Raw genomic sequence first — 72089 nt, forward strand, 5'->3', positions numbered from 1 at the left:
ACATGTCACAATGCAGTTTCTCAGAATGCTTCTTTGCAGTTTTTATCTGGTGATATTTCCTTTTTCACCGTAGCCCTCAGTGTGCTCCCAAATATCCTTTTGCAGATTACCTAAAACTAGTGTTAGCGAAGTGTTTAATGAAGACTGAGTTCTAACATTGTGAGATGAATTCACATATCACAGAGAAGTTTCTCCAAAAGCTTCTTTCACGTTTTCAGTTGAGGATATTTCCTTTATTCGATAGGCCTCAATGCGATCCAAAGTATCCTTTCTCAGATTCTCCAAAGACAGTGATAACAGAGTGCTCCGTGAAACGAAAGTGTAACTCTGTGAGATGAATTCACACATTACAAAACAGTTTCTCAAAAAGCATCTTTCTAGTTCTTGTCTGAGGATATTACCTTTGTCAACGTAAGCTTCACTGCACTAAGAAGTATTCCATTGGAGATTTCAAGAAAGTAGGGCTAGCAAACTGATCAATTAAAAGTGTAACTCTGTGAGTTTCATTCACATGTCACAATGCAGTTTCTCAGAACTCTTCTTTCCAGTTTTTATCTGACGATATTTCCTTTTTCACCATAGCCCTCAATGCTCTCCCAAATATCGCTTGGTAGATTCCCTGAAAGTAGTGTTAGCAAACTGCTTCATGAAGACTGAGTTGTAACTCTGTGAGATGAACTCATATATCACAAAGAAGTTTCTCAGAAAACTTCTTTCACGTTTTTAACTGAGGATATTTCCTTTATCAGCATAGGTCTCAATGTGATAAAAGTATCCCTTCTCAGATTCCCCAAAGACAGTGGTAATAGACAGCTCTATGAAACGAAAGTGTAACTCTGTGAGATGAATTCACACATCACAAAGCAGTTTTTCAAAACACTTGTTCCTAGTTTTTATCTGAGGATATTTCCCTAGTCACCATAAGCTTCATTGCACTACAAAATATCCCATTGCAGATTTCAAGCAAACAGTGTTAGCAAACTGATCAATGAAAAGAAAAGTATAACTCTGTGAGTTGCATTCATATGACACAATGCAGGTTCTCAGAATGCTTCTTTCCAGTTTCTATCTGACGATATTTCTTTCTTCACCATAGCCCTCAATGTGCTCCCAAATACCGCTTTGCAGATTCTCAAAAACTTGTGTCAGCAAACTGCTTCATGAAGACTGAGTTGTAACTCTGTGAGATGAATTCACATATTACAAAGAAGTTTCTAAGGAAGCTTCTTTCACGTTTTTAATTGAGGATATTTCCTTTATCAGGGTAAGCCTCAATGCGATCCAAAGTATCCCTTCTCAGATTCACCAAAGACAGTGGTAATAGACTGCTCCATGAAACGAAAGTGTAACTCTGTGAGATGAATTCACACATCACAAAGCAGTTTCTCTCAATGCCTCTGTGTAGTTTTTATCTGAGGATATTTCCAATGTCACCATAAGCTTCATTGCACTAGGAAATATCCAATTGCAGATTTCAGGAAAACAGTGTTAGCAAACTGAACAATGAAAAGAAAAGTATAACTCTGTGAGTTGCATTCACATGTCACAATGCAGTGTCTTAGAACGCTTCATTCCAGTTTTTATCTGATGATATTTCCTTTTTCATCATAGACCTCAATGCGCTCCCAAATATCTCTTTACAGATTCCCGGAAAGTAGTGTTAGAAAACTGCTTCATGAAGACTCAGTTGTAACTCTGTGAGATCAATTCACATATAACAAAGAAGATTCTCAGAAAGCTTCTTTCACGTTTTTAATGGAGGATATTTCCGTTATCAGGATAGGCCTCCATGCAATCCAAAGTATCCCATCTCAGAATCCCAAAGACAGTGATAATAGACTGCTCCATGAAAGAAAGGGTAACTCCGTGAGATGAATTCACACATGACAAAGTAGATTCTCAGAAAGCTTCTTTCTAGTTTTTATCTGTGGATATATCCTTTATCACCCTAAGCTTCATTGCACTAAGAAATATCCTATTGCAGATTTCAAGAAAACAGTGTTAGCAAACTGATCTATGAAAGAAAAATGTAATTCTGTGAGTTGCCTTCACGTGTCACAATGCACTTTCTCAGAACGCTTCTTTCCAACTTTTATCTGATGATATTTCCTTTCTCACCATAGCCCTCAATGTGCTCCCAAATATTGCTTTGCAGATTCCCAGAAAGTAGTGTTAGCAAACCGCTTCATGAAGACTGACTTGTAACTATTTGAGATTAATTCACATATTACAAAGAAGTTTCTCAGAAAGCTGCTTTCACGTTTTTAATTGAGGATATTTCCTCTATCAGGATAGGCCTCATTGCGATAGAAATTATTCCTTCTCAGATTCCGCAAAGAACGTGGCAATAGATTGTTCCATGAAAAGAAAGTGTAACTCTGTAAGATGAATTCACACATCACAAAGCAGTTTCTCAGAAAGCTTCTTCCTTGTTTTTATCTGAGGATATTTTCTTTTTCACCGTAAGCTTCATTGCATTAAGAAATATCCCATTGCAGATTTCAAGAAAACAGTGCTAGCAAACTGATCAGTAAAAAGAAAAGTGTAATTCTGTGAGTTACTTTCACATGTCACAATGCAGTTTTCTGAATGCTTCTTTCCAGTTTTTATCAGAAGATATTTCCTTTTTCACCGTATCCCTCAAAGCACTCCAAAATGTCGCTTTGCTGATTCCATGAAAGTAGTGTCAGCAAACTCCTTCATGAAGACTGAGTTGTAACTCTGTGAGATGAATTCCCATATCACAAAAAATGTCTCAGGAAACTTCTTTCACATTTTTAATTGAGGATATTTCCTTTATCAGGGTAAGCCTCAATGTAATTCAAAGTATCCCTTCTCAAATCCTCCAAAGACAATGGTAATAGACGGCTCCATGAAACAAAAGTGTAACTCTGTGAGATGAATTCACACATCACAAAGCAGTTTCTCAGAAAGCTTCTTTCTAGTCTTTATCTGAGGATATTTCCTCTGCCACCATTAGCTTCATTGCGCTATGAAATATCTGATTGCAGAATTCAAGAAAACAGTGTCAGCAAACTGATCAATGAAGAGAAAAGTGTAACTCTGTGAATTGCATTCACAATTCACAATGCAGTTTCTCAGAACCCTTCTTTCCAGTTTTTATCTGACGATATTTATTTTTTCACCATAGCCCTCAATGCTTTCCCAAATATTGCTTTGCAGAATACCCGAAAGTAGTGTTAACAAACTGTTTCATGAAGACTGAGTTGTAACACTGTGAGAAGAATTCACATATCACAAAGAAGTTTCTCAGAGAGCTTCTTTCTCGTTTTCAATTGAGGATATTTCCTTTATCAGAATAGGCCTCAATGTGATCCAAAGTTTCCCTTCTCAGAATCCCCAAAGCCAGTGGTTAATAGACTGCTCCATGAAACGAAAGTGTAACTCTGTCAGATGAATTCACACATCACAAAGCAGTTTCTCAGAAAGATTCTTCCTAGTTTCTATCTGAGGATATTTCCTTTGTCACCGTAAGCTTCATTGCACTAAGAAATATCCCATTGCAGATTTCCAGAGAACAGCGTTAGCAAACTGATCAATGAAAAGCGTAACTCTGAGAGTTTTATTCATAGGTCACAGTAAAGTTTATCAGAACGCTTTTTTCAGATATTATCTGACGATATTTCCCGTTTCACCCTAGCCCTCATTGCGCTCCCATTTATCGCTTTGTAGATTCCCAAAAAGTAGTGTTAGCAAACTGCTTCATGAAGACTGAGTTGTAACTCAGTGAGATGAATTCACATATCACAAAGAAGTTTCTCAGAAAGCTTCATTCACGTTTTAATTAAGGATATTTCCTTTATCATGATAGGCCTTAATGTGATCCAACGTATCCCTACTCAGATTCCCCAAAGACAGTGGTAATAGATTGCTCCATGAAACTAAAGTGTAACTCTGAGTTGAATTCACACATCACAAAGCAGTTTCTCAGACACCTTCTTTCTAGTTTTTATCTGAGCATATTTCCTTTGTCACCGTAAGCTTCGTTGCACTAAGAAATGTCCCCTTGCAGATATCAGGAAAACAGTGTTAGCAAACTCATGAAAAAAACAAAAGTGTACCTCTGTGAGTTGCATTCTCATGCCATAATGCAGTTTCTCAGAATGCTTCTTTCCAGTTTCTATCTGACGATATTTCCTTCTTCACCATAGCCCTCAATGCGCTCCCAAATACCGCTTTGCAGATTCCCAAAAAGTAGTGTCAGCACACTGCTTCATGAAGACTGAGATGTAAATCTGTGAGATTATGCACATATCACAAAGAAGTATCTCAGAAAGCTTCTTTAACCTTTTTAATTGAGAATTTTCCATTTTCACAATACACCTCAGTACGATCCAAAGTATTCCTTCTCAGATTCTACAAAGACAGTGGTAATAGACTGCTCCATGAAATGAAAGTGTAACTCTGTGAGATGAATTCACACATCACAAAGCAGTTTCTCGGAAAGCTTCTTTCTACTTTTTATCTGAGAATATTTCCTTTGTACGCTTCATTGCACTATAAAATATATCATTGCAGATTTCAAGAAAGCAATGTTGGCCGACTGATCAATGAAAAGAAAAGTGTAACTTTGTGAGTTGAATTGGCATGTCACAATGCAGTTTCTCGGAACGATTCTTTCCAGTTTTTATGTGACGATGTTTCCTTTTTCACCATAGCCCTCAATGCGCTCCCAAATATCGTTTTGCAGATTTCCCAAAAGTAATGTTAGCAAACTGCTTCATGAAGACTGAGTTGTAACTCTGAGAGATGAATTCGCATATCACAAAGAAGTTTCTCAGAAAGCTTCTTTCACATTTTTAATTAAGGATATTTCCTTTATCGGGATACACATCAATGCAATCTAAATATCCCTTCTCTTATTCCTCAGAGACAGTGGTAGTAGACTGCTCCATGAAACGAAAGTGTTACTCTGTGAGATGAATTCACACATCACAAAACAGTGTCTCAGAAAGCTTCTTTCTCGTTTTTATCTGAGGATATATCCTTTGTCACTGTAAGCTTCATTTCACTAAGGAATATCCCACTACAGATTTCAGGAAAACAGTGTTAGCATACTGATCAATGAAAAGAAAACCATAACTCTGTGAGTTTCATTCACGTGTCACAGTGCATTTTCTCAGAACGCTTCTTTCCAGGTTTTATCTGACAATATTTCCTTTTTCACCATAGCCCTCAATGCACTCCGAAATATCTCTTGTCAGATTCCCCAAAAGTAGTGTTAGCAAACTGCTTCATGAATACTGAGTTGTAACTCTCTGAGATGAATTCACATATCACAAGGAAGTTTCTCAGAAAGCTGTTTTCACGTTTTTAATTGAGGATATTTCCTTTATCAGTTTAAGTCTCAATGCGATCCAAAGTATCCCTTCTCAGATTCTCCGAGGACAGTGGTAATAGACTGCTCCATGAAACGAAAGTGTAACTCTGTGAGATCAATTCACACATCACAAAGCAGTTTCTCAGAAAGCTTCTTTCTAGTTTTTATCCTAGAAAATTTTCTTTGTCAAGGTAAGCTTCATTGCACTAAGAAATATCCCTTTGTAGATTTCAAGAAAACAGTGTTAGCCAACTCTTCAATGAAAAGAAAAGTATAACTCTGTGAGTTGCATTCACATGTCACAATGCAGTTTTCAGAACCCTTCTTTCCAGTTTTTATCTGACAATATTTCCTTTTTCACCACAGCCCTCAATGCGCTCCCTAATATTGCTTTGCAGATTTCCCGAAAGTAGTTTTGGCAAACTGCTTCATGAAGACTGAGTGTAACTCAGTGAGATGAATTCACATATCACAAAGAAGTTTCCCAGAAAGCTTCTTTCTAGTTTTTTTCTGAGGTTATTTCCTTTGTCACCGTGAGCTTCATTGCATTAAGGAATATCCCATTGCAGATTTTAAGAAAACAGTGTTGGGAAACTGATCAATGAAAAGAAAAGTGTAACTCTGTGAGTTGCATTCACATGTAACAATGCAGTTTCTCAGAACGCGTCTTTCCAGTTTTTATCTGTGGATATTTTGTTTTTCACCATAGCCCTCAATGCACTTCCAAATATTGCATTGCAGAGTCCTCGAAAGTAGTGTTAGCAAACTGCTTCATGAAGTCTGAGTTGTCACTCTGTGAGATGAATTCACATATCACAAAGAAGTTTCTAAGGAAGCTTCTTTCACGTTTTTAATTGAGGATATTTCCCTTATCAGGATAAGCGTCAATGTGTTCCAAAGTATCCCTTCTCAGATTACCCAAAGACAGTGGTAATAGACTGCTTTATGAAATGAAAGTGTAACTCTGTGAGTTGAATTCACACATCACAAAGCAGTTTCTCAGAAAGCTTCTTTCTAGTTAATATCTGAGGATATTTCCTCTGTCACTGTAAGTTTCATTGCACTAAGAAATATCACATTGCAGATTTCAAGAAAACAGTGTTAGCAAACGGATGAATGAAAAGAAAAGTGTAACTCTGTGAGTTGGATTCACAATTTGAAATGCAGTTTCTCAGAACGCTTCTTTCTAGTTTTTATCTGACGATATTTCATTTTTCTCCATAGCCCTCAATGTGCTCCCTGATATCACTTTGCAGATTCCTCAAAAGTAGTGTTAGCAAACTGCTTCATGAAGATTGAGTTGTAACTATTTGAGACAAATTCACATATCACAAAGAAGTTTCTCCCAAAGGTTCTTTCACGTTTTTAATTGAGGATATTTCCTTCATCAGGATAGGCCTCAATGGGATCCAAAGTATCTCTTCTCAGATTCCCCAAAGACAGTGGTAAAAGGCTGCTCCATGAAATGAAAGTGTAACTCTGTGAGACGAATTCACACATCACAAAGCAGTATTTCAGAAACCTTCTTTCTAGTTTTTATCTGAGGATATTTCCATTGTCGCTGTAAGATTCACTGCACTAAGAAATATCCCATTGCAGATTTCAAGAAAACAGTGTTAGCCAACTCTTCAATGAAAAGAAAAGTGTAACTCTGTGAATTGAATTCCCATGTCACAATGCAGTTTCTCAGAATGCTTTTTCCAGTTTTTATCTGAGGGTATTTCCTTTTTCACCATATCCCTCAATGTGCTCCCAAATATCACTTTGCAGATTTCCCAAAAGAAGTGTTAGCAAACTGCTTCATGAAGACTGAGTTGTATCTCTGTGAGTTGAATTCACGTATCACAAAGAAGTTTCTCAGAAAGCTTCTTTCACATTTTTAATTGAGGATATTTCCTTTATCAGGGTAGGCCTCAATGCGATCCAAAGTATCCCTTCTCAGATTCCCCAAGGACAGTGGTAGTAGACTGCTCCATGAAACGAAAGTGTAACTCTGTGAGATGAATTCACACATCACAAAGCAGTTTCTCAGAAAGCTTCTTCCTAGTTTTTATCTGAGGATATTTCCTTTGTCACCGTACACTTCACTGCACGAAGAATTATCCCATTGCAGATTTCAAAAAAACAGTGTTAGCAAACTGATCATTGAAAAGAAAAGTGTAACCCTGTGAGTTGCATTCACATGTCACAATGCAGTTTCTCAGAACTCTTCTTTCCAGTTTTTATCTGACGTTATTTGCTTTTTCACCATAGTCCTCAGTGCACTCCCAAATATCACTTTGCCTATTCCCCAAAAGTACTGTTAGCAAACTACTTCATGAGGACTAAGTTGTAACTCTGTGATCTGAATTCTCACATCAGATAACAGACTTTCAGAAACGTTCTTTCTAGTTTTACTGTGAAGATATTTCTTTTGTCACCATAAGTTTCAATGCACTGCAAAATGTGCCTTTACAGATTCCAAGATACAGTGTTAGCAGACTGCTCCATGAAAAGAACATTGTAACTCCGTGAGATGTCTTCACACATCACAAAGGAGTTTCTCAGAAAGCTTCTTTCTAGTTTTTAACTGAGCATATTTCCTTTATCACTATAGGCCTCAAAGTGTTCTGAAATATCCATTGGCAGATTGCACAAAAACAGTGTTAGCAAACTGCTCCATGAAAATAAAGGTGTAACTTTGTCAGATGAATTCATATATTTCAAAGAACTTTCTCAGCAAGCTTCTTTCCAGTTTTCATCTGAGGATAGTTCCTTGTGACCATAGTCTTCCCTGTGATCCAATGTATCCCTTCTCAGATTCACATAAAATAGTTCTAACAAAGTGATCCATGAAAAGAACTGTGTAAATCTGTGAGATGAATTCACACATCCAAAGCTGTTTCACAGAAAGCTTCTTTTGGGTTTTTATCTGACAATATTTCTTCTGTCACCATAGGCTTCACTGCACTCCCAAATATCCTAATGCAGATTCCACGAAAACAGTGTTAGCAAACTGCTCAATGAAAAGAACGATGCAACTCTGTGAGGTGAATTAATCCATCACAAAGAAGTTTCTCAGAAAGCTTCTTTCTACTTTTTATCTGAGTATATTTCCTTTGTCACCATAAACTTCATTGCGCTAAGAAATATCCCATTGCAGATTTCCAAGTAAACAGTGGTAGCAGACTGCTCAATGAAAAGAACAGTGTAACTCTGAGAGATGAATTAACCCATCACAAAGCAGTTTCTCAGAAAACTTCATTCTACTTTTTATCTGAAGATATTTCCTTTGTCACCGTAAGCTGCAATGCGCTAAGAAATATCCCTTTTATTATTGTATGGGAGTCTAAGTCTCTTTTTAAGTCTCTAAGAACTTGCTTTATGAATCTGGGTGCTCCTGTATTGGGTGGGATTGTAAACTAGTTCAACCATTATGGAAAACAGTATGGCAATTCCTCAAGGATCTAGAACTAGATGTACCATATGACCCAGCCATCCCACTACTGGGTATATACCCAAAGGATTATAAATTATTCTACTACAATGACACATGCACACGTATGTTTATTGCGGCACTATTCACAATAGCAAAGACTTGGAATCAACCCAAATGTCCATCTGTGACAGACTGGATTAAGAAAATGTGGCACATATACACCATGGAGTACTATGCAGCCATAAAAAAGGATGAGTCTGCGTCCTTTGTAGGGATATGGATGCAGCTGGAAACCATCATTCTTAGCAAACTATCACAAGAAGAGAAAACCAAACACCGCATGTTCTCACTCATAGGTGGGAACCGAACAATGAGATCACTTGGACTCGGGAAGGGGAAATTCACACACTGGGGCCTATCATGGGGAGGGGGGAGGGGGGAAGGATTGCATTGGGGAGTTATACATGATATAAATGATGAATTGATGAGTGCTGACGAGTTGATAGGTGCAGCACACTAACATGGCACAAGTATACATATGTAACAAACCTGCACGTATTGCACATGTACCCTAGAACTTAAAGTATAATAAAAAAATAAATAATTAATCAAATAAAACAAAAAATAAAACAAACAAAAAAAGAAATATCCCTTTGCAGATTCCCAGACAACAATGTTAGCAAACTGCTCCATGAAAAGAACAGTGTAACTCTGTGAGACGCATTCACACATCACCATGCAGTTGCTCAGGATTCTTCCTTCAAGTTTTTGTCTGAAGATATTTCCGATTCCACCAGAGGCCTCAATCCACTCCCAAATATCTCTTTTCAGATTCCACGAAAACAATATCAGCAAATTGCTACATGAAGAGGAAGGTGTAAAACTGTGAGATGAATTCACAAACCACACAGAAGTTTCTCAGAAAGTTTCTTTCTAGTTTTGTTGTGAGGATATTTCCAATGTCAGCGTAGGCTTCAAGGCCATCCATAACATCCCGTCTCAGATTCCCCATAAAGAGTGCTGTCACACTGCTCCAGAAAAGGAAAGTGTAACTCTGTGAGATGAATTCTTCCATCAGACAGCAGACTCTCAGAAACCTTCCTTCTAGTTTTTCTTTGAGGATATTTCTTTTGTCACCCTCAGTTTCAATGAGCTGCAAGTATCCCTTTACAGCTTCTAAGATAACAGTGTTAGAAACTGCTTTCTGAAACAAACACTGTATCTCTCTGAGATGTATTCACATGACACAAAGCATTTTCTCCAAAGACTTCTGTTTGGTTTTTATCTGAGGATATTTCCTTTGTCACCAGAAGCTTCAATGCCCTCCCAAATATCCTATTGCATTTTCCACAAAAACAGTGTTAGCAAACGGCTGTATGAAAAGAATGCAGTAACTCTGTGAGATCAATTCACACATCACAAAGCAGTTTCTCAGAAATCTTCTTTCTAGTTGTTTTCTGAGAATATTTCCGTTTTCACCCTAGGCCTCAAATCGCTCCCAAATATCCCTTTTCAGATTCCACGAAAGCAATGTTAGCAAACTGCTTCATGAAGACAAAGGTATAACTCTGTGAGATGCATTCACAAATCAAAAAGAAGTGTCTCAGAAAGCTTCTTTCTACTTTTTACGTGAAGATATTTCCTTTCTCAGCATAGTCTTCAATGCGATCCAAAATATCCCCTCTTAGATTCCGCAAAAAGAGTGCTAACACACTGCTGCATGATAGGAAAGTGTAACTCTGTGAGGTGAACTCTCACATCAGATAGCAGACTCTCAGAAACCTCTCTAGGTTTTCTCTGAGGATATTTCTTTTGTCACCATAAGTTTCAATGTGCTGTAAAATATCCCTTTACACATTCCAAGATAACAGTGTTAGCAGACTGCTCCATGAAAAGAATATTGTAACTCTGTGAGATGTCTTCAAACATCACAAAGCAGTTTCTCAGAAAGATTCTGTCTAGTTTTTTTCTGAGGTTATTTCCTTTTTCACTCTAGGCCTCAATGTGCTGCAAAATATCCCTTGGTAGAGTCCATGAAAACAGGGTTAGCAAACTGCTCCACGAAAAGAAAAGTGTAACTCTCTGAGATGAATTCACACATCCAAAGCAGGTTCTGAGAAAGCGGCTTTTTGCTATTTATTTTAGGATATTTCCTTTGTCCCTACATGCTTCAATGCACTCGGAAACATCCTATTGCAGTTTCCACGAAAACAGTGTTAGCAGACTGCTCAATGAAAAGAACCGTGTAACTCTGTGAGCTGAATTCAAGTGTCACAAACCAGGTTCTCAGAAAGCTTCCTTGTAGTTTTAACCTGAGGATATGTCCTTTATCAAAATAGGCCTCAGAGTGCTCCCAAATATCCCTTGGCAGATTGCACGAAAACAGTGTTAGCAAACTTCTCCATGAAAATAAAAGTGTAACTCTGTGAGATGAATTCACATATCGAAAAAAACGTTCTCAGAAAGCTCCTTTCCAGTTTTTATCCAAGGATAGTTCCTTGTCACCATAGGCTTCAATGTGATCCAAAATATTCCTTCTCAGATTCACATAAAAGAGTTGCAACAAAGTGATCCCTGAAAAGAACCGTGTAAATCAGTGACAAGAATTCACACTTCCAAAACAGTTTCTCAGAAAGCTTCTTTTCTGTTTTTATCTGACAATATTTCCACGTCACCATAGCCTTCACTGCACTCCCAAATATCCTAATGCAGATTCCACGAAAACAGTGTTAGCAAACTGCTCAATGAAAGGAATGGTGTAACTCTGTGAGGTGAATTCATGCGTCATAAAGCAGTTTCAAAGAAAGCTTCTTTCTAGTTTTTATCTGGGGATATTTACTTTGTCACCATAAACCTCATTGCACTAAGAAATACCCCATTGTAGATTTCCAAGTAAACAGTGGTAGCAGACTGCTCAATGAAAGGAACGGTGTAACTCTGGGAGATGAATTAACCCATCACAAAGCAGTTTCTCAGAAAACTTCATTCTAGTTTTTATCTGAGGATATTTCCTTTTTCACTGTCAGCTGCAATGCGCTAAGAAATAACCCATTGCAGATTCCCAGAAAACAATGTTAGCAAACTGCTCCATGAAAAGAACAGTGTAACTCCGTCACATGCATTTACACTTCACAATGCAGTTTCTCAGAAATCTTCCTTCAAGTTTTTCTCTGAGGATATTTCTGATTCCACCATCAGCCTCAAACCACTCCGAAATATCCCTTTTCAGATTCCACGAAAACAATGTTACAAAACTGCTTCATGAAGAGAAAGGTGTAACACTGTGAGACAAATTCACAAATCACACTGAAGTTTCTCAGAAAGCTTCTTTCTAGTTTTGATGTGAAGATATTTTCTTTGTCAGCATAGGCTTCAAGGACATCCATAATATCCCATCTCACATTCCCCATAAAGAGTGCTAACACACTGCTCCAGAACAGGAAAGTGTACCTCTGTGAGATGAATTCTTCCATCAGACAACAGACTCTCAGAAACCTTCTTTCTAGTTTTTCTTTGAGGATATTTCTTTTGTCACCCTCAGTTTCAATGTGCTGCAAAATATCCCGTCACGGCTTCCAAGGTAATAGTGTTAACACACTGCTTTCTGAAACAAACAGTGTATCTCTGAGATGTATTCACACGTCACAAAGCAGTTTCTCCGAACACTTCCGTTTAGTTTTTATCTGAGGATATTTTCTTTGTCACTAGAGGCTTCAATACGCTCCCAAACATCCTATTACATTTTCCATGAAAATAGTGTTAGCAAATGGCTGTATGAAAAGAATGCAGTAACTCTGTGAGATCAATTCACACAGCACAAAACAGTTGCTCAGAAATCTTCTTTCTAGTTTTTTTCTGAGGATATTTCCTTTGTCAGTTTAGGCTTTGATGCGATTCAAAATATCGCTTTTTAGATTCCGCAGAAAGAGTGCTAACAACACTGCTCCATAATACGAAAGGGTAACTCTGTGAGGTGAATTCTCACATCAGAAAGCTGATTCTGAGAAACCTTCCTTCTAATTTTTCTCTGAGGAAATTTCTTTTGTCACCATAAGTTTCAAGGTGATGTAAAATATCCCTTTACAGATTCCAAGATAACAGTGTTAGCAGACTGCTCAATGAAAAGAACACTATAACTCTGTGAGATGTCTTCACACATCATGAAGCAGTTGCTCTGAAAGCTTCTTTTTAGTTTTTATCTGAGGTTATTTCCTTTTTCACTCTAGGCCTCAAAGTGCTGCAAAATATCCTTTGGTAGAGTCCATGAAAACAGAGTTAGCAAACTGCTCCATTAAAATAAAGGTGTAATTCTCTGAGATGAATTCACACATCCAAAGCAGGTTCTGAGAAAGCGTCTTTTTCCTATTTGTCTGAGGATGTTTCCTTTGTCACCACAGGCTTCAACACACTCCCAAACATCCTATTGCAGTTTCCACGAAAACAATGTTAGCAGACTGCTCAATGAAAAGAACGGTGTAACTCTGTGAGATGAATTCATGCGTCATAAAACAGTTTCTCAGAAAGCTTCCTTCTTTTTTTTATTTGAGGATATTTCCTTTATCACTATAGGCCTCAAAGTGCTCCCAAATATCACTTGGCAGATTGCACAAAAACAGTGTTAGCAAACTGCTCCATGACAATAAAGGTGTAACTCTGTGAGATGAATTTACACACAGCAAAGAACGTTCTCAGAAAGCTTCTTTCCAGTTTTTATCTGAGGATAGTTCCTTGTCACCATAGGCTTCAATGTGATCCAAAATATCCCTTCTCAGATTCACATAAAAGAGTTCTAACAATGGGATCCCTGAAAAGAACCATGTAAATCTGTGAGATGAATTCACACATCCAAAGCAGTTTCTCAGAAAGCTTCTTTTGGATTTTTATCTGACGATATTTCCTCTGTCACCGTAGGCTTCACTGCGCTCCCAAATATCCCTTGGCAGATTGCACGAAAAATGTGTTAGCACACTGCTCCATGAAAAGAACGGTGTAACTCTGTGAGGTGAATTAATACATCACAAAGCAGTTTCTCAGAAAACCTCATTCTAGTTTTTGTCTGAGGATATTTCCTTTGTCACCGTAAGCTGCAATGCGCTAAGAAATATCCCATTGCAGAATCCCAGAAAACAATGTTAGCAAACTGCTCCATGAAAAGAACAGTGTAACTCTGTAAGAGGCATTCACACATCACAATGCAGTTTCTCAGAAATCTTCCTTCAAGTTTTTGTCTGAGAATATTTCCGATTCCACCATCGGCCTCAATCCACTCTCAAATATCCCTTTTCAGATTCCACGAAAACAGTGTTTGCAAACTGCTTCATGATGAGAAAGGTGTAACACTGTGAGACGAATTCACAAATCACACAGAAGTTTCTCAAAAAGCGTCTTTCTAGTTTTGATGTGAGGATATTTCCTTTGTCAGCATAGGCTTCAAGGACATCCATAATATCCCATCTCACATTCCCCATAAAGAGTGCTAACACACTGCTCCAGAACAGGAAAGTGTACCTCTGTGAGATGAATTCTTCCATCAGACAACAGACTCTCAGAAACCTTCTTTCTAGTTTTTCTTTGAGGATATTTCTTTTGTCACCCTCAGTTTCAATGTGCTGCAAAATATCCCATTACGACTTCCAAAATAAGAGTGTTAGCAGACTGCTTTCTGAAACAAACACTGTATCTCTCTGAGATGTATTAAAACATCACAAAGCAGTTTCTCTGAAGGCTTCTGTTTGGTTTTTATGTGAAGATATTTCCTTTGTCACCAGAGGCTTCAATATGCTCCCAAACTTACTACTGCATTTTCACAAAAACAGTGTTAGCAAACGGCAGTATGATAAGAATGCAGTAACTCTGTGAGATCAATTCACACATCACCAAGCAGTATCTCAGAAAGCTTCTTTCTAGTTTTTATCTGAGGATATTTCCTTTTTCACTGTAGGCCTCAAAGTGCTGCCAAATATGCCTTGATAAATTCCATGAAACAGGGTTAGCAAACTGCTCAATGAAAAGAAAGTTGAAACCCTCTGAGATGAATTAACACATCCAAAGCCAGTTCTCAGAAAGCTTCTTTCCAGTTTTTATCTGAGGATATCTCCTTGTCACCATAGGCTTCAGTGCGATCCAAGAGACTCCTTTTCATATTTTCCAAAAACTGTACTAACAAAGTGATGCGTGAAAAGCACCATGTAGAACAATTTATAATCCTTTGGGTATATACCCAGTAGTGGGATGGCTGGGTCATATGGTACATCTAGTTCTAGATCCTTGAGGAATTGCCATACTGTTTTCCATAATGGTTGAACTAGTTTACAATCCCACCAACAGTGTAAAAGTGTTCCTATTTCTCCACATCCTCTCCAACAACTGTTGTTTCCTGATTTTTTAATGATTGCCATTCTAACTGGTGTGAGATGGTATCTCATTGTGGTTTTGATTTGCATTTCTCTGATGGCGAGTGATGATGAGCATTTTTTCATGTGTCTGTTGGCTGTATAATAAAAAAAAATTAGAAGGCAATAAAGAAAAAAAAAAAAAAAAGAAAAAGAAAAGCACCATGTAACTCTGTGCGATGAATTCACACATCCAAGGAAGTTTCTCAAAAAGCGTCTTTTCGCTATTGATCTGAGGATATTCCCTTTGTCGCCAAAGGCTTCAAACTGCTCCCAAATATCCTAACACAGATTCAATGGAAACAGTGTTAGCAGATTGCTCAATGAAAAAAATGGTGTAACTCTGTGAGATGAATTAACCCATCAGAAAGCAGTTTCTCAAATAGCTTCTTTCTAATTTTTAACTGAGGATATTTCCTTTATCAGCATAAGCTTCATTGCACTAAGAAATATCCTATTGCAGATTCCAAGAAGACAGTGTTAGCAAACAGCTCCATGAAAAGAACAGTGTAACTCGGTGAGATGTATTCACACATTACAATGCAGTTTCTCAGAAATCTTCTTTCTAGTTTTTTTCTGAGGATATTTCCATTTTCACCATAGGCCTCAAAGCGCTCCCAAATATCCCTTTTCAGATTCCACGAAAACAATGTCAGCAAACTGCTTCATGAAGACAAAGTTATAACTCTGTGAGATGAATTCACAAATCACAAAGAAGTTTCTCAGAAAGCTTCTATCTAGTTTTTATGTGAGGATATTTCCTTTGTCAGCATAGGCTCTGATGGGATCCAAAATATCCCTTCTCACATTGCACAGAAAGAGTGCTAACACACTGCTCCTTGATAGGAAAGTGTAACTCTGTGAGGTGAATTCTCACATCAGATAACAAACCCTCAGAAGCCCTCTTTCTAGTTTTTCTCTGATGATATTTCTTTTGTCGCCATAAAATTCAATGCGCTGCAAAATATCCCTTTACAGATGCCAAGATATCAGTGTTAGCAGACTGCTCAATGAAAAGAACACTGTAACTCTGTGAGATGTCTTCACACATCACAAAGCAGTTCCTCCAGAAGCTTCTTTCTAGTTTTTATGTGAGGTTATTTCCTTTTTCCCTCTAGGCCCCCCAAGTGCTGCAAAATATACCTTGGTAGAGTTCATGAAAACCGGGTAAGCAAACTGCTCCACGAAAAGAAAGGTGTAACTCACTGAGATGAATTCACACATCCAAAGCAGGTTCTGAGAAAGCATCTTTTTGCTATTTACCTGAGGATATTTCCTTTGTCCCTACATGCTTCAATGCACTCCCAAGCATCCAATTGCAGTTTCCCCAAAATCAGTGTTAGCAGACTGCTCAATGAAAACAATGGTGTAACTCTGTGAGGTGAATTCATGCGTCATAAAGTAGTTTCTCAGAAAGCTTCCTCCCAGTTTTTATCAGAGGATATTTCCTTTATCGCTATAGGCCTCAAAGTGCTCCCAAATATCCCTTGGCATATTGCATGAAAGCAGTGTTAGCAAACTGCTCCATGAAAATAAAGGTGTAACTCTGTGAGATGAATTCACACATGGCAAAGAATATTGTCAGAAAGCTTCTTTCCAGTTTTTATCTGAGGATAGTTCCTTGTCACCATAGGCTTCAATGTGATCCAAAATATCCCTTCTCAGATTCACATAAAAGAGTTCTAACAAAGTGATCCATGAAAATCTGTGATGAATTCACACAACAAAGCAGTTTCTCAGAAAGCTTCTTTTAGGTTTTTATCTGACGATATTTCCTCTGTCACCATATGCTTCAATGCACTCCCAAATATCCTAACCCAGTTTTCATGAAAACAGTGTTAGCAGACTTCTGTATGAAAAGAACAGTGTAACCCTATGAGATGAATTCACACATCCAAAGCAGTTTCTCAGAAAGCTTCTTTTCAGTTTTTATCTGAGAATATTTCTTTTGTCACCATAAGCTGCATTGCACTGAGAAAAATCCCATTGCAGATTCCAAGAAAACAGTGTTAGCGAACTGCTCCGTGAAAAGAACAGTGTAAATCTGTGAGATGCATTCACACATCACAATGCAGTTTCTCAGAAAACTTCTTTCTAGTTTTTATGTGAGGATATTTCCTTTTTCACCATAGACCTCAATGTGCTCCCAAGTATCAGGTTGCAGGTTCCACAAGAACAGTGTTAGCAAATTGCTTCATGAAGAAAGTGTTACTCTGTGAGATGAATTCACACGTCAGACAGCAGATTCTCAGAAACCTTCTTTCTAGTTTTTCTCTGAGAATATTTCCTTTGTCACCGTAAGTTTCAATGCACTGCGAAATATCCTTTTACGAATTCCAAGATAACAGTGTTAGCAGGCTGTACAATGAAAAGAACAGTGTAACTCTGTGGCATGTATTCACACATTGCAAAACAGTTTCTCAGAAGGCTTGTTTTCGGTTTTTATCTGAGCATATTTCCTTTGTCACCATAGGCTTCAATGCACTCCCAAACACCCTATTACATTATCCATGAAAACAGTGTTAGCAAACTGTTCCATGTAAAGAACACTGTAACTATGTGAGATGTATTCACACATCACAAAGCAGTTTCTCAGAACGTTTCTTTTTTGTTTTTATCTGAGGCTATTTCCTTGTCACCTTAGGCTTCAATTGGATCCAAAATATTCCTTCACAGATTCCCCAAAAAACAGTCCTAACAAACTGCTCCATGAAAGAAAAATGTAACTCTGTGAGACGAATTCACACATCAGAAAGCAGATTCTCAGAAGCCTTGTTTCTAGCTTTTCTCTGAGGATATTTCCTTTGTCACCATAAGCTTCAACACGCTGGGAAATGTCCCTTTACGGAGTCCAGGAAAACAGTGTTAGCAGACTGCTCAGTGAAAAGAATAGTGTAACTCCATGAGATGTATTCACACATCACAAAGCAGTTTCTCAGAAAGCTTCTTTCAAGTTTCTATTTGAGGATATTTCCCTTTTCACCATAGGCCTCATCGCCCTGTAGAATATCACATTGCAGATTCCACGAAAATAGTGTTAGCAAACTGCTCAATGAAAGAGAAGTGTAACTCTGAGATGAACTTACACATCACAAAGCAGTTTCTCCAAAGTCTTCTCCTCAGTTTTTATCCGAGGATATTTCCTTTTTCACCATAGCACTCAATGCGCTCACAGTATCCCATTGCAGATGAAACAAAAACATTGTTAGTAAACTGTTCCATGAAAGATTGGTTTAACTTTGTGAGATGAATTCACACAGCACAAAGCAGTTTCTCGGAAAGCTTCTTTCCTGTTTTTAATCCGAGGATATTTCTATTTAAACAAAGGCCTCAAAGCACTCCCATATATCTCATTGCAGATTCCACGAAAACATGTTAGCAAACTTCTCTATGAAAACCACTGTGCAACTCTTTGTGATAAATTCACACTTCACAAAACTGTCTCTTAGAAAGCTTCTTTCTAGTTTTTATCCAAGGATATTTCCTTTGTCACCATAGGCTTCGTATTCCATAAGAATACGTGAAGAACATCCCTTCATGTATTCCATAAGAACAGTGCTAGCAAACTGCTCCATGAAAGAGTGGTGTAACTCTGTGAGATGAATTCACGCAGCACAAAGCACTTTCTCAGAAGGCTGCTTCTAGTTTGCATCTGAGGATATTTCCTTTTTCAACATAGTCCTCAATGCCCTCCTGAATATCAACTGTAGATTCCACAAAAACAGTGTTACCAAACTGCTGAATAGAAGAGTGGTGTAACTCTGTGAGATGAATTTATGCCTCACAAACAGTTTCTCTGAAGGCTTCTCTCCAGTTTTTGTCTGAGAATATTTCCTTTCTCCCCATAGCACTCAAAGCGCTCCCAATATCCCATTGCAGATTCCACAACAACAGTGTTAGGAAACTGTTCCATGAAAGGAAAGGTGTAACTCTGAGAGATGAATTCACACAGCACAAAACAGTTTCCCAGAAAGCTCCCTTATAGCCTTATCTGATTATATTGCCTTAGTCACCATAGGCTTCAAAGTGATCCAAAATAACCCCTTCTCAGATTCCACAAAAAAAGTGCTAGCAAACTGCTCCATGAAAAAGTGATGTAACTCTGTGAGATGAATTTACACCTCTCAAAACAGTTTCTCTGAAGGTTTCTCTCCAGTTTTTTCTGAGGATATTTCCTTTTTCACCATAGCACTCAATGCACTCACAATATCCCATTGCATATTCCACGACAACAGTGTTAGGAAACTGCTCCATGAAAAGAAAGGTGTAACTCTGAGAGATGAATTCACACAGCACAAATCACTTTCTCAGAAAGCTCCCTTCTAGCTTTATCTGATAATAGTGCCTTTGTCACCATAGACTTCAAAGTGATCCAAAATATCCCTTCTCAGATTCCACAAAAAAAGTGCTAGCAAACTGCTCCATGAAAGGGTGATGTAAGTCTGTGAGATGAATTCACACTCACAAAGCAGTTTCTCAGAAAGCTTCTTTCTACTTTTCATCAGATGATATTTCCATTTTCACCATACTCCTCTATGCTTTCCAGAATATGCCACTGCAGATTCTATGAAATCAGTGTTAGCAAACTGCTCAATGAAAGAGTGGTGTTACTTTGTGAGAAGAATTCACACATCACAAAGCAGTTTCTCAGAAAGCTTGTTTCTAGTTTTTATCTGAGGATATTTCCTTTGTCACCAAAGGCTGCAAGCCATCCAAAATATCCCTTCTCAGATCCCACAAAAACAGTGCTGGCAATCTGCTCCACGAAAGAGTAGTGTAACTCTGGGAGATGAATTCACACATCACAAAGCAGTTTCTCAGAAAGTTTCTTTCTGGTTTTTATCTGAGGACATTTCCTTTTACACCATGAGCTCAAATGCAATCCAAGGTATCCCTTCTCAGATTCCACAGAAGCAGTGCTAACAAACTCCTCCAGTAAAAGAATGGTGTAACTCTGTGAGATGAATTGACACATCAGAAAGCCATATCTCAGAAAGCTTTGTGACATACTTCTAGTTTTTATCTGAGGATATTTGAGGATATCCTCAGAAACATATTTTATCTGAGGATATTTGCTTTGTCACCATTTGCTTCAAAGGGATCAAAAATATCCTTTCTCAGATTCCACAAGAAGTGCAGCACACAGCTCCATGAAACAGTGGTGTAACTCTGTGAGATGAATTCACACAGCACAAAGCAGTTTCTCTGAAGGCTTCTCTCCAATTTTATATGAGGATATTTCCTTTTTCACTATACTCCTCAATGCCCTCCCGAATATCCCACTGTAGATTCTGTGACAACAGTGTTAGCAAACTGCTCAATAAAGGAGTCATGTAACTCTGTGAGATGAATTTACACCTCACAAAACAGTTTCTCTTAAGTCTTCTCTCCAGTTTTTATCTGAGGATATTTCCTTTCTCACCATAGCACTCAATGTGCTCGCAATATCCCATTGCAGATTAAACAAAAACAGTGTTAGTAAACTGTTCCATGAAAGATTGGTTTAACTTTGTGAATGGGGCAATGTTGGAACATATTCAAGAAGCTATTGTATCCAAATTGAAGTTTATTTTCAGTTACACTGAATCATCTCTTCCCAAAGTGCTGGTGGGTAACATAAAGTTAGAGATAAACAGCTCTAGTATTCTCACACTTACTCTCCCATAATGGTCTATGAGCCAGGCTGGTTTCCATATTCTGTAAAATATCCTGTGATGCATAAAGGGTTCCCAAGGAGAAGGATTGTTTGATAGGGTGATCAAGGTTTATGAAAAATGGCAATGTCTCCAAATATTCAATACCAGTAGAATATAATTAACTCTAGCATTGATGTCTTTTTTAATTAAAATATGTAATTCAAGACAAAAGCTATTGAAACTTTAAATGATTTTGAGCCTTAAAAAATGAGATTATGGGACCTGAGTCACTAACAGATAGCTGTAAACTAGGAAGTTCTAGTATTTGTTGCCCTGATTATAAATTAGCCTTTTTCCATTACCTATATTGTATTTTAGAATATTGTAAAAGACTAAGGAATGCTAGAGAAGACCCTTTCCCTCTTTACTTTTGATCTTCGTCATTGATTAACTTCCTTCTTCCTCATGTTACACAAAGACCTCATGACTATTACATTGTCAAAGATAAAATGCTAAAAATACTCATTTAAATTGGAAAAAGAAAACAAGCTGTAACTAATTAATTTGCTGTAACTCATAAATCAACTTTGTATGGGGAAATTTTTAATTCTGCTAAATTTCTTTGTTTTCTGCCTACGTAAATAAAACCTTAACATTTCAACTTTGGAGGATTGACCTCATTTCTTTGGATTCTGTGTTTCCCAGATGGCCATCTTTAGCTTTGCATTTGAATAAACACTTACACCAGATTCTCATCCTATCTATCATTTCAGGTTGACATTTCTGTTGTCACCATTTTCTCAATTATATTTGTCTTTTGGGTCTTTTTACTTCAGCATGTCAACAACCTTCTGGTCCCATCTTGTTTGACTTCATGAAAGAAAACTACAATCCAGAGAAGGGATCTCAGGACAGTGACTCCACTCAGCCATGTTTAAGTATGGTGGTCCAGTTTGATTATGAACCATTTCTGGGCCAGCATTATGGTGCACTCCCATCTACACTGCGGAAACTATTATGCTTATATTAAAATTTTCTGACTCCCATCAATATATTTAACCAGAAAGTTGCACTATACATGTCACAGATCCTTTCACATTACTGAGAGAAGAAAAAACTTTTTCTTTATTTTGCATGTTTATATATTATACAGCTATTGATGGTCTGGATGCTGATCTGTGCCTACCACTCAGTACTGTGGACCACAGCGATGAAGATTGTGCTGATTTCAGCTAATCTTTAACACTATACTACTTGCACCTGCACTCAATTTCTGTGATCTCCCTCTTCTCATTACCAACACCAACCCCAGGCTATGCGTTCTATCTCCCATTTTACTTGATCTCCACTTGGGACCCATGATGAAGCCTCTTCCATATAAATAAAATGTTTCCTACTTAAATGTCCTGAAAGAGTTAAGAATTTGTAGTCAAAATGATTTATCTGAGTGATCTTCCTTCACTTGTTACATGAAGATGATGCTAAAGATGGGTATATTTTATGCATACAAATACCTGCTTTCCTTAGACCTCAGTTTTTTTATTTGTAAGACAAAGGGAATAGATCAAGTTTCAATGTATTTCCACATTTAAAACTCTATATTCCCAAAAAATTTTAGGTACATGAAGCAGCAGCTGCAAAAGTCAAATTATAACCCATGCACACAGACCTAAAGAAAATACACAAAATACTATAGGATTCAGAAATTGTGCTTAGCCAGTGTTAAGACCAAGAACTCTCCAGATTCACAGATATTGAATAAGTGATGTTGCTTTTCTTGTCTACTCAGCTATATCCACCCCCATTTCCTAAAGTTGTTATCTGTGTACTTTTAAACATTTTGTATATTGTCATCCGAACTACACAGTAGTTCTAAATTATAGAACATGAGGGAGACTTCTGATTTTGAAGCATGAGTACACTGATAAGTCACAAATTTCAGTTCAGTGCCTCTTTTATCTATTTTAATACAAACCACATTCTCCAGTCACATCTGGAGTTTGAAAATAGGACTAAATATTGGAGAACTACAGGATTAATAAATTATAATGAGATTATTTTGAGGTTGATATCAAGTCTGGCCCTGTGCTTATCATACCATGAGCCTAATTGTTTTTCTAAGTTTTATAAAGTCTTACAAGTTTTATACATTTCATCTGAAGGGAAATTGTCAGATAGAATTCAGAATTAGAATTAGACATGCGACACAAACAAAAAGTCAAATCTGAGATGACTTCGTTTCAAGTGAGAAAACATGTCTCTGTAATATCCACATTGTAGTCTCTCACATCCCTAAATTCACAGACTTACTTTATTAGAGAATGAATGTAAAAGAAAAGTGTATTAGTCAGGGTTCTCTAGAGTGATTGAACTAGTAGGAAATATATATATGTGTGTACACACACACACACACACACACACACACAAAGGGAGTTTATTAAGTATTAACTCACATGATCACAAAGTCCCACAATAGGCTATCTGCAAGCTGAAGAGCAATGAGAGCCACTCCGAGTCCCAAAACTGAGGAACTTGGAGTCTGATGTTTGAGGACAGGAAGCATCCAGCACTGGAGAGGGATATAGGTTGGGAGGCTAGGCCCATCTAATCTTCTCACATTTTTCTGCCTGCTTTATATTCTGTCCGCATTGGCAGCTGATTAGATGTTTCCCACCCAGATTGAAGGTGGGTCTGCCTTTCCCAGCCCACTGACTCAAATGTTAATCTCTTTTGACAACACCCTCACAGACACAACCAGGATCAATACTTTGTATGCTTCAATCAAATCAAGTTGACATTCAGTATTAACCATCACAAAAAGAGACAGAGCAGGAATGTGAAAGAAGAAAAGGAGCAAACATGGTAGTAACAGCAAGACTGAGAGCATTGAAATAAACATGGGAGTCAAAGATTTTGGAGAAGACAGAATTTTGGATTCTGTAAAGAATAGAAAAATATGTAACAGACACTACTGCTGGATTACAGCTTATTTTGTTCATCTATAAAATGAGATTTATTTGATCTGTGTCCTTCAGGATCTAAATTTACCTAGAGAGAAGACATGGAAAAAATGGAGCTATCTATCACCCTTGTTTACAAGCAGTTTTACTCCAAAGCCACCTCAACCTTCAGCATAGTTACCATCTCCATTAATTAGCCTTTGTCCAGGTACCTGGAGAGAAGTGGGGGAAACAGGCAGCAAAGTTTAAGTTTGCATTATCTGTCAACACTAAAGCGCTTCCAGTCAAAATGAAAAAATCTGACAAGCATGACCAACAGTTACAGAAGATTAAAAAGGAAGCTCAGATGATCATAATTTGGGTGGTATATAGATATATTTATTCAAACTTTATTGCATAATTATTCTTTCTGTACAAATATTTTCACAACTTGCTCTCGGAACTGCTTGGTCCTGACTCCATAAATGACAGTGTTAAGGGCAGGTGGGACAACCACATACAGGTTAGCCAAAGGAATATGGGTATAGTGGGGAATGTTTTGGCCAAAACGATGTGTCATAAAAGAAAAAAATACTGATATGTAAAAGCACAGCATAACACAGACATGAGAACCACAGGTATAGAAGGCCTTTAGTCGGGCATCTTGAGAGGGAAGGCGAAAAACAGCTCCAAGGATAAGCACATAGGAAGAAGAAATTAGGATCACACCCACAAAACTATAAGAAATCACCATGAGCCCACAGATTATGTTGATCTTGATAGGTCCACAGGCCAACTGGGCCAGACCCATGGGCTCACAGTATGTGTGAGGTATGATGTTATACCCACAGAATGGCGGACGCAGAATGAGAAACACAAATGGGGTTACAAGAACTAAATTTCTTCCAACAACCACAGAAGCTAGGATACTGATGGTTTTATTAGTGAGGATCATGGTGTATTGGAGAGGGTTGTAGATGGCAACAAAGCGGTCATAAGCCATGACCACCAACAGAACAGTCTCCATGCCTGTAAACATGTGAATAGAGAACATCTGAAGAAGGCAGTTCCCAAAGCTGATCTCTTGGACGTTGAACCAGAAGATTCCTAGCATTTTGGGGGTAGTGGATGTGGACAGACCCAGATCAATCATAGACAATATGGCTAGGAGGTAGAACATGGGCTGATGTAGACTGTGTTCGGTTTTGATCACAAAGAGAATGGTCATATTCCCCACAACAGCAATCAGGTATACAATACAGAATGGGAAAGCAATCCACATATGTAAAGTATCCAGTACTGGTATTACTAGCAGGAGAAAGAAGCGGGGATAGAAGTGGGTGTCATTGATAGAAGGCATTCTCCTAGCAAGTGTCACTGAATTTCTAAGTAAGAAGGATCTCAATTTCTTTAAGGTCCTCCCTTGTCAAGTTCCTGAAGCAACAGAAAAACTCTTATCAGTGTGCTAGAGGTAATGGTATAGGTGGTTAATTTACAAACACTTGCGATTCACTTCTTTCCAGAGGGTAATAGAGGAAGCCTCTCAACACAGATTATTGTTCCGAGATCCATCATAGGCAATATTGCTCATGGCTTTATGTTTTGTAATCTTTGAGGTATTTGAAAGAACTGGAAAAACTTCATAATGCAATGCATATTTATATTAAGGCATTCCCTTCCATTACTTCCCTAAGTAACCCTTCTTTACTTTTTGGGAAATCACCATCCCGTGTGTTCTTCAAAGTGTGGTCTTGAGATCTTTGGAGTTTTCTAAGTACCTTTCCAAAAGCTCACAAGCTCAAAACTATTTTTATGATAGAAAATTTTTAGCCATTCTCACTCTCATTCTCTCATAAGTACATAGTGAAATTTTCCAGAGGTTGTATGAGATGTTACCATAATAGATTAAATGAAATTGTAAATGATTTATGAGATTTCAGCTCTATTATCTTAACTTAGACAATAAAAATATTTGCAAAGGAAAATGATGCCATTCTTACAACTAATTTTTTGAAAAATAGTGATTTTAACAAAAAGTATCAAATATGTTTTTGTAAAATAGTTTGTTAATATTATTTTAACATTAAACATTTAAATTTTGCTCTAATGTCTAATAATATAAATATTATGGATATAATTCAGGGAAGCTAAAACTCTTTGAGTATCTTAATAATTTCTAGAAGTGACAGATTCCTAGTACAAAGGAGAAGTACTACTGTCTGCCACTTTCTATGTTTTGTTATAATATAAGCGTAAGGATCTTATACAGTGACATCACATTAAGTGTAGTTAATCAGTCTCTGTTAGAACTTTCCTGGTTTTAACTCAGCTAAACTGATCAGTGCATTTCTGTTATGGATTAATTGCTAGTTTTGATGCTTCTCAATCTTCATGAACAATCTGGTTTCTCCAAGATCCTGTCATTCTGATTCCCTGATATCCTTCCATTAAAATGCCTTGCATGTATCTGCCAAATTATGTTTATCTTCCTTGCAATCTATAACATAGATCAGTAATATTAAAAAAAAATCCCATGTCCCAAAATTGTGTCTAACTTCAGGTGTAAACAGATAAATATTTAGCATATTTTAATATTGAAATCAAAATGTTTTTAAGGACTTTTCATTGCTTCCTTGACAATAACAGGGAAAATTTCCTTATTTTAACTTTGTGTCCCTAAAGACACTGTACAACTCTGTAGCAACGAATGTAACCTGGATTGTATAATATTTCTGCATGTACTGGCCTTATTTCTATGAAGAAAATAGCTGCAACTAAGAGTTGAGAACCGGGGTAATCATTGTAATATGCTCAAAACTGCCACATGAATGTTGGTTCCCAGTTGTTCAGTATTCAGTTGAATCAGAGTTGGGGTTTATAATAAGTGTGCTTTTGTTTGTGTGTGAGTGTGTGTGACAGAGAGAGAGAGAAAGAGAGAGAGAAGTTTGGAGAGATAGGGGTAGAGAGAGAAATCATGTTTTATTATGTATGTGGCTGCATACACCAGATGTCCTATAACTTTGCCAGGTAGCTATTTTACAGCAGAGGCACACAGGCAAAGGGGTTAATAATTCCCCATTCTATATGAGAAGAACAAGAGCATCTCTTGGTCCCCAAGGAGCTGAGAGCAAATTGAAAAAAGAACATAATGTTTGCCAGTATTGAAGAAAAGATGCCAGGCTGAAAAACCAGAGGGCTGTGGTTTTTGTGATCTCACCTGGAAGAGTCTGAGGAAATAGCTAGGATGATGTGTTGTGAGATTTACAATCCAGAGTCAGCCCAATCTTAAGGGTTGTTGTGTCTTAACATGATACTTTGCCAACTGAGAAAAACATTCCCAGGGAGGTGGCAAAGGAGACGCTTCTCTGACAGTACAATTCAAAGCTGCCACCACATCCACCCTCTCACAGTTTTACCTGAATTCTTGCCTTCTTTCTGTCATAAATTTATGCCACAGTAGCAGATAATGTATGGCCAATAACCTCAAGATCATTTTTTGAGGGCAAATTATTAAGTTTATTCTTTTCTAGATATGCACATTGACAAAGATCCCCACTGGAGTCCATCTGAAAAGACAAATTCATAATAATTAGCAATTTCTCTCTTATTGTGCTCACCAAAGTTCACATTTTGAACTTGAGATTCTTTTTTACATTTTTTTTTTTTCTGACTGTAGTAGAATAGAGATCTTCTGTGGACCTTAAAACTATTCAGACATGGCTTGAAAACCTGCTAAACCATTTACTTGCTTAAGACCCTTGGACAGATACTTTAACCAGATAGATTAGTTTTTTTCTCCTGTAAAAATAACATGATAAATTATAACTAATGTGGTTTATTTTAATGATAAATAAGACCAATGTTTGTATAGGTGCTAGTGCATAGTGTATCCTCAACAAATTATATTTACTTATTTTATTAACGCTCCCAAATATTTTCTTTATTTAATGCAAGATAGCTAAACTAATTCACCTGTTAACAGAAATAAGTTCTTTCATTGTAATAAGTCCAAATTATGTCACAGTTGGACATAAGATTAAATAAAGGATGGATGGATCAGAAGAGGCCAAAGTAAAGAAACAGCATAGAGTCAGACATTAATATTTATCTCTAGATTTTTATGGATACAAATATTACCCAATACTGCCATTTAGAAAGGAAACAATTTTCTCCCCTTATTCTTACAGCTTTCCCAAGCTTGGTGAGACCAAAGTAGTTGATGAATGGACAAAGTGGATAAAGACCTTTATTCAGGCTCTTCTATAACTGTGCCATTGACGGTTCAGTCCAACTGATCTAGCTGATCTAGCAGGTGTATTGTGCTTACAATAAAAATGGCTTGGGTATGGTTCCATAAAGTAGGAGGGATACAGGGAACCAAGTTAAAATTGGCAATATTGAATTCACTCAGACAATGAGGGAAATAGAGAATAAAACTGTACAGACCAAATATGTTAACACCTATGTAATTTTATTTGAATATTGACATAAGTGATACCCCCCACCACCTTAAATACACACATATAAATGAAGTCTGCAGTAACATCCTTTTGTCTTATTGACAAGTATTGCCATACTACTATATGACTGGATTTGTGGTGTTTCAGCTGTGAACAGTGTACTCTGTTAGAGTGTGTGTGTATGTGTGTGTTTGTAAGAGAGGGGGGTGGAGAGTGAGGAGAGAGAGAGAGATAGAGACAGAAATTATGTGCATTACTAATTGGTACACAATTGCCCTCACTTATGGATGTCTGTTCCAATCCCATGCGCTCTGTTGTGTTCCTCTGTGAAAAGAATGGTGCAATGGTGCTTGGGATAATTCCTCAGAAAAGTGGAAAAATCTGGCTTCTTCTATCGTCATTTGCTCTCCTCTCCTCTGTATCTTCTCACTTCTCCTGCACAAGCATTCTTACCTCTCTAATATTTCTTCTCCTAGACCTTACTTGGAGCAGAACTGCAACATGAGCCCAGGTTCTTGAAGATGGCGATTAGGTTCCCCTTCAAGCCTCTGAGCAACAAGCCTGCCTGGTAACGTGGAGAAAACTTTATAGTGAGTGAGAGCATCCTTATGACCAGGAATGTCCCAGAATCCCTGAGCCTAGTCTTCAGAATCCTCTGGGCGGAAACATGGACTCGAGGGTCATTAAGTCTTAGTAAGTCTTTATTCCTCTTTACTGCATCTGCAGAGAAACATCTTAACTCCTTAGCTCAGGGGAGCAGATGTGTTATGAAAGGATGGGAAGGAAAATATCCTGAACAGAGAGGAACCTGTTTTGGGGATGATGTTAATTCTGCTTCCCTAAGGAGCCATGAAAGCATTGATTTTGTACCATTAAGTCTTCACAGTGTGACCATGAAACTGTTCTCAGCAACCTTTCTGTTTTAATATGTTTGTGTAAATCCTGATGTAGTTTCACAGCTGTTACAATTGAGGCTTCAAAAGATGAAGGAGAAGACATCTCAAAAGACAAATTAGTACAACTCTGTTTATTGGCAGTGTGCATGCCTATAGATAATGGCAGCAACTTTCTTCCAACCCACCAAGATTCTCCTTCTCAGTCTATAACTAATGGTGAATGGATACAGTCTGTGAAGAGAGACTTGTATGTGTTTCAGCTCTTTTGGCAGAAGGTGAAGAAAATTCTACCTTTTCCTTATAAAACTTATTATATTGTCCTTTCTAGCCAGAGCAGAAGTAGTGTTTCCTGAGAGGCTCCCTTCCTTAATGATGATAAAGTAGACCTGATAGTACTACCAGGACATGCTACAGAGAATGGTTTTCCTGACTATAGTTAGAAATAGACTGAGGGGACTCATACAGTATTTGTCCTTTTGCAACTGGCATATTTTGCTTAGCATAATGCCCTAATGGCTCACCTGTGTTGTGGCATGTGACACAATATTCTTTTTTTTTTTTAAAGATTTCATAATACTCCATTTTATGTATATAGCATTTTTCACTTTCCATTCATTGTCAATAGACATTTGGATTGTTTCCACTCTACCCCTTGTCTATTATAAATGATGCTTTCATGAACATAGGTGAAAATTTATCTTTAAGATCCTACTTTGAATTTTGTTTAAATATATATCCAGAAGTGGGATTATTGAATCATATTCTAATTGTATTTTTAATTTTAGTAGTATCTCCTTACAGCTTGCTCTCTGTACTACCTACACCATTTTACATTCCCATCACCAGTGCACAAAGGCTCTCCATATGCTCAACACTTACATTCTTCTCTTTTGATAGTGGCCATTCTAGTGAGTATGAGTTGATGTCTCATTGTTTTGATTTGCATTTTCCTGATGATTAGTGAAGAAGAGCATCTTTTCAAGTATTTATTGGCTATTCATATATCTTCTTTGGAGAATTTTCTATTCAAGTCATTTTCTCATTTTTATATTAGGTTTTATGAAATATTTAAAATAGTCAAATTGTAGAAAAGAAACAGCAGAAATGTGTTTAGCAAGGGCTGGAGAGAAGAGAAAAAGGGAATTATTAGTGTTTAGTGGGTACAGAGTCTGAGTGTTACAGGATAAAAAAATTCTAGAGTTCGGTTGCACAATAATGTAAATATACTTAACACTATTGAACTGTACACTTAAAAATAGTTAAGATTGTTAGTTTGTTATGTGTTTTTTACCACAATAAAAAATGCAAGCAAAAAAAGGTGAAGAAAAAATAAAAACTTTTATAAACACACACACACACACAAAAAGAAATCGACTGAGGAAAAAATGAGTACAAAGACAATTAGTTGGTATTTTTTGCCTTCTAAATTCGGACTATTTTGAGTTGTTAGCACAGAAATAGTAATGCTGTCTATGGTCCGAGAGAAATTCTGGTTTGATCTGCCACGTTCTTGTGTTCATTACTTCTCTTTTGATTAATGAGAAAGTAACTCCCTAGGTTCCTATTTCTCCCTCATTGTGTCCATCTTCCTTATTGTATCCATATTTATCTTCCCAAGTCAAGTCTGACTGTATCCAATTTCTGCTTAAAATTCCTCCCATGACCCATACATTCTCCATTGTATACTGCAGACTTTATGTAATAAAGAGCAAACACCATTGTTGCCAAATTCCTTCACTCAATATCCAATCCACCTTTTATACTTTCATTGTACTATATGACTCCCAAACACACATCCTGTCTTTGATAATCAAAAGTCCTCCATATAAAATAACTACCTCTCATTTCTACTTTGCTTCAGCACTTTCTCAATTGTCCTATACTTCTTAATGATCTTTCATATGAATCAATCTGATAAAATCTTTGTCTTTTGTATTCTCAATATCAGAGTGTGTCACTATTATAACAGGCAAATTTTCTTTTGTGTTGGGTTTGTGTTTTTTCTCTTCCATTATTTTATGGATTGATATTACAGTGATGTTTAAGTCAACTTTATCCTTCAGTTCACCTAGTATAGTGCTTTGACTGTAAGAGGTGCTCTGGCATTATTGAATTACATTATTTTTAAAACATAAAAATTCTAGTTCTGTTAGGGTCATAATATCAATAATCATATATCTCCTAACCGGTCACTGTATCTACCCCCTCCTATTCCCAAGATTATTTCACTGTGACTTCTGGAATCAATTTTTTTTATTAGCAGTGATATTATTTTTGGCCTTAAACCACTTCTGATATTCGGTTTCTCTTCCTTTTGAAACAGAATCCCAGTTGTTCTCTAAGGACATTACTTCTCCTGAAAAGTGTTGAGGGATTGGATGTATTTTCCCACTATTTTCACTATTTCCTCATGCCAAATAGTCCAAAGACCTAGACACTTTTTGTCTTGGACTTTTGACAATTTGACTTTATAATGCCTCAGGGAGGATCTTCTTGAGTAGAATTTACTTGGGGGATTTTGAGCTTTTGGATCTGGATATCTGTATCTCTCTTCACATTTTGAAAGTTTTCAGCTATTATTTTATTAAGTAGGTTTCCTTTGTCCTTTTCTTTCTCTTCTCCTTCTAGAATTCTCATAATATAAATATTTGTTTATTTAATGGTGTCCCATTAAGGGACACCATTATTTCTGTACTTTTCTTTAATCCTTCTTTTGTTTTTCTCTGACTTATTTCAAACAACCTGTCAACAGATTCTTTCTTCTGCTTGACCAAGTCTGTTATTGAATCTCTCTATTGTAATTTGAAAACTTATTCACTGAATTTTTCAGCTACAGGATTTCTATTTGATTTTTATGATTTCTATCTTCTGTTGAATTTCTCATTTGTTTCATGAATTATTTTCCTGATTTTATTGAATTGTCTATGCTGTATTTTCTTGTATTTTTCTGAGTCTTCTCAGCATCATTGTTTTTATTTTTATTTTTTGGCAATTTGTTGATTTTCTTTTTACTGGAGTCCATTGCTACAGTGTTTTGTTCCTTTGGTGGTATCATATTTCTTTGCCTTTTCACGTTTCTTGTGTCTCTGTATTGATGCCTGTGTATCTGGTGGAACACTTATCTCCAAACTTTCCAAAGTGGTTTTTGTAGAGGACAACTATCACCTGCAGTTGGATTTTAGTGTGCCAGTTGGGAAGAGTGTGGTGACTCTGTTTCCAAACAGGTGTAGTATAGTCTCTGTGCAGCTTCCTGAGCTGAGTTTAATATGTCAGCAATAATTGCAGGTGCCTCAGTGGCTAAGACTATAGAAGTTTGTAGTAGCACAGCAGTAGTGGTGGTACAGTTTGTTTATGTCCTTAGTGTTAAGCTTTTGGGGTCCTCCTATTTTTAATTTTTCTCACAATGAGGGGACTCAGCTGACAGTATCCCTCGGATTTGACATGACCAGTAAGCTGCAGCAGTAGTGCTGGGCTGGAATTGTAGTGGCTTGGAGTGGCTGTGGAGCCAGGGTTCTCACAAACTAGCACTCTCCTTCAGTTACTTTCATTAAAATGTAGTTGTTTATTCATTGTTCTGGCTATCTGTGTGAGGCAACCGAGAGCTGGAACAATTTGGTAGTCCATCTTGCTCACGTTATCAAGATTAACCCCTTGAGAGGATATTAACTATCACATTGTAGGGCAGTGACATAGAGGCAATTGGTTTTCGGTATATAATTGATTTACATTTGCTATTCATTTGATCTTGCTTCATTTATTAAAAAGCCTATGAATTTTCCAGTATTTTGTGGTACAGTTTGTCATAAATTATGCATTTATACATGTGTATTTTTGTGTTTGGACTATGTTGTCCTGCTTGTTGTCTGTTCTTGTACAAGTATTTCACAATTTTCATAAGTCATGCTATAAAATAAATTATGGAATATAGTAATATAAATTGTAAAATTTTGTTCTTCAGGATTGTCAAGCCAATTTCTTTTAAAATATATAGGCCAGGTATGGTGACTCACGCCTGTCATCCCAGCACTTTGGGAGGCCGAGGTGGGTGGATCATGAGGTCAGGAGATTGAGACCATCCTGGCTAACACGGTGAAACCCCATCTCTACTAAAAATACAAAAAATTAGCTGGGCGAGGTGGCGGGCACCTGTAGTCCCAGCTACTCAGGAGGCTGAGGCAGGAGAAGGGCATGAACCCAGGAGGTGGAGCTTGCAGTGAACCGAGATGACACCACTGCACTCCAGCCTGGGCAACAGAGCGAAACTCCATGTCAAAAAAATTTAAAAAAAAAGAAATATATATAAAAACTGAGAAAACAAAAACAAGAGGACAAATAAGCAAACAAGTTCATTGAAGTATTTATTGCACTGAATACATAGTTCAATTATAGAGAATGTTTTTAAAAGGTTACTGATTATTCCAAATCGTGAACTAGGTATATCTTGTCATGTATTTATGTATTTAAAAAGTTCCTTTGCAGGATTATTATGCTTTCATTTAGAAGTTTTGCATATCAATTTGTTAGAGTTAGGTCAAAGCATCTGATGTTTTGTGATGCCATTTAAAAATATATAATTTTCAAGATTTTAATTTATCAATTTTTTACTATTAGTATAGAAAAATGTAATTAATTTTTAAATTATTATTTTTTTTCCAGGTAGGCACATTTATTTAGTTTGAAATTCTGAGAAGAGAAAATGTTTAAATTACTTAATTAATGATTTTAAGACCAACTAAAAGGACTTGAAGAAAGAAAACCTCAGTTGGAATCTGATTTAGCTACACAGTTGCACTGTGTAAGCCCCATGGTCTCATTTAATCTAATTTGCAAAACTGCAACAATAACCTTTTTATCTTAAAGATATCTCTAGAGGATCATTCCTCTGAAGATGCTTTGTATACTTAAAAATGTTATCAAACACTATGCCCTCCAAACTCATCCCAAGATTATTAGTGTCATAGAATTTTATTTTGTGAAGGAAATTTAGTGAATATGTTTCATTACTTAGCACTGTATGTGAAATACAGCAAGTCCTAGGACAGTTAATACCACATTTGTCTAATTAATGTGCATATGATCTACCAGTTACTCAATACCAAGATAATCATGATTTTTCTTTTTTTTTTTTTTTTTAATGAAAACTAGTTTACTGCTTTTAAAATGCTGATAGTCATCTGAGCCTTCAGCAATTATGCTGGTGGAGGGTTTTGCCTCAGTGACTGATAAAGGTGGTGATTGCTGAAAGCTGGGGTACGTGTGGCAATTCTTTTGTTTTTTTTATTATACTTTAAGTCCTAGGGTACATGTGCATAACGTGCAGGTTTGCTACATATGTATACTCGTGCCATGTTGGTGTGTTGCACCCATCAACTCGTCAGCACCCATCAATTCGTCATTTATATCAGGTATAACTCCCAGTGCAATTCCTCCCCCCTCCCCCCTCCCCATGACAGGCCCCGATGTGTGATGTTCCCCTTCCCGAGTCCAAGTGATCTCATTGTTCAGTTCCCACCTATGAGTGAGAACATGCGGTGTTTGGTTTTCTGTTCTTGTGATAGTTTGCTAAGAATGATGGTTTCCAGCTACATCCATGTCCCTGCAAAGGACACAAACTCATCCTTTTTTATGGCTGCATAATATTCCATGGTGTATATGTGCCACATTTTCTTCATCCAGTCTGTCACTGATGGACATTTGGGTTGATTCCAAGTCTTTGCTATTGTGAATAGTGCCACAAAAAACATACGTGTACATGTGTCTTTATAGCAGCATGATTTATAATCCTTTGGTACATACCCAGTAGTGGGATGGCTGGGTTATATGGTATATGTAGTACTAGATCCTTGAGAAATCGCCATACTGTTTTCCATAATGGTTGAACTAGTTTACAATCCCACCAACAGTGTAAAAGTGTTCCTATGTCTCTACATCATCTCCAGCACCTGTGGTTTCCTGACTTTTTAATGATTGCCATTCTAAGTGCTGTGAAATGGTATCTCATTGTGGTTTTGATTTGCATTTCTCTGATGGCCAGTGATGATGAGCATTTTTTCATGTGTCTGTTGGCTGTATGAATGTCTTCTTTTGAGAAATGTCTGTTCATATCCTTTCCCCACTTTTTGATGGGGCTGTTTGCTTTTTTCTTGTAAATTTGTTTGAGTTCATAGTAGATTCTGGATACTAGCCCTTTGTGAGATGAGTAGATTGCAAAACTTTTCTCCCATTCTGTAGGTTGCCTGTTCACTCTGGTAGTAGTTTCTTTTGCTGTGGAGAAGCTCTTTAGTTTAATTAGATCACATTTTCCAATTTTGGCTTTTGCTGCCATTGCCTTTGGTGTTTTAGACATTAAGTCCTTGCCCATGCAGATGTCCTGAAAGGTACAACCTAGGTTTTCTTCTAGGGTTTTTATGGTATTAGGTCTAACATTTAAGTCTCTAATCCGTCTTGAATTAATTTTGGTATAAGGAGTAAGGAAAGGATCTAGTTTCAGCTTTCTACTTATGGCTAGCCAATTTTCCCAGCACCATTTATTAAATAGGGAATCCTTTCCCCATTTCTTGTTTCTCTCAGGTTTGTCAAAGATCAGATGGCTGTAGATGTGTGGTATTATTTCTGAGGACTCTGTTCCGTTCCATTGGTCTATATCTCTGTTTTGGTACCAGTACCATGCTGTTTTGGTTACTGTAGCCTTGTAGTATAGTTTGAAGTCAGGTAGCATGATGCCTCCAGCTTTGTTCTTATGACTTAGGATTATCTTGGCAATGTGGGCTCTTTTTTGGTTCCATATGAACTTTAAAGCAGTTTTTTCCAATTCTGTGAAGAAACTCATTGGCAGCTTGATGGGGATGGCATTGAATCTATAAATTACCTTGGGCAGTATGGCCATTTTCATGATATTGATTCTTCCTATCCATGAGCATGGTATGTTCTTCCATTTGTTAGTGTCCTCTTTTATTTCACTGAGCAGTGGTTTGTAGTTCTCCTTGAAGAGGTCCTTTCCATCCCTTGTAAGTTGGATTCCTAGGTATTTCATTCTCTTTGAAGCAATTGAGAATGGAAGTTCATTCCTGATTTGGCTCTCTGTTTGCCTGTTACCGGTGTATAAGAATGCTTGTGATTTTTGCACATTAATTTCGTATCCTGAGACTTTGCTGAAGTTGCTTATCAGCTTAAGGAGATTTTGGGCTGAGACAACGGGGTTTTCTAAATATACAATCATGTCATCTGCAAACAGGGACAATTTGACTTCTTCTTTTCCTAACTGGATACCCTTGATTTCTTTCTCTTGCCTGATTGCCCTAGCCAGAACTTCCAACACTATGTTGAATAGGAGTGGTGAGAGAGGGCATCCCTGTCTTGTGCCAGTTTTCAAAGGGAATTTTTCCAGTTTTTGCCCGTTCAGTATGATATTAGCTGTGGGTTTGTCATAAATAGCTCTTATTATTTTGAGGTACGTTCCATCAATACCGAATTTATTGAGCGTTTTTAGCATGAAGGGCTGTTGAATTTTGTCAAAAGCTTTTTCTGCATCTATTGAGATAATCATGTGGTTCTTGTCTTTGGTTCTGTTTATATGCTGGATTACGTTTATTGATTTGCGAATGTTGAACCAGCCTAGCATCCCAGGGATGAAGCCCACTTGATCATGGTGGATAAGCTTTTTGATGTGCTGTTGAATCTGGTTTGCCAGTATTTTATTGAGGATTTTTGCATCAATGTTCATCAGGGATATTGGTCTAAAATTCTCTTTTTTTGTTGTGTCTCTGCCAGGCTTTGTTATCAGGATGATGTTGGCCTCAAAAAATGAGTTAGAGAGGATTCCCTCTTTTTCTATTGATTGGAATAGTTTCAGAAGGAATGGTACCAGCTCCTCCTTGTACCTCTGGTAGAATTCAGCTGTGAATCCATCTGGTCCTGGACTTTTTTTGGTGGGTAGGCTATTAATTGTTGCCTCAATTTCAGAGCCTGCTATTGGTCTATTCAGGGATTCAACTTCTTCCTGGTTTAGCCTTGGGAGAGTGTAAGTGTCCAGGAATTTATCCACTTCTTCTAGATTTTCTAGTTGATTTGCGTAGAGGCATTTATAGTATTCTCTGATGGTAGTTTGTATTTCTGTGGGGTCAGTGGTGATATCCCCTTTATCATTTTTTATTGCGTCTATTTGATTCCTCTCTCTTTTCTTCTTTATTAGCCTTGCTAGCGGTCTGTCAATTTTGCTGATCTTTTCAAAAAACCAACTCCTGGATTCATTGATTTTTTGGAGGGTTTTTTGTGTCTCTATCTCCTTCATTTCTGCTCTGATCTTAGTTATTTCTTGCCATCTGCTAGCTTTTGAATGTGTTTGCTCTTGCCTCTCTAGTTCTTTTAATTGTGATGTTAGAGTGTCAATTTTAGATCTTTCCTGCTTTCTCTTGTGGGCATTTAGTGCTATAAATTTCCCTCTACACACTGCTTTAAATGTGTCCCAGAGATTCTGGTATGTTGTATCTTTGTTCTCATTGGTTTCAAAGAACATCTTTATTTCCGCTTTCATTTCGTTATGTACCCAGTAGTCATTCAGGAGCAGGTTGTTCAGTTTCCATGTAGTTGAGCGGTTTTGATTGAGTTTCTTAGTCCTGAGTTCTAGTTTGATTGCACTGTGGTCTGAGAGACAGTTTGTTATAATTTCTGTTCTTGTACATTTGCTGAGGAGTGCTTTACTTCCAATTATGTGGTCAATTTTGGAATAAGTGCGATGTGGTGCTGAGAAGAATGTATATTCTGTTGATTTGGGGTGGAGAGTTCTACAGATGTCTATTAGGTCCGCTTGGTGCAGAGATGAGTTCAATTCCTGGATATCCTTGTTAACTTTCTGTCTCGTTGATCTGTCTAATGTTGACAGTGGAGTGTTGAAGTCTCCCATTATTATTGTATGGGAGTCTAAGTCTCTTTGTAAGTCTCTAAGGACTTGCTTTATGAATCTGGGTGCTCCTGTATTGGGTGCATATATATTTAGGAGAGTTAGCTCTTCATGTTGAATTGATCCCTTTACCATTATGTAATGGCCTTCTTTGTATCTTTTGATCTTGGATGGTTTAAAGTCTGTTTTATCAGAGACAAGGATTGCAACCCCTGCTTTTTTTTTGTTCTCCATTTGCTTGGTAGATCTTCCTCCATCCCTTTATTTTGAGCCTATGTATGTCTCTGCATGTGAGATGGGTCTCCTGAATACAGCAGACTGATGGGTCTTGACTCTTTATCCAGTTTGCCAGTCTGTGTCTTTTAATTGGAGCATTTAGTCCATTAACATTTAAGGTTAATATGGTTATGTGTGAACTTGATCCTGCCATTATGATATTAACAGGTTATTTTGCTCATTAGTCGATGCAGTTTCTTCCTAGCCTCGATGGTCTTTACATTTTGGCATGTTTTTGCAATGGCTGGTATCGGTTGTTCCTTTCCATGTTTAGGGCTTCCTTCAGGGTCTCTTGTAAGGCAGGCCTGGTGGTGACAAAATCTCTAAGCATTTGCTTATCTGTAAAGGATTTTATTTCTCCTTCACTGATGAAACTTAGTTTGGCTGGATATGAAATTCTGGGTTTAAAATTCTTTTCTTTAAGAACGTTGAATATTGGCCCCCACTCTCTTCTGGCTTGTAGAGTTTCTGCCGAGAGATCTGCTGTTAGTCTGATGGGCTTCCCTTTGTGGGTAACCCGACCTTTCTCTCTGGCTGCCCTTAAGATTTTTTCCTTCATTTCAACTTTGGTGAATCTGGCAATGATGTGTCTTGGAGTTGCTCTTCTGGAGGAGTATCTTTGTGGCGTTCTCTGTATTTCCTGAATTTGAATGTTGGCCTGCCCTACTAGGTTGGGGAAGTTCTCCTGGATGATATCCTGAAGAGTGTTTTCCAACTTGGTTCCATTTTCCCCCTCACTTTCCGGCACACCAATCAGACGTAGATTTGGTCTTTTTACATAATCCCATACTTCTTGCAGGCTTTGCTCATTTCTTTTTCTTCTTTTTTCTTTTGGTTTCTCTTCTCGCTTCATTTCATTCATTTGATCTTCAATCGCTGATACTCTTTCTTCCAGTTGATCGAGTCGGTTACTGAAGCTTGTGCATTTGTCACGTATTTCTCGTGTCATGGTTTTCATCTCTGTCATTTCGTTTATGATCTTCTCTGCATTATTTAGTCTAGCTGTCAATTCTTCCACTCTTTTTTCAAGATTTTTAGTTTCTTTGCGCTGGGTACGTAATTCCTCCTTTAGCTCTGAGAAGTTTGATGGACTGAAGCCTTCTTCTCTCCTCTCGTCCAAGTAATTCTCTGACCAGCTTTGATCCGTTGCTGGCGATGGGCTGCGCTCCTTCGCAGAGGGAGATGCGCTCTTATTTTTTGAATTTCCAGCTTTTCTGCCCTGCTTCTTCCCCATCTTTGTGGTTTTATCTGTCTCTGTTCTTTGATGGTGGTGACGTACTGATGGGGTTTTGGTATAGGTGTCCTTCCTGTTTGATAGTTTTCCTTCTGACAGTCAGAAGGACTGTCTGTTGGTCTGTTGGAGATTGCTTGAGGTGCACTTCAGACCCTGTTTGCCTGGGTATCAGCAGCAGAGGTTGCCGAAGATAGAATATTGCTGAACAGCGAGTGTACCTGTCTGATTCTTCCTTTGGAAGTTTCCTCTCAGGGGTGTACTCCACCCTGTGAGGTGTGGGGTGTCAGACTGCCCCTAGTGGGGGATTTCTCCCAGCTAGGCTACTCAGGGGTCAGAGACACACCTGAGCAGGCAGTCTGTCCGTTCTCAGATCTCAACCTCCGCGTTGGGAGATCCACGGCTCTCCCCAAAGCTGTCAGACAGAGTCGTTCGCGTCTACACCCTCTCCCGCTACTTCCCCTGTTGGTCTTCAGCTGTGCGCTGTCCCCAGAGGTGGAGACTACAGAGACAGGCAGGCTTCCTTGAGCTGCTGTGAGCTCCACCCAGTTCGAGCTTCCCAGTGGCTTTGTTTACCTACTTAAGCCTCAGCAATGGCAGGCGCCCCTCCCCCAGCCTCGCTGCTGCCTTGCGGATAGATCGCCGCAGACTGCTGTGTTAGCAGTGAGGGAGGCTTCGTGGGCGTGGGACCCTCCCGGCCAGGATTGGGATATATTCTCCTGGTGTGCCTGTATGCTTACAGCGCTGTATTGGGGTGGGAGTTACCCGATTTTCCAGGTGTTGTGTGTCTCAGTTCCCCTGGCTAGGAAAACGGATCCCCTTCCCCCTTGCGCTTCCAGGTGAGGCGATGCCTCGCCCTGCTTCAGCTCTCGCTGGTCAGGCTGCAGCAGCTGACCAGCACCGATTGTCCGGCACTCCCTAGTGAGATGACCCCAGTACCTCAGTTGAAAATGCAGAAATCACCGGTCTTCTGTGTCGCTCGCGCTGGGAGTTGGAGACTGGAGCTGTTCCTATTCGGCCATCTTGCTCCGCCCCCCTATGTTTTATTCTAAGAGTTTCATTGTTTTAGTTATGTTTAATTTTTTGATTCTTTTAAATTTAATTTTTGTATATATATAGTGTTAAGGGTGCAACTTTACTTTTTTTTTTTTTTTGAGACAGGTCCTTGCTCTGTTGCCAGACTGGCATGCAGCGGTGCAATCTCAGCTCACTGCAACCTCCACCTCCTGGATTCAAGTGATTCCCCTGCTTCAGCCTCCCAAGTAGCTGGGATTACAGGCACGTGCCTCTACACCTGGCTAATTTTTTGTATTTTAGTAGAGACAAGGTTTCACCATGTTGGCCAAAATGGTCTCAATCTCCTGGCCTCGTGATCTCCCCACTTCGGCCACACAAATTGCTGGGATTACAGACGTGAGCACCTGCACACGTAAAACTTCCCTCTTTTATCATGTGCATATCCTGTTGTCCTGGCACCAAATTGAAAAGTTTTATTAAAATTTTAGTTGATAAATAATAATGGTATTTATTATGGGGTGAATTGTGATGTTTTGATATATATGTACATTATAAAATTATCAAATCATGATAATTAGCATGTCTGTCACCCAAATGTTTCTTGATTCTTTGTGGTGACAACATTAAAAATCCTCTCTTTTAGCTATTTTGAAATACACAATAAATTTCAACTCTTATTTCAGATACAGGGGATACTTGTACAGGTTCGTTACATGGGACTGTTGCAGGATGTTAAGGTTTGGGGTATGAATTCCATCACTCAGATAGTGAACATAGTACCCAAAAGGCAGTTTTTCGACCTACTTCTTCCCTCCAGCCTCTAATAGTCCACAGTGACTATTGTTCCCATATATATGTCCATGTGTTGTTTAACTTCCATTTATAATTGAGAACATGCATTATTTGAGTTTCTTTTCCTGTGTTAATTTGCTTAGAATTATGACCTTTGGCTCCATCTCAATTGCTGCAAAGAATATGATTTCATTCTTTTCATGGCTGCATAGTATTCCATGGTGTGTATATGTACCACTTTTTAAAATCCAATCTACCATTGATGGACACCTGGATTAATTCTACTCTTTCATGGGGCAGATTGCCAGCATTGTTTTTGTGGAATCTGAGAAGGGATATTTTGGATGGCTTGCAGCCTATGGTGACAAAGGAGATATCCTCAGATAAAAACTGGAAACAAGCTTTCTGAGAAACTGCTTTGTGACGTGTGAATTCTTCTCACAAACTCACACCACTCTTTCATTGAGCAGCTTGCTAACACTGATTTCACAGAATCTGCAGTGGGATATTCTGGAGTGCATAGAGGAGTATGGTGAAAATGGAAATATCATCTGATGAAAAGTAGAAAGAAGCTTTCTCAGAAACTGCTTTGTGAGTGTGAATTCATCTCACAGAGTTACATCACTCTTTTATGGAGCAGTTTTCTAGCACTGTTTTTTGTGGAATCTGAGAAGAGGTGTTTTGGATCACTTTGAAGCCTATGGTGACAAAGGCAATATAATCAGATAAAGCTAGAAGGGAGCTTTCTGAGAAACGGCTTTGTGCTGTGTGAATTCATCTCTCAGAGTTACACCTTTCTTTTCATGGAGCAATTTCCCAACACCGTTGTCGTGGAATCTGCAATGGAATATTGTGAGCGCATTGAGTCCTATGGTTAACAAGGAATTATCCTCAGATAAACCTGGAGAGAAGCCTTCAGAGAAACTTTTGTGAGGCATACATTCATCTCACAGAGTTACACCACTCTTCTACTGAGCAGTTTGCTAACACTGTTTTCGTGGAATCTGCAGTGGGATATTCGGGAAGGCATTGAGGACTATGTTGAAAAAGGAAACATCCTCAGATACAAACTAGAAACAAGTTTCTGAGAAAGTGCTTTGTGCTGTGTGAATTCATCTCACAGAGTTACACCACTCTTTCATGGAGCAGTTTGCTAGCACTGTTCTTGTGGAATATGTGAAGGGATGTTTTGGATCACTTTGAAGTCTATTGTGACAAAGGAAATAACCTCAGATAAAAACTAGAAAGAAACTTTCTGAGAGACTGCTTTGTGAAGTGTGAATTTATCTCACAGAGTTACACAGTGGTTTTCATTGAGAAGTTTGCTAACGTGTGTTCGCGGAATCTGCAATGAGATATACGGGAGAGCATTGAGGCCTGTGTTTAAGTAGGAAATATCCTCAGATTAAAAACAGGAAGGAAGCTTTCTGAGAAACTGCTTGTGATGTGTGAATTCATCTCACAAAGTGAAACCATCTTTCATGGAACAGTTTACTAACACTGTTTTCGTTTAACCTGCAATGGGATATTGCGAGCGCATTGAGTGCTATGGTGAAAAAGGAAATATCATCAGATAAAAACTGGAGAGAAGACTTTGGAGAAACTGCTTTGTGATGTGTAAATTCATCTCAGAGAGTTACACTTCTCTTTCATTGAGCAGTTTGCTAACACTATTTTAGTGGAATCTGCAATGGGATATTTGGCAGGGCATTGAGGCCAATGGTGAAAAGGGAAATGTCCTCAGATAAAAACTTGAAAGGAGCTTTCTGAGAAACTGCTTTGTGATGTGGGATTTCATCTCACAGAGTTACACCACTCTTTTGTGGAGCTGTGTGCTAGCACTTCTTGTGTAATCTGAGAAAGGATATTTTTGGTCGCTTTGAAGGCCATGGTGGCAAAGGAAATATCCTCAGATAAAAACTAGAAAGGAGCTTTCTGAGATACGGCTTTGTGATGTGTGAATTCATCTCACAGAGCTACATCATTCTTTTACTGGAGGAGTTTGTTAGCACTGCTTCTATGGAATCTGAGAAGGGATACTTTGGATTGCATTGAAGCCCATGGTGGAAAAGGAAATAGCCTCAGATTAAAACCAGAAAGAAGCTTTCTAAGAAACTGCTTTGTGATGTATGAATTCATGTCACAGAGTTACACTACTCTTTCATGGAGCAGATTGCCAGCATTGTTTTTGTGGAATCTGAGAGGGGATATATTTTGGATGGCTTGGAGCCTATGGTGACAAAGGAAATATCCTCAGATAAAAACTAGAAACAAGTTTTCTGAGAAACTGCTTTGTGATGTGTGAATTCTTCTCACAGAGTCACACCACTCTTTCATTGAGCAGTTTGCTAACACTGATTTCCCAGAATCTGCAGTGGGATATTCTGGAGCGCATTGAGGAGTATTGTGAAAACGGAAATATCATCTGATGAAAAGTGGAAAGAAGCTTTCTGAGAAACTGCTTTGTGAGTGTGAATTCATCTCACAGACTTACATCACTCTTTCATGCAGCAGTTTGCTAGCACTTTTTTTGTGGAATCTGAGAAGGGATATTTTGGATCACTTTGAAGCCTATGGTTACAAAGGCACTATAATCAGATAAAGCTAGAAGGGAGCTTTCTGAGAAACGGCTTTGTGCTGTGTGAATTCATCTCTCAGAGTTACACCTTTCTTTTCATAAAGCGGTTTCCTAACACTGTTGTCATAGAATCTGCAATGGGATATTGTGAGCATTATCCCTTTGAGTACTATATTGAGTACCATAGTGAAAAAGGAATTAATCTCAGATAAAAACTGGAGAGAAGCCTTTGGAGAAACTGTTTGTGAGGTGTAAACTCATCTCACAGCGTGACACCACTCTTTTATTGAGCAGTTTGCTAACACTGTTTTCACGGAATCTGTAGTGGGGTATTCGGGAGGGCACTGAGGACTATGTTGAAAAAGGAAATATCCTCAGATACAAACTGGAAACAAGCTTTCTGAGAAATTGCTTTGTGATGTGTGAATTCATCTCACAGAGTTACACCACTCTTTCATGGAGCAGTTTGCTAGCACTGTTCTTGTGGAATATGTGAGGGGATATTTTGGATCGCTTTGAAGCCTATAGTGACAAAGGAAATATCCTCAGATAAAAACTAGAAAATAATTCCAGATCAAAAGTATGAAATGTCTTTCCATTAGTTTGTGTTATCTGTGATTTATTTCATCAAAGTTTTTTAGTTCTCCTTGTAGAGATCTTTTACCTCCTTGGTTAAATGTATTTCTACATATGTTAGTTTTGTGTGGCTATTTTAAATGGATTTGAGTTCTTGATTTGGTTCTCAGCTTGAAGAATACTGGTATGTAGAAGTGCTACTGATCTTTGTATGTTGATTTTGTGACACTGACTTTCCTGTATTCAAATCCCATAAGTAGAAAAGATTTCTAATACAACTCAGGAAAACATCATATCATAAAGTATCTTCCCTCCCTTCAGCAGAATCATGACATATCTTGGGAAGCAATTCCACACCATGAAATTGGACAGAATCTGGGAATATACAAACCCCAATACACATACCACTATACTTCCAATGCAGTTATTTAGGCCTGCATTATAGTCAAGTCACAGGAATATTTTTCCTTAAGATTAGTAGCACCATATTAGAACTCATTGCATTGAAAGGAGCATCAGAGTAACTTAACCCATGGCACTGCTCTGGATATGGCACTTCCCGAATCTGACAAACCCAATCACTCAATATAGTCCATCCATGGCCCAGAGCTTACCACAGAATACATCCTGTAGCAGCAAAGTTTCTAATCAAGTCCTAGCCTCATTTGCACACACCCAAGCACCTCACAGGTCTATTATGTTGCAGATAGAATCGCACAGGGCCAGTTACAACCCAGACTCAACCACAAGGCACACCAGACAGACTCAACTGTGACAGTAAACTAGCCTGCTGCCCACTTAAATATATTACTGTCCGTCAATATACCAGGGATACTATTACAGCATTAATGCAAACTAGACTCTCCCCAGTCTGAGGCAAGTATCTGACCTCAGTATCTTTTAAAAAGATAGAGACAATTACATTGCCACTACCTAGGTGGTACTATGAAGCGATTGTCCATTTATATAACGCAAAATGGAGAAGACAGAAAAGAAGATCATAAATCATAAAAGGCTCTGCAAAGTATCTGAGAGCATCCAGTGTTTTCTATTCAGGAAAGGAAACAAAACATAACATAGTGAGTGAAGGGTCTTTGAAGTTCTAAAAGGGAGCATTGTTTTTCTGGAATTATGCAATCGTTACCTTATGTGTCTTAATTTTAAAATTTTATTATCTCAAATCCAAACACCAGCTAACCAATCCTCCAACTTTACTGAGTCTCCTTTCACATAGAATATTCTTAATTTCTCAGATGTACTTTGCAAGAATGTATCATTCCTCTTATCATTTCCTCCTCAATCTCAGTCCAGTGATATTTTACACACACACACACACTTCATCTTGGATACTCTTTACATTTTGATTAACAAGTACAATTAGCAATAGGTATATGCTAATTTAATGCCATATGGAAAGTTTTTTCTTAGAGATTGAAGGGATGAAAAACATGGGAAGTGCAGGATTGCTATATTTTGGAAACTTTCTGCATGGTTTTCTGTGTAAGTGGGGCAAATATTTGAAAATGAGAGTGTCTTTTTAACTATATTTCATATTCCCCCTTTAGGTCTCTTATGCTGTATTATGGAGTTAAAGAATGGATTTTCTGTTTCTCCAAGAAATAGACACCATGCCGTGAAAGAAAGTTATGGTTTCTCACTGGAAGCAAGAAAACTCATGCAAGAAATGTGCCTGTAGGGAATTGCCACCAATATGCTTCATATAAACAACACAAGGTTTCACCCATCCACCTTCCTCCTAGTGGGGGTCCCAGGGCTGGAAGGATGTGCATGTATAGATTGGCTTCCCCTTCTTTGCAGTGTATCTAATAGCGCTTCTAGGGAACATCACTATCTTGTTTGTGATACAGACTGAACAGAGCCTCCACCAACCCATGTTTTACTTCCTAGCCATGTTGGCCTGCACTGAACTGGGCTTGTTTCCAGCAACTATTCTCCAGATGCTGGGAATTTTCTGGTTTAATCTTGGAGAGATTGTGTTTGGTGCCTACATCACGCAGATGTATACCATTCATATATGCACTGCCCTGGAGTCTGTAGTACTGACAGTCACGGTCATAGATAGCTATATTGCCATCTGCAACTCCCCGAGATATAGCATGATCCTTACCAACAAGGTAATAGCCATTCTGATCATAGTCATCATTGTCAGGACTTTGGTGTTTGTGACTCCATTCGTATTTCTCATCCTGAGATTGCCTTTCTGTGGTGTCCGGATTATCCCTCATACCTATTGTGAACACATGGGCTTGGCAAAGTTAGCTTGTGCCAGTATTAGAGTTAATGTTATATATGAATTGATTGCCTTCTCAGTGGGATACATTGACCTTTCTGTGATTGGATTTTCCTGTGTCCAAATCCTCTGAGCTGTCTTCCATCTCCCATCCTGGCATGTCCGGCTTAAGGCACTCAGCACATGTAGCTCTCACGTCTGTGTTATGTTGGCTTTCTACCTGCCAGTCCTCTTTTCCTTCATGATACACTGCTTTGGCCACAACATCCCTCGTTACATCCACATTCTTCTTGCCAATATATATGTGGTTTTTCCTCCCGCTCTTAACCCTATTATCTATGGGGTCAAGACAAAACATATACAAGAGCAGGTGCTTATGTTACTTAATCCTAAAAGCTTTTGGCATTTTGCCCCCAAGTGGATCTTCCACAACAATTCAGTTAGATGATAATGAGGTCATAACAAAATAAACACTGGAAACTTTTTTTTTTTACTACTTCTCTTGCATCCCCACATGAGCCAATAGCATTATAGCCCCTACAATGTCACGTGATTTCAGTATGGTCCATTGGAAGGTATAGCTCAAAGATTCCAAAACAATCTCTGTTTCACCCATTAAAAGTACAAAAAATACTCACATTTAAACCCCACGATACTACAAAATGCCTAAAGAGAGACAAAGGTTTTGTAAAAGTCATTGCCCAGTAATTTTAGATTCTCTGTATTTACATATCTGAAGCTGAAGTTCATAATGATTAAAATGATGTGGTATTTCATCAGAACCAAGCAGGATACAGTGGCAAGAGAAATTAACTAGGAGTCATAAGATCTAGATTTAAATACGGATTATGGCCTTACCTAAAATTTTGACGTGAGAATTTCACTTAGACTCTTTGAGTTCACAGTACCAAATTCATACTAATTTATAACATTTTATGAGCAGGGATGCTGAAGCTTAAAGGGAATGTTGTGAAAACCTGTGAAGCTTGTAAAGCATTAAAAGATTTGGAAACAAATAAAGTGAGTGCTTATTAAACATAATTATAGTGTAACTGTTATTTCTAATGTATGTAGATTTCATTTACTAATCCAGTTCTAGTATACAATCCCTGGTTTGAGGTCAGCTCTCCAGATCCAGATTATCCCAATGCATGGGGCTCTTCATGTACCTCTCAGTTTTTATCTTCTCAGGAGACTATAAAGCCTGAAGAGTTAACAGGAATCTATCCTGGGCTTAAGGACTCAGGGAAATCCCATCCTCCACAATCTTTGCTAGAGTGGGTTTTAGGGCAGACTGTAATAGTGTGGCTGTTGAAATAATATGAAGTCATTCTTAATAAGGTATAGAAGATAAATAGGACAATTTATTTCTTTGGGTATTCTAGGAGCTGCAAAAATGTGAAGCTGGCTTCTAATTGGAAATGGAGCCCTGATTGAAACTCAAGGTAGAGTGAGTAGGAATGTACAGAGAATAGTGCAAAAGTAATAACAATAAATGGCAGTATAAATTGACAAGTGGAAGTAAACTGAAGTGATACGTCATATAAATATATAAAGAAAAAGAAACCAAGTAATCATTTTCTAAGTAGATACTTTGAAATTGACAAAGAATTAAAGAAAAACTAAACAGATCATTTAACAAGGAATAAAGATAGAAAAAAATTCATTGTGGATTATCTTCTAAGTAAAATACCACCTTTCAATTATAGTTTATTTAATGTGTTATTATTTAATATTTTAATGATGAAAATCTCATTTTAGAGTCTGAATACTTACATTCGTATATTTAAAGGCTCTAATATGTTCAATTTTGTTCACTCTACCCAAAATATGTTTAACCACCAGACCACTTAATTTTGGTGTCATACGTTAAGAATTTCTACTATTTAAGAGTTTTCCTGTATCATTTCTGAGACTTTGCTAAATGTCACTTGCTCCAGAAAGTGAGTAATCTGAATGGAAATGGGTAATAGAAAACCATAGTTTCTAAGGAGCATAGAAACTAATACAGATGAGAAAACTCTATTCATAACCAAGTGTATGTTACAGGGACTGTAACATGGGAGCCAGGAGCATATTTGAAAATAGCACGGTGTGCACATAGAATTCCCAAGAAGGAAAGTTGTCTAGAGAGTTTATCAAGCTCTTGAGTTTTTTTAAACTCATTTTGTACATAGCCATCAATACTGTGAGTCTTGGAGCAGGTCGGCTGGGCTATACCAAATGTTATGGAAAGCATTGAATATTGGTCATCTTGGCTGAGTCCACGTCTGTGAAACATTGGCATGTTTCAAACCAATCTAAAAGGATTCAACTTTGCTTATTATTTCAAAATTCCAAGGCTGCTGAAAGGTAGGTCTTTACATACAGTCACCCTATTTGTCAGCTGAATATTTTCATCAGGGGCCACTGATGAAAATGTTGACCTCCACTAACCTAAGCCTGTCCATTGTTACTATCTCCAAGATGCTTAGTGTCTTCCAGTTCAACTTCAGAGAAATAGTTTTTGATGCCTTCCTTGTTTATATACAGATGCTTATGATTTATCTATGCACTAGCCTGGAATTTGGGGTACTAACTATCCTGGCCATAGACCACTATGTTGTATTTCGCAGTCCACTGAGATATACCATGATTCTCGTGAACAAGGTGGTAGCCATCCTATGAAGTCATGATAATGAGATCTTTCATCTTCATCATCCCTTTTGAGTTTCTCATCTTGCTGTTGTCATTCTGTGCTGCTCATATCATCCCCCACACGAACTGTGAGCACATGAGCATTGCCCATCTTTCCCATGCCAGTATCAGAGCCAATAATTTGTTTGGGATGGTTGCCTTTTTGTGGGATTTATTGACCTTATTGTAATTGGTTCCTCCTATGTAAAGAAACTATGCAGTGTTTTACTTACCACCATGGACTGGCCAGTTCGAGGCTCTCAGTACCTGTGGTTCCCATGTCCGTCATGCTTATCTTCTACATCCCAGTATTTTTTTCTGATGCACTGCTTGCTGAAAACATCCCTGGTTATATTTGTATATTTCTGGTCAATCTATATATGGTTGTTCTACCTGTATTCAACCCTGTTATCTATGGGATCAGAAAAAACAGGTCCCAGACTAGGTTATAGACCTAAAGACATTTGATGATCAGCCACTTCTAGTCATGATGATATATGTATTGGGACATATATGTTTGTGACTATATATGTGTGTATGATTCCAGACTAGGTTGTACACCCAAAGATATTTGATGATCAGCCATTTCTAGTCATGATATATGTATTGGGATATATATGTAAATATATATACACATATATGTGTGTGATTATACATGTGTGTATGTATATATTTGTGTTTGTATTTTTTTTCTCTTTTTATTTCAATAGGTTTTGGGAGAACAGGTGGTGTTTGGTTATATGAATAAGTTCTTTAGTGGTGATTTTTGAGATTTTGCTGCACTCATTACCTGAGCAGTGTACACTGTACCCAATGTGTAGTCTTTTATCCCTTGCCCTCTTCCCACCCTTTCACCTGAGTCCCCAAAGTCCATTGTATCACTCTTATGCCTTTGTGTCCTCATAGCTTAGCTCCCGCATATGAGTGAAAACATGCAAAGTTTGATTTTCCTTTCCTGAGTTTCTTCATTTAGAATAATAGTCTGCAATTCCATCCAGGTTGCTGCAAATACCATTATTTCTTTCCTTTTTATGGCTGAGTAGTATTCCATGGTGTATGCATATAACGCATTTTCTTCATCCACTCAATTGATGGGCATTTGGGCTGGTTCCATATTTTTTGCAATTGTAAATTGTGCTGCTATAAATATGAGTGTGCAAGTATCCTTTTTTGTATATTGACTTCTTTTTCTCTGAGTAGATACACAGAAGTGGGACTGCTGGATCAAATGGTACATCTACTTTTAGTTCTTTAAAGAATCTCCACGCAGTTTTCCATAATGGTTTCATTAGTTTACATTCCCACCAACAGTGTACAAGTGTTCTCTTTTTACTGCAACTACACCAAGATCTATAATTTTTTTTTGATTTTTTTTATTATGGCCATTCTTGAAAGAGTAAGATGGTATCGCGTTCTTGTTTTGATTTGCATTTCTCTGGTAATTAGTGATGTTGAGCATTTTTTCATATGCTTGTTGGCCACTTGTATATCTTCTTTTGAGAATTATCTATTCATGTCCTTATCCCATTTGCTGATGGGATTGTTTTATTTCTTGCTGATTTGTTTGAGTTCTTTGTAGATCTGTATATCAGTCCTTTGTCGAGTGTAAAGATTGTGAAGAATTTTTCCCAGTCTGGGGTTGGTCTGTTTGCTCTGCTGATTGTTTCTTCTGTTACACAGAAGAATTTTAGTTTAATTAAGTCCCACCTATTTATCTTTGTTTTTGTTGCATTTGCTTTTGGGTTCTTGGTCATGAAGTCTTTGCCTAAACTAATGTCTAAAAGGGTTTTTCCAATGTTATTGTCTAGAATCTTTATGGTTTCAGATCTTAGATTTAAGTCTTCGATCCATCTGGGGTTGATTTTTGTATCAGGTGAGAGATGAGGATCCAGTTTCATTTTTCTACATATGACTTGCCAGTTATCCTAGAACCATTTGTGGAATAGGGTGTCCTTCCCCACTTTATGTTTTTGCTTGCTTTTTGAAGATGAGTTGGCTGTAAGTATTTGGGTTTATTTCTGAGTTCTCCATTCTGTTCCATTGGTCTATGTGCCTGTTTTTATACCAATACCATGCTCCTTTGCTAACTGTGGTTGTATAGTATAGTTTGAAGTTGGGTAATGTGATACCTTCAGATTTGTTATTTTTTGCTTAGTCTTGCTTTGGGTATGTGGGCTCTTTTTTGATTCTATATGAATTTTAGGATTGTTTTTTCTAGTTTTGTGAAGAATGATGGTGGTATTTTGATGGAAATTGCATTGAATTTGTAGACTGTTTTTGGCAGTATGGTCATTTTCACAATTAGAATCTACCCATCCTGAGCATGGGATGTGTTTCCATTTGTTTGTGTTGTCTATGATTTCTTTCAACAGTGTTTTGTAGTTTTCTTTGTAGAGGTGTTTCACCTCCTTGGCTAGGTATTTTCCTACATACTTTATATGTAATTTTTGAAGCTATTGTAAAAGAGACTGAGTTCTTGATTTGATTCTCAGCTTGGTTGTTGTTGGTGTATAGCATAGCTACTGATTTGTGTACATTAATTTTGTACCCAGAAACTGGTGAATTTGTTTACAAGTTCTAGGAGATTTTGGATGAGTCTTTAGGGTTTTGCAGGTGTACAATCATGTTATCAGCAAACAGTGACAGTTTGACTTCTTTACCAATCTGGATGCCTGCGATTTCATTCTCTTGTCTGACTAGGACTTCCAGTACTATGTTGAATAGAAGTGATGAGTAAAGGCATCCTTGTCTTGTTCCATTTCTCAGAGGGGATGCTTTCAACTTTTCTCCATTCAGTATAATGTTGGCTGTGGGTTTGTCACAGACAGCTTTTACTACATTGAGGTATGTCCCTTGTATGCTGATTTTGCTGAGAGTCTTAATCATAAAGTGAAGCTGGATTTTGTTGAACGTTTTTTTTGCATATATTGAGATGATCATGTGATTTTTGTTTGTAATTCTGTTTACGTGGTGTATCACATTTATTGACTTGCAGATGTTAAACCATCCCTGCATCCCTGGTATAAAACCCACTTGACCATGGTGGATTATCTTTTTGATATGCTGTTGGATTTGGCTGGCTAGTATTTTGTTGAGGATTTTTATATCCATGTTAATCAGGAATAGTTGTCAGTAATTTTCTCTTTTTGTTATGTCTTTCCATGGTTTTGATATTAGGCTGACACTAGCTTCATAGAATGATTAGGGGAGGATTCCCTCTTTTTCTATCCTGTGGAATGGTGTCAATAGGATTGGTACAAATTCTTCTTTCAATGTCTGAGATTTCAGCTGTGAATCTGCCTGGGCCTGGACTTTTTATTGTTGGCAATTTTAAATTATCATTTCAACCTCACTGCTTGTTATTGGTCTGATCACAGTTTCTGTATCTTTCAGGTTTAATCTAGGAGGGTTGTATATGTCCAAGAATTTATCCATCTACTATAGATTTTCTAGTTTATCCACATAAAGGTGTTCATAGTAGCTTTGAGTAATCTTTTGTATTTCTGTCATATCAGCAGTGATATCTCCTGTTTTGTTTCTAATTGAGCTTATTTGGATCTTCTCTCTTCTTTTCTTGGTTAATCTCACCAATGATCCATCAATTTTATATATCTTTTCAAAGGAGCAGCTTACTGTTTTATGAATCTTTTATATTGTTTGTTCATTTGTTTCTGTTTTATTTAGTTATGCTCTGATCTTGGTTATTTCTTTTCTTCTGTTGATTTGGGGTTTGGTTTATTCTTGTTTCTCTAGTGTCTTCAAGGGTGACCTTAGATTGTCTATTTGTGCTCTTTCAGACTTTTTGATGTAGACATTTAAGGCTATGAACTTTCCTTTAGCATTGTCTTTGCTGTATCCCAGGGGGTTTGATAAGTTGTGTCTCTGTTATCATTCAGCTCAGATAATTTTTTAATTTCCATCTTGATTTCATAGTTAACCCAGTGATCATTCAGAAGCAGGTTATTTAATTTCCATGCATCTGCATGGTTTTGAGGGTTCCTTTTGGTGTTGATTTCCAATTTGACTTCACCAGGGTACGACAGAGTACTTGATATAGGTTTAATTTTCTTAAATTTACTGACTTGTTTTGTGGCCTATCATATGGCCTATCTTGTAGAATGTTCCATGTGCTGATGAATAGAATGTATATTCTGCAGTTGTTGAGGAGAATATTCTATAAATATGTGTTAAGTTCATTTGTTGTAGGGTATAGTTTAAGTCCACTGCTTTTTGTTTACTTTCAGTCTTGATGACCTGTCTAGTGCTGACAGTGGAGGACTAAAATATCCCACTATTATTGGGTTGCCATCTATCTCATTTCTTAGGTCTGGTAGTAATTGTTTTATAAACTTGGGAGCTCCAGCGTTAGATGCATATATATAGGATTGTGAGGTTTTCCTGTTGGACTAATCCTTTTTTCATTAAATGTCCTTCTTTGTCTTTTTAAACTGCTGGTGCTTTAATGTTTGTTTTGTCTGAATAGTTACTACTGCTCTCTTTTGGTGTCCATTTGCATGGAATATCTTTTTCCACTCCTTTACCTTAACTTTATTTGAGTCTTGATGTGTTAGGTGAGTCTCCTAAAGACAGCAGAAACTTGGTTGGTGAATTCTTTTTCATTCTGCCATTCTGTATCTTTTAGGTGCCTAGGTGATGATCTGTTTTCAATGAATTTTCCAGGTGTTCTTTGAATTTCTTGTATTTGGATGTCTAGCTCTCTGGCAAGGCTGGGGAAGTTTTCCTTGATTATTCCCTCAAATATGTTTTCCAAACTTTGAGATTTCTTTTCTTCCTCAGGAACACCAATTATTCTTAGGTTTGGATGCTTAACATGGTCCCAAACTTCTCGGAGACTCTTCATTTTTTTTATCCTTTTTTCTTTGTCTTTGATGGATTGGATTAATTTGAAAACCTTGTCTTTGAGCTCTGAAGTTATTTTTTTCTGCTTGTTCAATTCTATTGCTGGGACTTTCCAGTGCATTTTGTGTTTCTCCAAGTATGTCCTTCATTTCCAGAAGTTGTGTTTATTTTTTATTTATGCTATCTATTTCACTGAAGATTTTTCCTTTCACATCCTGTATTATGTTTTTGATTTCTTTAAGCTGGATTTCACATTTCTCTGGTGCCTCTTTGATTAGGTCAATAATTGATCTTCTGAATTATTTTTCTGGTAATTCAGAAATTTCTTTTTCTTTTTTCTTTTTTTTCTTTTCTTTTCTTTTCTTTTTATTTATTTATTTTTTTAATTATACTTTAAGTTCTAGGGTACATGTGCATAACGTGCAGGTTTGTTACATATGTATACTTGTGCCATGTTGGTGTGCTGCGTCAGCACCCATCAATTCATCATTTATATCAGGTATAACTCCCAATGCAATCCCTCCCCCCTCCCACCTCCCCATGATAGGCCCCGATGTGTGATGTTGCCCTTCCCGAGTCCAAGTGATGTCAGTGTTCAGTTCCCACCTAAGAGTGAGAACATGCGGTGTTTGGTTTTCAGTTCTTCTGATAGTTTGCTAAGAATGATGGTTTCCAGCTGCATCCATGTCCCTACAAAGGACTCAAACTCATCCTTTTTTATGGCTGCATATTATTCCACGGTGTATATGTGCCACATTTTCTTAATCCAGTCTGTCACAGATGGACATTTGGGTTGATTCCAAGTCTTTGCTATTCTAAATTACATGCTGGTAGCTCAGCTCCCACTTATGAGTGAGAACATCTGATGTTTGGTTTTCCATTTCTGAGTTACTTCACTTAGCATAATAGTCTCCAATTCCATCCAGATTGCTGCAGACGCCATTATTTCATTCCTTTTTATTGTTGAGTAGTGTTCCAAGGTGTAGAAATATACCACACAAATTTGGCTCATTCTTTATCGTTAAGCTAGGTGTTTTAGAATATCAGGTCTTGGCTTTACGTATTTTTTTTTTTTTTATACTTTAAGTCCTAGGGTACATGTGCATAACATGCAGGTTTGTTATATATGTATACTTGTGCCATGTTGGTGTGCTGAACCTCTCAACTCGTCAGCACCCATCAAGTCATCATTTATATCATGTGTAACTCCCCAATGCAATTCCTCCCCCCTCCCACCTCCCCATGATAGGCCCCAGTGTGTGATGTTCCCCTTCCTGAGTCCAAGTTTCCTCATTGTTCAGTTCCCACCTATGAGTGACAACATGTGGTGTTTGGTTTTCTGTTCTTGCGATAGTTTGCTAAGAATGATGGTTTCCAGCAGCATCCATGTCCCTACAAAGGACTCAAACTCATCCTTTTTTATGGCTGCATAGTATTCCATGGTGTATATGTGCCACATTTTCTTAATCCAGTCTGTCACAGATGGACATTTGGGTTGATTCCAAGTCTTTGCTATTGTGAATAGTGCCGCAATAAACATACGTGTGCATGTGTCTTTGTAGTAGAATAATTTATAATCCTTTGGGTATATACCTAGTAGTGGGATGGCTGGGTCATATGGTACATCTAGTTCTAGATCCTTGAGGATTTGCCATACTGTTTTCCATAATGGTTGAACTACTTTACAATCCCACCAACAGTGTAAAAGTGTTCCTATTTCTCCACATCCTCTCCAACACCTGTTGTTTCTTGACTTTTTAATGATTGCCATTCTAACTGGTGTGAGATGGTATCTCATTGTGGTTTGATTTGCATTTCTCTGATGGCCAGTGATGATGAGCATTTTTTCATGTGTCTGTTGGCTGTATGAATGTCTTCTTTTGAGAAATGTCTATTCATATACTTTGCCCAATTTTTGATGGGGTTGTTTGTTTTTTTTCTTGTAAATTTGTTTGAGTTCTTTGTAGATTCTGGATATTAGCCCTTTGTCAAATGAGTAGGTTGCAAAAATTTTCTCCCATTCTGTAGGTTGCCTGTTCACTCTGATGGTAGTTTCTTTTGCTGTGCAGAAGCTCTTTAGTTTAATTAGATCCCATTTGTCAATTTTGGCTTTTGCTGCCATTGCTTTTGGTGTTTTAGACATGAAGTCCTTGCCCATGCCTATGGCCTGAATGGTACTACCTTGATGTTCTTCTAGGGTTTTTATGGTATTAGATCTAACATTTAACTCTCTAATGCATCTTGAATTAATCTTCGTATAAGGAGTAAGGAAAGGATCCAGTTTCAGCTTTATACTTATGGCAAGCCAATATTCCCAGCACCATTCATTAAATAGGGAATCCTTTCCCCATTTCTTGTTTCTCTCAGGTTTGTCAAAGATCAGATGGCTGTAGATGTGCGGTATTATTTCTGAGGACTCTGTTCTGTTCCATTGGTCTATATCTCTGTTTTGGTACCAGTACCATGCTGTTTTGGTTACTGTAGCCTTGTAGTATAGTTTGAAGTCAGGTAGCGTGACGCCTCCAGCTTTGTCCTTTTGACTTAGTATTGTCTTGGCAATGCGGGCTCCTTTTTGGTACCATATGAACTTTAAAGCAGTTATTCCAATTCTGTGAAGAAACTCATTGGTAGCTTGATGGGGATGGCATTGAATCTATAAATAAAATTGGGCAGTATGGCCATTTTCACGATATTGATTCTTCCTATCCATGAGCATGGTATGTTCTTCCATTTGTTTGTGTCCTCTTTTATTTCACTGAGCAGTGGTTTGTAGTTCTCCTTGAAGAGGTCCTTTCCATCCCTTGTAAGTTGGATTCCTAGGTATTTTATTCTCTTTGAAGCAATTGTGAATGGAATTTCATTCCTGATTTGGCTCTCTGTTTGTCTGTTACTGGTGTATAAGAATGCTTGTGATTTTTGCACATTAATTTTGTATCCTGAGACTTTGCTGAAGTTGCTTATCAGCTTAAGGAGATTTTGGGCTGAGACAATGGGGTTTTCTAAATATACAATCATGTCATCTGCAAACAGGGACAATTTGACTTCTTCTTTTCCTAACTGGATACTCTTGATTTCATTCTCTTGCCTGATTGCCCTAGCCAGAACTTCCAACACTATGTTGAATAGGAGTGGTGAGAGAGGGCATCCCTGTCTTGTGCCAGTTTTCAAAGGGAATTTTTCCAGTTTTTGCCCATTCAGTATGATATTAGCTGTGGGTTTGTCATAAATAGCTCTTATTATTTTGAGGTACGTTCCATCAATACCGAATTTATTGAGCGTTTTTAGCATGAAGGGCTGTTGAATTTTGTCAAAAGCCTTTTCTGCATCTATTGAGATAATCATGTGGTTCTTGTCTTTGGTTCTGTTTATATGCTGGATTACGTTTATTTATTTGTGAATGTTGAACCAGCCTTACATCCCAGGGATGAAGCCCACTTGATCATGGTGGATAAGCTTTTTGATGTGCTACTGAATCCGGTTTGCCAGTATTTTATTGAGGATTTTTGCATCGATGTTCATCAGGGATATTGGTCTAAAATTCTCTTTTTTTGTGTGTCTCTGCCAGGCTTTGGTATCAGGATGATGTTGGCCTCTTAAAATGAGTTAGGGAGGATTCCCTCTTTTTCTATAGATTGGAATAGTTTCAGAAGAAATGGTACCAGCTCCTCCTTGTACCTCTGGTAGAATTCAGCTGTGAATCCATCTGGTCCTGGACTTTTTTTGGTGGGTAGGCTATTAATTGTTGCCTCAATTTCAGAGCCTGCTATTGGTCTATTCAGGGATTCAACTTCTTCCCAGTTCAGTCTTGGGAGAGTATAAGTGTCCAGGAAATTATCCATTTCTTCTAGATTTTCTAGTTGATTTGCGTAGAGGTGTTTATAGTATTCTCTGATGGTAGTTTGTATTTCTGTGGGGTCGGTGGTGACATCCCCTTTGTCATTTTTTGTTGCGTCTATTTGATTCCTCTCTCTTTTCTTTTTTATTAGTCTTGCTAGCGGTCTGTCAATTTTGTTGACCTTTTCAAAAAAACAACTCCTGGATTCATTGATTTTTTGGAGGGTTTTTTGTGTCTCTGTCTCCTTCATTTCTGCTCTGATCTTAGTTATTTCTTGCCTTCTGCTAGCTTTTGAATGTGTTTGCTCTTGCCTCTCTAGTTCTTTTAATTCTGCTGTTAGAGTGTCAATTTTAGATCTTTCCTGCTTTCTCTTGTGTGCATTTAGTGCTATAAATTTCCCTCTACACACTGCTTTAAATGTGTCCCAGAGATTCTGGTATGTTGTATCTTTGTTCTTTTTGGTTTCAAAGAACATCTTTATTTCTGCTTTCATTTCGTTATGTACCCAGTAGTCATTCAGGAACAGGTTGTTCAGTTTCCATGTATTTGAGCGGTTCTGATTGAGTTTCTTAGTTCTGAATTCTAGTTTGATTGCACTGTGGTCTGAGAGACAGTTTATTATAATTTCTGTTCTTTTACATTTGCTGAGGAGTGCTTTACTTCCAATTATGTGGTCAATTTTGGAATAAGTGCGATGTGCTGAGAAGAATGTATATTCTGTTGATTTGGGGTAGAGAGTTCTATAGATGTCTATTAGGTCCGCTTGGTGCAGAGATGAGTTCAATTCCTGGATATCCTTGTTAACTTCCTGTCTCGTTGATCTGTCTAATGTTGACAGCGGAGTGTTGAAGTCTCCCATTATTATTGTATGGGAGTCTAAGTCCCTTTGTAAGTCTCTAAGGACTTGCTTTATGAATCTGGGTGCTCCTGTATTGGGTGCATATATATTTAGGATAGTCAACTCTTCCTGTTGAATTGATTCCTTTACCATTATGTAATGGCCTTCTTTGTCTCTTTTGATCTTGGATGGTTTAAAGTCTGTTTTATCAGAGACTAGGATTGCAAACCCTGCATTTTTTTGTTCTTCATTTGCCTGGTAGATCTTCCTCCATCCCTTTATTTTGAGCCTATGTATGTCTCTGCATGTGAGATGGGTCTCCGGAATACAGCAGACTGATGGGTCTTGACTCTTTATCCAGTTTGCCAGTCTGTGTCTTTTAATTGGACCATTTAGTCCATTAACATTTAAGGTTAATATTGTTATGTGTGAATTTGATCCTGCCATTATGATATTAACTGGTTATTTTGCTCGTTAGTTGATGCAGTTTCTTCCTAGCCTCGATGGTCTTTACATTTTGGCATGTTTTTGCAATGGCTGGTACCGGTTGTTCCTTTCCATGTTTAGGGCATCCTTCAGGGTCTCTTGTAAGGCAGGCCTGGTGGTGACAAAATCTCTAAGCATTTGCTTATCTGTAAAGGATTTTATTTCTCCTTCACTTATGAAACTTAGTTTGGCTGGATATGAAATTCTGGGTTTAAAATTTTTTTCTTTTAGATTGTTGAATATTGGCCCCCACTCTCTTCTGGCTTGTAGAGTTTCTGCTGAGAGATCTGCTGTTAGTCTGATGGGCTTCCCTTTGTGGGTAACCCGACCTTTCTCTCTGGCTGCCCTTAAGATTTTTTCCTTCATTTCAACTTTGGTGAATCTGGCAATTATGTGTCTTGGAGTTGCTCTTCTGGAGGAGTATCTTTGTGGCGTTCTCTGTATTTCCTGAATTTGAATGTTGGCCTGCCCTACTAGGTTGGGGAAGTTCTCCTGGATGATATCCTGAAGAGTGTTTTCCAACTTGGTTCCATTTTCCCCCTCACTTTCAGGCACCCCAATCAGACGTAGATTTGGTCTTTTTACATAATCCCATACTTCTGCAGGCTTTGTTCATTTCTTTTTCTTCTTTTTTCTTTTGGTTTCTCTTCTCGCTTCATTTCATTCATTTGATCCTCAATCGCTGATACTCTTTCTTCCAGTTGATCGAGTCGGTTTCTGAAGCTTGTGCATTTTCACGTATTTCTTGTGTCATGGTTTTCATCTCTGTCATTTCGTTTATGACCTTCTCTGCATTAATTAGTCTTGCTGTCAGTTCTTCCACTCTGTTTCCAAGATTTTTAGTTTCTTTGCGCTGGGTACGTAACTCCTCCTTAGCTCTGAGAAGTTTGATGGACTGAAGCCTTCTTCTCTCATCTCGTCAAAGTCATTCTCTGACCAGCTTTGATCCGTTGCTGGCGATGGGCTGCGCTCCTTTGCAGGGGGAGATGCGCTCTTATTTTTTCAATTTCCACCTTTTCTGCCCTGCTTTTTCCCCATCTTTGTGGTTTTATCTGTCTCTGGTCTTTGATGATGGTGACGTACTGATGGGGTTTTGGTATAGGTGTCCTTCCTGTTTGATAGTTTTCCTTCTGACAGTCAGGACCCTCAGCTATAGGTCTGTTGGAGATTGCTTGAGGTTCACTCCAGACCCTGTTTGCCTGGGTATTAGCAGCAGAGGTTGCAGAATATAGAATATTGCTGAACAGCGAGTATACCTGTCTGATTCTTACTTTGGAAGCTTCCTCTCAGGGGTGTACTCCACCGTGTGAGGTGTGGGATGTCAGACTGCCCCTAGTGGGGGATGTCTCCCAGTTAGGCTACTCAGGGGTGAGGGACCCACTTGAGCAGGCAGTCTGTCCGTTCTTAGATCTCAACCTCCGTTTTGGGAGATCCACTGCTCTCTTCAAAGCTGTCAGACAGAGTCGTTCGCGTCTGCACAGGTCTCTGCTGCTTCCCCTGTTGTGCCCTGTCCCCAGAGGTGGAGTCTACAGAGACAGGCATGTTTCCTTGAGCTGCTGTGAGCTCCACCCAGTTCAAGCTTCCCAGCAGTTTTGTTTACCTACTTAAGCCTCAGCAATGGCAGGCGCCCCTCCTCCAGCCTCACTGCTGCCTTGCAGATAGATCGCCGCAGACTGCTGTGTTAGCAATGAGGGAGGCTCCGTGGGCATGGGACCCTCCCGGCCAGGTGTGGGATATATTCTCCTGGTGTGCCAGTTGGCTTAAAGCGCAGTATTGGGGTGGGAGTTACCCGATTTTCCAGGTGTTGTGTGTCTCAGTTCCCCTGGCTAGGAAAACGGATTCCCTTCCCCCTTGCGCTTTCCAGGTGAGGCGATGCCTCGCCCTGCTTCAGCTCTCGCTGGTCAGGCTGCAGCAGCTGACCAGCATCGATTGTCTGGCACTCCCTAGTGAGATGACCCCAGTACCTCAGTTGAAAATGCAGAAATCACCGGTCTTCTGTGTCGCTCGCGCTGGGAGTTGGAGACTGGAGCTGTTCCTATTCGGTCATCTTGTTCCGCCCCCAATTCAGAAATTTCATCTTGGTTTTGATCCATTGCTGGTGAGCTGGTTTGATCCTTTGGAGATGTTAAAAAACCTTGTTTTGTAATATTACCAGAATTGTTTCTCTGGTTCCTTCTCATTTGGGTAGACTAGGTCCGAGGGAAGATCTGGGAATTAAGGGCTGCTGCTCACATTCTTTTGTCCCATGGGGGTGCTCCCTTGATTTGGTGTTCTCCCATATCCCCTAGGGATGAGGTTTCCTGAGACCAGAACTGCGATGATTGATTTTGCTCTTCTTGGTCTAGCCACCCAGTGTAGCTATAGGGCTCTGGGCTAATACTGGAGAGTGTCTGCAAAGAGTCCCGTGATGTGATCTGTCTTCAGGTCTTTCAGCCACAGATACCAGCGCCTGCTCCAGTGGAGGTAGCAGGCGAGTTAAGTGGAGTCTGTGAGGGTCCTTAGTTGTATTTTTGTTTAGTGCACTGGTTTTGTGTTGGTTGGCCTGCAGCCAGGAGGTGGCACATTCAAGAGCACATCAACTGCAGTACTACAGGGAGGATGTACACTTGCTTTAGGGTCACCTGGTTAAGTATTCAGGTTTCTCAGGTGGTGGGCAGGGCCATAGAGCTCTCAAGATATTATTTACTTTGTCTTTGGCAACCAGAGTGGGTAGAGAAAGACCACCAGGTGAGGGCTGAGCTCAGACTCTCCTTGGGTGGAACTTGCTGCGGTGTTGTGGGGGATAGGGGTGTGATTCCCAGTCCAATGGAGTTATGTTTCATGGTGGATTGTGTCTGCCTCTGTTGAGTCACACAGGTCACAAGGGAAGTGGGCAAAAGCCAGCAGTCACAGGCCTCACGCCATTCCTATGCAGTCACAGTCATAAATGCTGGTGTCACTTCCCTCATGCCCCCACAACAGCACCAAGTGTTTCCAGGCAGCTGGCGGGCAGTTCTGAGAACTTGCCCCAGACCACCAGACCCCCCCGCGAGAAAGCAAGCTGACTCACAGTTTTTCAGTATCTCAGGGAGCCTGTAGAAGCAATCTAGTTCCTTCAAAGGGTCTATGGATTATCTCAGCTTTCCTGGCATGATGCTGCAGTAGTTCTTGAAGCAAAAGTTCATGATGTGAGTCTCTACATGCTGCTCTGTCTCTCTGAGCAGGAACTGCAAGTTAGTCTTGCCTCCTATTTGCCATCTTAATCCGAGTCTTGATTCTGTGTATTTTTATCTTTCTTGGCTGAATAGTGTATAAAGAAATATATCACACTATGATTTTTTTCAAAGTAGCACTTTTTCTTCCTTTTTCTTTTCATTTTCTATCTTATTGAGTTTGGCTCTTATTTTTATTATTTCCTTCTTTCCATTTTTTGAATATGCTTTTCTCATCTTTTTCTCACAGATTTTTAAGGAAGAAGTTTATAGAACTGATTTCAAATGCTCATTTTTTCCCAATAAAAAATAATTAATGTGCTTAATGTTCCATTCACAGCAATCTAGGCTTTTTCTACCTCGCTCCTCCAAATTCTTCAAGCTTCTATCTATTACCCAGCTCAAAAACCACTTCCACATTTTCAGGTATTTGTTGTAGCAACAACTCTACTCCCAATATCAATTTTCCTGGTACTGTTTTGTGGGACTATAACAGGATATCAGAGACTGGATAATTTATAAGCAATAGAACTTTATTTGGCTCACAGCTCTGGAAGCTGGAAAGACCAAGGTCAAAGGATCTGCTTCTGGTGAAGGCCTTGTCACTGGGTCATCCCATGGCAGAAGGTAGAAGGGCAAGAGAGTATGCGCATGAGAAAGAGAGAAGAGAGGGAGTTAGAAATGGAGAGCTGAGTCAGCTTTTATGACAAACTCACTCCCATGACAGCAGCACTAAATGTTACTTAATCACCTCTTAAAGGTCATACCTCCCAATACTATTGCATTGGGGTTTAAGCTTCCAACACATGTACCTTGAGGGACATTCAAAACATAGCAGCCATATTATACTGCCATCATTCTATTTTAAGTTATTATGCCCTCTTTGTAAAGTTAATTCCCCAAAAGCAGAGATGAATAATATTTTATCTTTTCTCACAAGACCAAACACAGTGATTGTCACTTAATCTGACTGAGCAGATTACTCTGTTATTTAAAACTTTTAAAAACTGGTTTGATGCACTAATACTTTCTACAAACCTCCTTACATGATTTCCCACATATTTAAATGACTCGTTTATGAAAATTTTCCTCTTTGGTCCGTTAGTTGATGACATGATCAGTGCCTTGTTATTGCTTAGCAACAACTGTTATGTTGAGGTCTTCAAGTTTCTCCAGAACTGTTTTGTCAGGTCCCAAACTGGCAGAACTGAATGTCTTTAGCATCCTATTTCCCCTGATTATGGAGCTAATGTCACCCTCCATTATTTTGTTTCCAAATAAGCAGCCAGATCCTTAGTCGCTCATTGACTTTCAGAATTCATTGAGAACAGAAAGACAAGGTATCTTCTGGTATTTTGAGAAAATATATGTCCTTTGAAAAGTTAATGCTAAATAGAGAATAGAAATAAGAAAATGCAATGTCTTTGAATTGGAAAAGAAAAAATTATACTTCCTCTCCACAAACAAAAAGACAGAAGAAAGGAGAAGACAATGAATTTTCTGACTTGAAGTTATAATCTTGCAAGGGAAAAAATGCTGCTCAGTAACTGCAGGAGTTCTTGACCACTGGAACCTCCCAAGTGTCTGCTTTTTCACGAAATATTGGAATATTTGAATAAATCTGGGATTATATAAGGGAGGGCAGTTGGGAAGACCAGTTGGGTCAGAGGAGCAATCATAACACATATTTAATATACCTTTATACTGATGGATGAAGCTTCATATTGACAGTTGAGCATATTGTCATTAAATAATGAAAAGTATCTAAGTTTTTATTCAAAGCTTTATTGTTCTTCTCTTTGCTCTGAAAACTCAATATGCTTTCTCTCTTAGTACAGAGCCTCTGCATGTGTATAGTTTTCATTGCCTAAAATAAACTTTTCATTTTTCTTTGCTTAGGTCATTCCTATTTGTCTTTCTTGTTCAACCTACTTAGGTTTACTTACAATGACCTTACCTGACCTTCAATATTGTGTTAGGCTGCTAGGCTCCACTACTGCAGACTTCTACTGTAGCACCAAGAAAGTTTCTTTCTTTCTTTTTTTTTTTTATTATATTTTAAGTTCTAGGGTACATGTGCACAACGTGCAGGTTTGTTACATATGTATACCTGTGCCATGTTTGTGTGCTGCACCCATTAACTGCAGTTTCTCTGCATTTCTGGCACCACCAAACACCCAGAGGAGGGTTTCCAGACAGAAGAGTTTCCAGAGCACATATGCCTCCCAACCTGAGAGAGGATGCAGCCTCTACTTACTCTCTTTTCAGACTATTTCAGTAGTACTGGTCCACGAATGGAAAAGAGCACAGGTAGGAATTGAAGACATAGTTCTCTCCAGTCTTCTGGCTAATCTTGGTATAGCCACCTCTATCCAGACTCAGAAAATGTAAAGTATGGGCTCTTGCTTCACTGATAATGAAGTCTGGTTAGTTCCAGAAGTACCTGGGGCAGTTACAACTCTAGTGTATCAATAATCCTGCCCTTTGGGAACTTATCAATTCTTCCTTCTTTGGGACAAAAAGGCTCTCCTGGGACAGACAGATATATGGTAGAAGAAAAGGATTTTCCTTTCTCTCTGAAAGAAAGGACTCCTGGCAATCCAGCCATACACAGGCTGCGTGTTCTGTAGGTAGGAAGTCAGTCTCCTGGGTACGGGACTCTTATGTACACATCTATATGTCTTCACATTCATTTGCCTGTGCATACTCAGTAAGTAGGGCCTTTCATGGATCCAATAAGCAAACTCAGAAATTTTTGCAGGTGTTTTGCACATGCTTGTTAGATAGGTACAGCCCAAACCATGCTGTTAAATGGACTCGTGTTAACATCATAACTTTTATCATGGCATTGTAATGATAAAAATACATGAGAAAATCGAATAAAATCTTACAGAGAAAATACAGTCTTACAGAGAAAATGCAATCTTACAGAGAAAACTTTCTTCAGAGAGGAAAGTCCCATAATAAATTTTGCTGTAGTGAGAAATTTAAAAATGACATTTATATATAACTGGATTTTAGTTAAGAATCATGAAATTGTCTTTTATTTTTAATTTTCATTTTGAGCCTCATGTGAATTATTCATACTCCTCATGTAATGGGAACAAACATCATCAGTTTCTTCAAGATCTTTCTTCTATTTTCCTTTCCAACGTTTTTATTCGAGGGGTACATGTGCAGTTTGATACATGGATAAATTGCATGTTGTTGGTGTTTGATATACAGATTATTTCATCACCCAGGTAGTGAGCATAATAAGTGATAGTTTTTTGATCCTCATCCTCCTCCCACCCTCCACCCTCAGGTCAGCCCCCGTGTCTATTGTTCCCTTCTTTTTGTCCATTTTTACTTAGTGTTTAGCTCTCACTTATAAGATGTGGTATTTGGTTTTCTGTTCTTGCATTAATTCACTTAAGGTAATGCAGTAGTTCAACAGCTCCAGCTATGTTGCTGCAAAAGAATTAATTTCTCTGTTTTTTTTTTTTTTTTTTTTTTTTGAACAGGGTCTCACTTTGTTACCTAGGCTGGAGTGCAGTGGCATAAACATAGCTTACTGCAGCCTCGACCACCCAGGCTTAAGTAATCCTCCTGCCTCAGTCCCAAAAGTAACTAGTCCTACAGGTAATCAAAAATACAAAAATCCATACTTAACTTTATAATTTAGTTTGTTATTTCCTGGGAGGTAAAATGGATGGTTAATCTTGTGATAAGTTTTTCCCAACTATTCCCCGCCCTCGTGACCAAGAGCCCAAAGCTGGAGCTTAGACAGGACTGTACTCAACTCCCAGGTCTGCCACTTGACAAGTTACATACGTTATCTGAGTTTCATATTTCTAATTTGTATAGTTGTTGTGAGGAATAAATGTGATTATATTAGAAAAGAACTTGGTGGTTCTTATACTGTTATTGTGATTACTATAAGATTTCATCTCCCACCAGTTTTGGAGAAAAAGGATGTCAACAATAAATTACTAAATGCTTGCTTCTATTCACCATGAACCCTGTTACATAGAATTACCATGCCAAAGGCAGCTTGATCTCAAATAAGTGACATTGTTGGTTTCATTATTGTTGGTTTTGTGCTCATTTTAGAAAATGATTTTCTTTGTTTATAGCATCTTAGTAAACATAGTTGTCTTTGGGCCTCTAATTGAAACTCATGCACATGTATTGTGCCTATCTCTCATCCCCCTCATGGTTAATTTTGGAGAGGCCATATAGATAACTTTTTAAGAAAGACATTTCAAAATTGGTCCAACTATGTTCATTTGGTGTGCTGATGAAGATAATCTTAATTTAATACTTATTAAGCTAGTGAAGTCTCCTTTTTATTTTATAAGATTAATTCATGTTGATGTGGTTGGGAGGTGAAGCAAATTTCACACCAATAACTCTTTATCAAGGTCAGCCTCAGGACCACAAATGGATATTTGGGTGATTAGAATCTATTTTTGTAATTCATTATTTCCTTTATTTCCTGCTCTTTCTAACACTAATCCAGTTGCAAATTTTCTGTGATCTAATCAAAATTTATCATTGGTACTTATAAAAGACAGTTATTTTTAGTGTTCTCTAGAGCTTATTCTGAGCATGAAACCTGCTGTATTGACCTTGTCATACTTTGCAGAAGTCTCTAATGTTAGACTCAGAGGCCCATGAGGCTGCTATATGATTCATTCCTTATTTATTGCTTTTATAGAAGTCAATTCAATACTGGAGTCCAGTCTTCTGCACAAGGCCAATGACCCTTCCATGACAGAACCTGTTATTGGTTGAATAGTGTTGGATAAAACCCCATAATAACCTGGTGACTTCTCTTCAACAATAGAGGGTGGTTGTCCTTCACACAGCTCACAGATTACTTTAGATTTCAGATGTGCAAATTTTTGGGTTCCCATTCAAACCTTTCCAGGACTGCCTTAAATATGTATGTCTGTATTCTTCAATGTAATACATTTATTTTCCCAGGCTTCAAGAACTGTAATTAGATATTGCAAATTTTGCTGCTTTTATACATCTAACCTCATCTCCACAAAATACTTGATCAAATAAACTAAGGAGTTTAATAAGTAATGGAGAGTTCTGGGTTAAGAAATAGCTATTATAGTCATAAGGCTAAAGATAAAGTTTTTGATAGGGTTAAGAAAAATAGCAAATGAAGAAGTTCTCTTGAATAAATTGTGATATAGGATGGGGAAACAGATAGTGGCTACAAGTGAATATTCAACCTTAGATGTAGAGAGGCAATGCTTGCCATCTGGAGATTGCAATATTCTGAGCCAATCCTACTATGGGACCAGTGAGTAAGCAGATAACAGAGGATTTCTCCTTACGGCAATGTGATGGTTATTAATATTGAGTGTCAACTTATGTATTAGTGCATTCTCATGCTGCTGATAAAGATGTACCTGAGACTGGGAAGAAAAAGAGGTTTAATTGGACTTATAGTTCCACATGACTGGGGAGGGCTCAGAATCATGGCAGGAGGTGAAAGGCACTTCTTACAGAGTGGCAGCAAGAGAAAATGAGGAAAAAGCAAAAGCAGAAACCCCTGATAAAACCATCAGATCTCATGAGACTTGTTTACTACCACAAGAACAGTATGGGGAAAACTGCCCCCATGATTCAAATTATCTCCCACCAGGTCCCTCCCACAACACCTGGGAATTATGGGAATACAATTTAAGATGAGATTTGGGTGGGGACACAGTCAAACCATATCATTCCATCCCTGGCCATTCCAAATCTCATGTCCTCACATTTCAAAACCAATCCTGCCTTCCCAATGGTCTCCCAAACTCTTAATTCATTTCAGCATTAACCCCAAAATCCACAGTTCAAAGTCTCATCTGAGACAAGACAAGTCTCTTCCACCTATCAGCCTGCAAAATCAAAAGCAAGCTCGTTACTTCCTAGATACAATGAGGGTACAGGTATTGAGTAAATACAGTCATTCCAGTTGGGAGAAACTAGCCAAAACAAAGAAGTTACAGGGCCCATGCAAGTCTGAAATCCAGCAAGGCAGTCAAATTTTAAAGCTCCAAAATGATCTCTTTTGACTCCAGGTGTCACATCCAGGTCACACTAATGCAAGTCGTGGGTTCCAATAGTCTTGGGCAGCTCTGCCCCTGTGGCTTTGCAGGGTAAAGCCTGCCTCCCAGTTGCTTTCATGGGCTGGTGTCAAGCATCTGTGACTTTTCCAGGAGAAGAGTGCAAGTTGTGGATTCTGGGGTCTGGAAGATGGTGGCCCTCTTCTCACAGCTCCTTTAGATAGTGCCCCAGTAGGGACTCTGTGTGGGGGCTCTGATCCCACATTTCCCTTCTGCACTGCCCTAGCAGAGATTCTCCCTGAGAACCCCACCCCTGCCACAAACTTCTGCCTGGGCATCCAGGCATTTCCACACATTTTCTGAAATCTAGGCAGAGGTTCTCAAACTCCAGTTTTAGACTTCTGTGCCCTTGACAGCACAAAGCCACATGGAAGCTGCCAAGACTTGGGGCTTGCACCATCTGAAGCCATAGCCTAGCTCTATGGCCCATTTCAGCCATGGCTGGAGGGGGTGGGACACACGGTACCAAGTCCATAGACTACATATGGCACAGAGAACCTGAGCCAGGTCCAAGAAACCATTTTCTCCTAGGCCTCTGGGCCTGTGATGGGAAGGGCTGCAGTGAAGACTTCTGACATGCCCTGGAGACATTTTCCCCATTGTCTTGGTTGTTAACATTCAACCCTCTCCTTGTTACTTATGCAAATTTCTGCAGTGGGTTTGAATTTCTCCTCAGAAAATGGTTTTTTCTTTTCTGTCACATTGTCAGGTTGCAAATTTTCCCAACTTTTCTGTTCTGCTTCCCTTATAAAACCGAATGTCTTTAACAGCACCCAAGTCAATTCTTGAATGCTTTGCTGCTTAGAAGTTTCTTCCACCAGAAAACCAGCATAAAAATGCTGAAAATTCCCAAAACCAGAATACTTCTTGTCATCCATAAGATCACAACTCCTCGCCAGAAAAGGAACAAAACTGGATGGAGAACGAGTTGGATGAATTGACAGAAATAGGCTTCAGAAGATGGGTAATAACAAACTCCTTCAAGCTAAAAGAGCAAGGTCTAATACAATTCAAGGAAGATAAAAATCTTGACAAAAGGTTACTGGAATTGTTAACTAGAATAACCGGATTAGAGAAGAACATAAATGACCTGATGAATCTGAAAAATATAGCACAAGAACATCGTGAAGCATACACAAGTATCAATAGTTGAATCAATCAAGAAGAAGAGAGGATATCAGATACTGAAGATCAACTTAATGAAATAAAGTGTGAAGAGAAGATTAGAGAAAAAAAATGAAAAGTAACAAACAAAGCCTCTAAGAAATATGGGACTATGTGAAAAGATCAAACCTACATTTGATTGGTGTACCTGAAAATGATGGGGAGTACGGAACCAAGTTGGAAAATACTCTTCAGGATATAATCCAGGAGAACTTCCCGAGACTAGGAAGACAGGTCAACATTCAAATTCAGGAAATACAAGCAACACTACAAAGATACTCCTGGAGAAGAGCAACTCCAAGACACATAATCATCAGATTCACCAAGGTTGAAATGAAGGAAAAAATGTTAAGGGTAGCCAAAGAGAAAGGCCAGGTTACCAACAAAATGAAGCCTGTCAGACTAACACAGAATTTCTCTTCAGAAAACCTACAAGCCAGAAGAGATTGGGGCCAATATTCAACATTGTTAAAGAAAAGAATTTTCAACCCAGAACTTTATATCTAGCTAAACTAAGCTTTATAAGCAAAGGAGAAATAAAATCCTGTACAGACAAGTAAATGCTGAAGAATTTTGTCACCACCAGGTCTGCCTTATGAAAGCTCCTGAAGGAAGCACTAAATATGTAAAGGAAAAACTGGTACCAGCCACTGCAGAAAGATGCCAAAATGTAAAGACCATCAACACTATGAAGAAACTGCAAATAATGTGCAAAATAACCAGCCAGCATCACGATGACAGGATCAAATTCACACAAAACAATATTAATCTTAAATGTAAATGGACCAAAGACCCCAAAGAAAAGACACAGACTGGAAAATTGGATAAAGAGTCAAGGCCCATTGGTGTGCTTTATTCAGGAGACCCATCTCATGTGCAAAGACACAAATAGGCTCAAAATAAAGGGATGGAGGAAGATTTACCAAGCAAATGGAAAGAAAAAAAAGCAGGGATTGCAATCCTAGTCTCTGATAAAGAGACTTTAAACCAACAAAGATCAGAAAAGACAAATAAGGGCTTACATAATGGTAAAGGGATCAATGCAACAGGAAGAGTTCAATATCCTAAATATATATGCATCCAATAAAGGAGCACCCATATTCGTAAAGCAAGTTCTTAGAGGGCTGCAAAGAGACTAAGACTCTCACACAAAAATAGTGGGAGACTTTAACATCCCACTATTAATATTAGGCAGATAAATGAGACAAAAAGTAACAAGGACATTCAGGACTTGAACTCAGCTCTGGACATAGTAGACCTAATAGACATCTACAGAACTCTCCACCCCAAATCAACAGAATATACATTCTTCTCAGCACCACATTGCATTAATTCTAAAATTCACCACATAATTAAAAGTAAAACACTCCTCGTCATGTGCAAAAGAACGGAAATCATAACAAGCAGTCTCTCAGACCACAGTGCAATCAAATTAGAACTCAGGATTAAGAAACTCACTCAAAACTGTACAACTATATGGAAACTGAACAACCTGCTCCTGAATGACTACTGGGTACATAACGAAATGAAGGCAGAAATAAAGATGTTCTTTGAAACCAATGAGAACAAAGACACAAAGTACCAGGATTTCTGGGACATATTTAAAACAGTGTGTAGAGGGTACTTTATAGCATTAAATGCCCACAGGAGAAAGCGGGAAAGATCTGAAATCAAAAACCTAACATCACAATTAGAATAACTAGACAAGCAAGAGCAAACAAATTCAAAAGCTAGCAGAAGACAAGAAAAAACGAAGATCAGAGCAGAACTGAATGAGATAGAGACACGAAAAACCCTTCAAAAAATCAATAAATCCAGGAGTTGGTTTTTAAAAAGATTAACAAAATAGATAGACCACTAGCCAAACTAATAAAGAAGAAAAGAGAGAAGAATCAAATAGACACAATAAAAAATGATAAAGGAGATATCACCACCAATCCCACAGAAATACAAACTACCATCAGAGAATACTATAAACACCTCTATGCCAATAAACTAGAAAATCTAGAGAAAATGGATAAATTGCTGGACACACACACACCCTCCCAAGACTAAACCAGGAAGCAGTGGAATCCCTAAATAGACCAGTAACAAATTCTGAAATTGGGGCAGTAATTAATAGCCTACCAACTAAAAAAAAAGCCCAGGACCAGACAGATTCAAGGAATTCTACCAGAGATACCAAGAGGAGCTGGTACCATTCCTTCTGAAATGATTCCAAACAAAA

At 38.3% G+C, this 72089-nt stretch overlaps 1 protein-coding gene and 1 pseudogene across 1 annotated transcript; one reads left to right on the forward strand and one right to left on the reverse strand.

Moving 5' to 3' along the window:
• Positions 1–24084: 24084 nt before the first annotated feature.
• Positions 24085–25102, reverse strand: LOC104677518 (olfactory receptor 52E4). Its single transcript, XM_010382567.1, has one exon. It carries the CDS (start codon positions 25084–25086, stop codon positions 24148–24150), a length of 939 nt encoding a protein of 312 aa, XP_010380869.1. The 5' UTR covers positions 25087–25102; the 3' UTR covers positions 24085–24147.
• Positions 25103–46156: 21054 nt separating this feature from the next.
• Positions 46157–47150, forward strand: LOC115893492 (annotated as a pseudogene).
• The last annotated feature ends 24939 nt before the right edge of the window (positions 47151–72089 follow it).

The sequence above is a fragment of the Rhinopithecus roxellana genome, chromosome 15 (assembly GCF_007565055.1).
Source record: "Rhinopithecus roxellana isolate Shanxi Qingling chromosome 15, ASM756505v1, whole genome shotgun sequence".
Lineage (NCBI taxonomy): Eukaryota > Metazoa > Chordata > Mammalia > Primates > Cercopithecidae > Rhinopithecus > Rhinopithecus roxellana.

Bases quoted from the DNA above. Each gene is read 5' to 3' on its own strand.
- LOC104677518 (XM_010382567.1), bottom strand. From the start codon at position 25,086: ATGCCTTCTATCAATGACACCCACTTCTATCCCCGCTTCTTTCTCCTG.